Source organism: Somniosus microcephalus, unplaced genomic scaffold (assembly GCF_052327205.1).
Source record: "Somniosus microcephalus isolate GS21.2 unplaced genomic scaffold, FLI_Smic_1.0 unresolved_chr1, whole genome shotgun sequence".
Classification (NCBI taxonomy): domain Eukaryota; kingdom Metazoa; phylum Chordata; class Chondrichthyes; order Squaliformes; family Somniosidae; genus Somniosus; species Somniosus microcephalus.
In genome coordinates this window covers 8089790-8158863 of record NW_028225179.1, presented here as the reverse complement: position 1 = coordinate 8158863, position 69074 = coordinate 8089790, and the positions used below count along the sequence as shown (strand labels likewise).

The following is a 69074-nucleotide window of genomic DNA, read 5'->3' as shown; positions in this document are numbered from 1 at the left end:
TTAAGTAATATTCCCCAATCCATCCTAGCCAACTCACGCCTCATACCATCATAGTTTCCTTTATTTAAATTCAGTACTCAAGTCTCTGAATCAACTACTTCACTCTCCATCTTAATGAAGAATTCTATCATATTATGATCGCTTCTCCCCAAGGGGCCACGCACAACAAGATTGCTAATTAATCATTTCTCATTAAATAATACCCAGTCTAAGGTGGTTCAATCCCCAGGCCCGGATAAAATATATCCTAGACTGTTAAGAGAAGTAAGAAAGGAAATAGCAGAGGCTCTGACCATCATTTTCCAATCCTCTCTGGCTACAGGTGTGGTGCCGGAGAACTGGAGGACTGCTAACATGGTACCGTTGATTAAAAAGGGAGAAAGGGATAGACTGAGTAATTACAGGCCAGTCAGCCTAACCATGGTGGTGGGGAAATTATTGGGAAAAATTTTGAGGGACAGATAAATCTCCATTTAGATTAATCAGGGACAGACAGCATGGATTTGTTAAGGGAAGGTCATGTCTGACTAACTTGATTGCATTTTTTGAGGAGGTCGATGTTGTCTATATGGATTTTAGCAAGGCTTTTGATAAGGTCCCACATGACAGACTGGTCATAAAAGTAAAAGCCCATGGGACCCAATGCAAAGTGGCAAGATGGATCCAAAATTGGCTCAGAGGCAAGAAACAAAGGGTAATGGTCGAAGGGGGTTTTTGTGTCTGGAAGGCTGTTTCCAGTGGGGTTCCACAGGGCTCAGTACTGGGTCCTTTGCTTTTTGTGGTATAAATCAATGATTTGGACTTGAATGTAGGAAGTGTGATTAAGAAGTTTGCAGATGATGCAAAAGTTGGCCGTGTGGTTGATAATGAAGAAGAAAGCTGCAGACTGCAGGAAGATATCAATGGACTGGTCAGGTGGGCAGAACAGTGGCAAATGGAATTCAATCTGGAGAAGTGTGAGGTAATGCATTTAGGGAGGGCTAACAAGGCAAGGGAATACACTATATTCACAATTCAAATCGCTTTATTGGCATGATAAGTTACATCTTATGTTGCCAAAGCATCAAAATACATTTATGGTTTACCACATAAACGCAGTTCTATTCATACAGTGTATAAACAGGTATATCCCTGAGTGTATAAATTTCCATTCGCATTGTTTATATATATTCTTTTCTTAGTTTACTGGTTGGCTCTCTGTTCATGGCAAGCTGTAACATAGCGTGCCGCCAGTGTTATACAGCTTCTCTCCTCTCCCAGTAGGAATGGCTATAAATGGTAGGACACTGAGAAGTGTAGAAGATCAGAGGGACCTCGGAGTGCATGTCCACATATCCCTGAAGGTAGCAGGACAGGTAGATAAGGTGGTTAAGAAGGCACACGGGATACTTGCCTTTATTAGCTGAGGCATAGAATATAAGAGCAGGGAGGTTATGCTTGAACTGTATAAAACACTAGTTAGGCTGCAGCTAAAATACTGCGTGCAGTTCTGGTCACCACATTACAGGAAGGATGTAATTGCACTAGAGAGGGTGCAGAGGAGATTTACGAGGGTGTTGCTTGGTCTGGGGAATTTTAGCTATGAGGAAAGATTGGATAGGCTGGGGTTGTTTTCTTTGCAACAGAGGAGGCTGAGGGGAGACCTAATTGAGGTGTATATAATTATGAGGGGCCTAGATAGAGTGGATAGGAAGGACCTATTTCCCTTAGCAGGGAGGTCAATAACCAGGGGGCACAGATTTAAAGTAATTGGTCGGAAGTTCGGCGGGGATTTGAGGAGAAATTCTTTCACCCAGAGGGTGGTGGGGGTCTGGAACTCACTGCCTGAAAGGGTGGTAGAGGCAGAGACCCTCATCACATTTAAAAAGTACTTGGATATGCACTTGAAGTGCCGTAACCTACAAATGGCCTCCTTCTGTGCTGTAAATTTCTATGATTCTATGATTCACTGATCATCCCATTCCCAAGCTGCCTCTGTGTTAACACCTCAGACAAGCAGTCCCACGTAGGGTGACTCCCTCAACCTGTTGTCCCGGTTACAGAACCAGTTTGTGTCTCTCAGAAATGCCCAAGCCTCTGTTGTCTGTGCACCAACTCACTCGGGACCTCACATGTTGCAACAAGTCTGCTGCCTGAGCAGTTTGCAGTGTTATTAGGTCTGTGGGTCTCTTAGCAACCAGCTCCTATATCTAGGCAAAGGGCTCATCTCCTGACTTTGGGTGTTATCATTCCAAACTTCAGCATTCTCTGTCTTTTAGCTTCAACCTGTCTGTGTCCACCCAGTGACAACACTGAGCTCCTCCCTCCAACCACTGACACTCGCCCTCTTGCTGAGAAAGACTTGCATTTATATAGCGCCTTTCACAACCTCAGGATGTCCCAGAGTGCTTTACAGCCAATGAAGTACTTCTGAAGTGCAGTCACTGTTGTAATGTAGGAAATGCGGCAGCCAATTGGCGCACAGCAAGCTCCCAAAAACAGCAATGTGACAATGACCAGATAATCTATTTCAGTGATGTTGATTGAGGGATAAATATTGGCCCCAGGACACCAGGGAGAACTCCCCTGCTCTTCTTCAATGTAGTGCCATGGGATCTTTTACATCCACCTGAAAGAGCAGACGGGGGCCTCGGTTTAACATCTCATCCGAAAGACGGCACCTCTGACAGCGCAGCACTCTCTCAGTACTGGAGTGTCAGCCTAGATTTTTATGCTCAAGTCTCTGGACTGGGACTTGAACCCACGACCTTCTGACTCAGAGGTGAGAGTGCTGCCCACTGAGCTAAAGTGCCTGGAGCTAAGCCAGCTGGGATACTTGACATAGATTACATCGGATATACGGCACAGAAACAGGCCATTCGGCCCAACCAGTCCATGCCGGTGTTTATGCTCCACTCGAGCCTCCTCCCGTCTTTCCTCATCTAAATCTATCAGCATAACCCTCGATTCCCTTCTCCCTCATATGCTTGTCTAGCCTCCCCTTAAATACATCGATACTATTCGCTTCAACCACTCCCTGTGGCAGCGAGTTCCACATTCTCACCACTCTCTGGGTAAAGAAGTTTCTTCTGAATTCCCTATTGGATTTCTTGGTGACTATCTTATATTGAGGCCTCTAGTTATGCTCTTCCCCACAAGTGGAAACATTCTCTCTGTATCCACTCTATCGACATTTTTCATAATTTTAAAGACCTCTATTAGGTCACCCCTCAGCCTTCTGTTTTCAAGAGAAAAGAGACCCAGCCTGTTCATCCTTTCCTGATATGTATACCCTCGCATTTCTGGTATCATCCTTGTAAATCTTCTCTGCACCCTCTCCAGTGCCTCTATATCCTTTTTATAATATGGCAACCAGAACTGTACGCAGTACTCTAAGTGTGGTCTAACCAAGGTTCGATACAGGTTTAGCATAACTTCACTACTTTTCAATTCTGTACCTCGAGAAATAAACCCTAGTGCTTGGTTTGCTTTTTTTATGGTCTTGCTAACCTGTGTCACAACTTTTAGTGATTTGTGTATTTGTACTCCGAGATCCCTTTGTTCCTCTACCCCACCTCGACTCACACCCTCCAAGTGATAAGTGACCTCCCCATTCTTCCTACCAAAATGTAATACCTCACATTTATCTGTTCAGCCTTGGTCACTCTGCAAAAATGCTGAAATCTTTAATAATGAAATCAGGGAGTCAAAAAGCTCAGGTGAGGCAGTTTAAAAAGACAGTCCCTGACCAGAGATTGCTGGATGCTGACACTCAGAGCTCATGAGGATAGAATGTCCCATTCCCCAGGCACGGACATCCAGCACCTCAATCACAGCAACAATTCACAAAACAACGGCAATATAACTTGGAGCAGAGACGGTTAAGTGGAGCTGTGATCGAGGTGCTCAAAATTATGAGGGGTTTTGATCGAGCAAACAAGGAGAAGCTGTTGTCACTGGCTGGAGGGTCGGTAACGAGAGGACACAGATTTCAGATCATTGGCAAAAGAATCTAGAGGAAATGAGGAGACTTTTTTTACACAGCGAATTGTGATGATCTGGAATGCACTGCCTGAATGGGAGGTGGAAGCAGATTCAATAGTAACTGTTAAAAGGGAATTGGATATATACTAAAGGCAGAAATTTGCAGGGCTGTGGGGAAAGAGCAGGGCAGTGGGACTAATCGCATCGCTCTTTCAGAGAGCCGGCACCAGCACGATGGGCCGAAAGGCATCCTACTGTGCTCTATGATTCTATAACATCCGCTTCTCTCTGCTCACTAGTACTGAGAGAACAGGGAATAATCTTTAAATCCAGCCCAGTTATTGGGGGCTCTTATCATTAACAAGCCCCAGTTGCCTGAATTAACATGGTTCAGTCCTGGATGTGATTAAAGGCATCGGAAACAGTGGAATCGACCCCCCGCAGTCACAATGTGGACACTCTGGTGTGTCAGCGGGTGGGATACACCAGGGAATCCCTTTCCACACACTGAGGTTGACTCTAATGATCGGGAGTCCCAGGGTTTCGGATACCAGATAATCAAGCTCACAAAAACACAAATTGTCTCTCCAGGCTTTATTAAGAGCGCTGCATAACACAGATCGGGTGATAATTCCCTCAGTCTGGAGAATAGAAGTACAGTGGATTCGCGCGTGACCTTCTCGAGTCTGTTCCAACTGACAACGGCTTAAGTGGCCTGTTCTTATACACAAGCTTGGTTACCGCTCAGGAAATGGGATTGTTTGGACCCGTCTGTTGACCGCCTCCTGAACTCCTGCTAACTCAGGGCATTTAGTCCATCTGTGACCAGACTATAACCACAAGCCCATCTGGTTATCACACCTACACGGTCCGTGAGGTTATTATCAGATTCACACCCAGACGTTGTGCCTTCACTTGTCTGGCACTTCATCCCATAACACGGGAACAGGGGCTCAGTAATGTTTCATTCATCAGAACAACAACTTATATTTATATAGCGCCTTTAATGTAGTAAAACGTCCCAAAGCGCTGCACAGGAGTATTTAAGACAAAATTTGACACCGATCCACATAATGATAAATTAGGGCAGGTGACCAAAAGCTTGGTCAAAGAGGTAGGTTTTAAGGAGCGTCTTAAAAGAGGAAAGTTGAGTCGTTGAGTATATTCAAGGCTGAGATCGATAGATCCTTGGACTCTAGGGGAATCAAGGGATATGGAGATCGGGTGGGAAAGTGGAGTTGAGGTCGATGATCAGCCATGATCTTATTGAATGGCGGAGCAGGCTCGAGGGGCCGTATGGCCAACTCCTGCTCCTATTTCTTATGTTCTTATGAAAGAGAGGTAGCGAGGTGGGCAGGTTTAGGCAGGGAATTCCAGAGCTTAGGGCCTAGGAAACAGAAGGCATGGCCACCAGTGGTGGAGCGATTAAAATCAGGGATGCACAAGAGGCCAGAATTGGAAGAGCACAGATATCTCGGGAGGGTTGTGGGGCTGGAGGAGATTACAGAGAAAGGGAGGGGCGAGGCCATGGAGGGATTTGAAAACAAGGATGAGAATTTTGAAATCAAGGTGCTGCTTAACAGGGAGCCAATGTAGGTCAGCGAGCACAGGGGTGATGGGCGAACGGGACTTGGTGCGAGTTAGGACACAGGCAGCCGAGTTTTGGATGACCTCACGTTTATGTAGGGGTCAAAGATAAAGTACAACAACATACGGGTCAGCTTAACAGAATCTCATCATATTTATAGGCCATCAATATAAAATAGTCTCTGATAGATTAAGTAGGGAATTCAGGAGAAATGTCTTTACCCAGAGAATGGTGAGAATGGGGAACTCGCTACCACAGGGAGTGGTTGAGGTGAACAGCACAGATGCATTTATGGGGAAGCCACACAAGGGAGAAAGGAATGGGAGGAGATGTTGATCGGGTTAATTGAAGTAGGGTGGGTGTGGGGCATAAACACTGGCATGGACCAGTTGGGCCGAATGGCCTGTTTCTGTGCTGTATATTCTATGGAACACCATGAACAGTCAATCGAAGGGAATCATCAGCACAACAGTCTTAAAGATTAAACAGCAGTACAAGAATTTATAAAACATTCATCCATTCCATGTTCATGACACCCTAGCTGTCCGCAGAGCCCTGTGCTACAGAACAGTGTGAGCTTGCTGGTGTCTCTTCAGGTCCTTCGGCCATTTAAAGCTCTTACCACAGTCAGAACATTTACATGGTCTCTCATCAGTGTGAACTCGCTGGTGTGTCAGCAGGTAGGATGAACGAGTGAATCCCTTCCCACACACGGAGCAGGTGAACATCTTCTCCCCAGTGTGAGTACGCTGATGTCCCTTCAGATCTCCGGACCTTTTAAACCTCTTCCCACAGTCAGAACATTTAAATGGTCTCTCCCCAGTGTGAACTCGCTGGTGAGTCAGTAGGTTGGATGACAGAGTGAATCCCTTCCCACACACGGAGCAGGTGAACAGCTTCTCCCCAGTGTGAGTACGCTGGTGTGTCATCAAATTGCTGGAGCTTTTAAACCTCTTCCCACAGTCAGAACATTTAAACAGCCTCTCTCCAGTGTGAACTTGCCCATGTGCTAACAGGTTGGATGACTGAGTGAATCCCTTCCCACACATGGAGCAGGTGAACAGCCTCTCCCCAGTGTGAACTCGCTGGTGTGTCAGCATGTTGGATGACTGAGTGAATCCCTTCCCACACACAGAGCAGGCGAACAGCTTCTCCCCAATGTGAGTACGCTGGTGTCCCTTCAGATCTCCGGACCTTTTAAACATCTTCCCACAGTCAGAACATTTAAACGGCCTCTCTCCAGTGTGAACTTGCCCATGTGCCAACAGGTTGGATGACTGAGTGAATCCCTTCCCACACACGGAGCAGGTGAAAGGCCTTTCATTAGTGTGAACTCGTTGGTGTCTGAGCAGGTTGGATGAGCATATGAATCCCTTCCCACACATGGAGCAGGTGAACGGCCTCTCCTCAGTGTGAACTCGCTGGTGTGTTCGCAGGATGGATGTCTTAGTGAATCCCTTCCCACACACGGAGCAGGTGAACGGACTGTCCCCGGGGTGACTGTGCGGATGAACTTCTAACGTAGACGGGGAACTGAATCCATTCCCACCATCCCCACCTTTACCCGGTTTCTCCCCGGTGTGATGGTGCATGTGTCTCGCCAGGTCAGGCAATCAGCTGAAGGCAGGTCCACACACGGAACATGTGTGCGGTTTGTCTGCGCTGTGATCCTTGCTCTCTCCTTCCATGTGCAAAAGCCGATGATATTCAGGTCCTGATAAATCGAGCAACTCTGTCAGATCCTGACGTGGTGTTTGGTCTGAGTTTCCTGTCTGTAAATGCTCCACTTCTAAAACCCTGTAAAAGGAGTGTAGAAAGGGGTAAGAGGGAGAATGTTGTCTCATGACGCTCTTTCCCAGCCCAGGGGCAGTGAAGCTGATTTTCAGGCTCCAGTTGCTGCACAGGTTGGTTGAAAGGATCAACAGTAATGGCGGCTGCAATCCCCACAAGCCCCCGCACTCCAGAAAGCGCTCTGGCCGCCGCGCTGAGTTGTGGCTGACACCACGCATGCGCCCCATGGCCCCGCCCTCTCCTGCTCCACAGGCGCCCGGCCTGCACCGCGCATGCTCAACACACACCCTGGGCCCCTGTCAATCATCCACCCCCGCGCCTGCGCGCTGGGCCCGAGCTCCAGGCTGCCGCGCGGGGCTTTCTTTGTAAAGTCGGTGTTGGTGAAGAGCCACAATCAGTGAGGGAAAGTGAGTTTTCCCCCAGATCCGATTGAGATCAGAGGAGGGGAGAGAATAAAGGGGAATCCAAACCTGAGAGACCGAGCGCTCCGCAGGCACCGAATGGAGCGACTTCACTCGGGCGGAGCCGGAGAGCGCCTCAGGGGCACGTGACCGCGGACAGCGGGTGGGATTGACGTGTCCGCCGACCAATAGGGAGAGAGATCGCAGGAGCAGTGGGCGGGTGGCGTGTGACGCGCACTTGGATGTCTTGATGTCATAAAAGGTGGAAACGTCATGACGTCAATAGAACATGTTCCTGCTGAGTGGTCTCTATCAATGATTTGGACTGGAATGTAGGAAGTATGGTGAAGTTTGCAGATGATGCAAAAGTTGTCCGTGTGGTTGATAATGAAGAAGAAAGCTGCAGACTGCAGGGAGATATCAATGGACTGGTCAGGTGGGCAGAACAGTGGCAAATGGAATTCAATCTGGAGAAGTGTGAGGTAATGCATTTGGGGAGGGACAACAAGGCAAGGGAATACACAATAAATGGTAGGACACTGAGAAGTGCAGAGGATCAGAGGGACCTTGGAGTGCATGTCCACAGATCCCTGAAGGTAGCAGGGCAGGTAGATAAGGTGGTTAAGAAGGCATTCGGGATTCTTGCCTTTATTAGCCGAGGCATCGAATATAAGAGCAGAGAGGTTATGTTTGAACTGTATAAAACACTAGTTAGGCCGCAGCTAGAACACTGCGTGCAGTTCTGGTCACCACATTACAGGAAGGATGTGATTGCACTAGAGGGGGTGCAGAGGAGATTTACGAGGATGTTGCCTGGGCTGGGGAATTTTAGCTATGAGGAAAGGCTGGATAGGCTGGGGTTGTTTTCTTTGCAACAGAGGAGGCTGAGGGGAGACCTAACTGAGGTGTATAAAATTATGAGGGGCCTAGATAGAGTGGATAGGAAGGACCTATTTCCCTTAGCAGAATGGTCAATAACCAGGAGGCATAGAAAGTTGAATTATTATTATTTAAAGTAATTGGTTGGAGGTTTAGAGGGGATTTGAGGAAAAATTCATTCACCTAGAGTGTAGTGGGGGTCTGGAACTCACTGCCTGACAGGGTGGTAGAGGCAGAGACCCTCATCACATTTACGAAGTACTTGGATATGTACTTGAAGTGCCGTAACCTACAAGGCTACGGACCAAGAGCTGGAAAGTGGGATTAGGGTGGATAGCTCTTTGTCGGCCGGCACAGACAAGATGGGCCGAATGGCCTCCTTCTGTGCTGTAAATTTCTATGATTCAATGATTGAGGGAGTCTGGGGGTCAAGGTCGACTGACATTCTGTGCTGACCCTTGACCTCCCTTTCCCCCGCTCCCCAGGATAGGTTGCCCATTCCAGCTGCACACTGTGGGGGTGCGCAGCTGATCCCGGCCTGGGAAGCAGTTGGGGAGACTGCAGTTAGCCTCAGTGCCCTGGGCTCCTGCTACTGATCACTGTCCAGTCACCCCGGCAGCAAAGGCCGAGTCTGCAAAGGGGGTTTGATTTTGTCTGTGATGCCCCTGTAAGAACCGGGTTTTTCTGGTCCTCTTCTTGAGTTCCGTAGTACGAAGAATTCCAGGCTCGAGGGTTCGGAGAGTTAAAACAACATCATTTTATTCATTACTGTTCGGAGTGGTCATACAGCATATCGACAGTACATTCGTGTCCCGAGGGTCACACCGGGTTAGACACGTGGTGCCAGCATTTACGTCCCCGGGAGATGTCTGACCCTCTTGATGTTCCACACGCCTTCTGGCTAAGAGAGAGAGTACCGGTGGGGAAGCCCCTATTATACCTTGGGACAAGGGTCACTACATCACTTCCCTGGCAACAAGTGTTTCCTTACATCACTTCCCTGGCAACAAGCGTTCTCCAATAAGGGATCACTCAAGCCCTTTCGGTTTGACCATGATCTGGTCTTCAGTCTGGCAGGCAAGTCCTGACTTGCCTCACTGCTGTGGGCACCGAACAATGGCTAGTCAATCATTCTCTAGTCAGCAGTTAGGCCCTTTCAGTGGCCCTGATCTGGTCGTTAGCACTTCGTTAACGCTTGGCCTCAGGCTCAGGCAGATTCTCTCTGTTCTGCTAGCTTTTGCACTTTGCAAAGCTGGGGCTGCTTTTTAATCTAATCTAGACTTTTCTTGTGTGAAGCCATTTTGTGAGCCAATTCATTGCCCATTTTATTCCCATTTCCAAATCCAAACCATTTTTGTAAGCCAATTCATTGTCCATTTTATTCACGTTTCCACATCCCTCCCTTTGATTCTTCATACAATCTACAAGAATCATTATATACAAGGTATCCTCTTGATAGTGCACTTTATCGAGAACATACCCCGTGGCTCCGTTTTGTTTGTGTTCTGGCCATGAACACAACCAAAAGGGTTTTAATTTCGAATTTACAGATAACTGTGTAGGACCGAACAGGCTTCCTCTGGGGGTTCCCCCTGCTTTGCTGTGTCTACTTCTACCCTAATTCGGGAGAGGCGAGGGGGTATAGTAGCTCCTGCACGGTTTATACAACATTTGATAATATTTACAAAAATAATAATTCCCAAAATTACACCACTTATAACAATCAAACCATACAGTAATTTCTGTCCCAATGTTTTCAGCCATGTATGGGAATCATGGTACACAATAAGTCCAATTTATCCTTCTGTTGGGGCTCCTGTCGTATCTCTTTTCACGTGTGACGCGTGTATCCAAGCTTTCTTTCCTTGTACTTTCACGGCTGCTCCTGTGGTCAACAGGATGACATACGGACCTTCCCACTTGTCTTCCAGGGGGGCTGGCTTTATTTTCTTTACCCAAACTTGTAGCCCGGGGACTAAACTGTGTCCTCCCGGTGGGGGTTCTTGCCACGCTGCGCTGACCTGTTGGGAAGCAAAACTGACAGCATCTGTTAGATCTTTGCAATACTTTAGTACTGTGTCACTTAGAAGATGAATGTCAGCCCTACGTAGATTTATTGTTCCGGGTAGCAGATTGGCGAGATCCGACCACACTGGGTAGCTCAGTAGGGTGGGGTATTCTATCGGCCATATCATTGGGAGGGGGGCGCAGGAGTGATAGCAGCCAAGAATAGGAATTATCTAATGTGCGGAATCACCCTCCTGGGCAATAGCACCATTAAAGCATTAACCGCCATAAATAAGGAAATGGCAACCCTACGTCTTTTTAGCATGCAAAACCGATATGCTTTGGACTACCTCTTGGCACAAGAGGGAGGTGTGTGTATGATTATAGGAGACAAATGCATTACAAACGTCAATAGTGAGAGACAAAATATCCAAGATGCTATAGACAAGATTAAAAATCAACTGGCCGACTTCATTGAAGCCGGAGGGGGTGAAGGATGGTTTGCATGGCTGAAAACATTGGGACAGAAATTACTGTATGGTTTGATTGTTATAAGTGGTGTAATTTTGGGAATTATTATTTTTGTAAATATTATCAAATGTTGTATAAACCGTGCAGGAGCTACTATACCCCCTCGCCTCTCCTGAATTAGGGTAGAAGTAGACACAGCAAAGCAGGGGAAACCCCCAGAGGAAGCCTGTTCGGTCCTACACAGTTATCTGTAAATTCGAAATTAAAACCCTTTTGGTTGTGTTCATGGCCAGAACACAAACAAAATGGAGCCACAGGGTATGTTCTTGATAAAGTGCACTATCAAGAGGATACCTTGTATATAATGATTCTTGTAGATTGTATAAAGAATCAAAGGGGGGGGCTGTGGAAACGTGAATAAAATGGACAATGAATTGGCTTACAAAAATGGTTTGGATGTGGAAATGGGAATAAAATGGGCAATGAATTGGCTCACAAAATGGCTTCACACAAGGAAAGTCTAGATTAGATTAAAAAGCAGCCCCAGCTTTGCAAAGTGCAAAAGCTAGCAGAACAGAGAGAATCTGCCTCAGCCTGAGGCCAAGTATTAACGAAGTGCTAACGACCAGATCAGGGCCACTGAAAGGGCCTAACTGCTGACTAGAGAATGATTGACTAGCCATTGTTCGGTGCCCACAGCAGTGAGACAAGTCAGGACCTGCTTGCCAGACTGAAGACCAGATCATGGTCAAACCGAAAGGGCTTTAGTGATCCCTTATTGGAGAACGCTTGTTGCCAGGGAAGTGATGTAAGGAAACACTTGTTGCCAGGGAAGTGATGTAGTGACCCTTGTCCAACGGTATAATAGGGGTTTCCCCACAGGTATTCTCTCTCTTAGCCAGAAGGCGTGTGGAACATCAAGAGGGTCAGACATCTCCCGGGGACGTCAATGCTGGCACCACGTGTCTAACCCGGTGTGACCCTCGGGACACGAATGTACTGTCGATATGCTGTATGACCACTCCGAACAGTAATGAATAAAATAATGTTGTTTTAACTCTCCGAACCCTCGAGCCTGGAATTCTTCGTACTACGGAACTCAAGAAGAGGACCAGAAAAACCCGGTTCTTACAGTACTGAGTTTGGATGATCGGCCATCATCTCATTAAATGGCGGAGTGAGCTCGAGGGGCCGAATGTCCTACTCCTGCTCCGATCTTCTATGTTTCTATGTAAAATATTTTAAGCAGGGGCAGGGACAGGGAAAGGGGAGGAAAGAACAAAAGGGAGGGTCTGTGATAGGGTGGACAGCAGGAGAGATGAAATGACAAAAAGGGACGATGGTGCAAGGCGAAAGGCGATGGTAATGGGACAGGTAAAGGAACAAGATATGGTTGTGGAGGAGATGTAAATGGGAATAGCAGAATCATCAATAGTTGCCGTCTGCAACAATAGGTGACTAATCCAGTAACATCACCACTATGCTACTGTACCCCATTAAAGGTGTGGTAGGTTCCCTTCTCTGAAGGATGCTGGCGATGACAACTGGGTTTCCGTAATAGTCGGGAAGATAAAATGCAACATAGAAATATAGAAGATAGGAGCAGGCGTAGGCCATTCGGCCCCTCGAGCCTGCTCCGCAATTGAATGCGATCATGGCTGATCATCCAAATTCAGTACCCGGTCCCTGCCTTCTCTCCATATCCCTTGATCCCTTTAGCCTTAAGAAATATATCTAACTCCTTCCTGAATATATTTAAAGAAGCTTGTATTGTGAAGCTTGTGCCCCTTTGCCAGGCCCGTTGCCTGCAGCCCCTCTCCCAGATTCCAGCCCCAACCCTGTGCTGACTGCGGCCCCTCTCCCAGATTCCAGCCCCAGCTCTGTGCTGACTGCGGCCCCTCTCCCAGATTCCAGCCCCAGCTCTGTGCTGCCTGCGGCCCCTCTCCCAGATTCCAGCCTCAGCTCTGTGCTGCCTGAGCTGCTCTCACCTGGGGACAGCGCGTCACCATCGGCCCCAGCGCACCTGAGCTGAAGAGGAGGCCCCGCCCCCTTGCCACGCCGCCATTGGTTGGAGGACCAGCCCGCCCAGTTCAGTCCCACCCGAGCCCTCTTCCTATTGGTCAAAGCTCCGGTCAGTCAGAGGCCCGGGCCGGGTCTCCATTCACCTGAATGGGCCTCTTCCGCTAATGACGTCACAATCGGGCCCCAGCCTACCAGCGCCGGGGAGGCAGGTCCCGCTCCCTTGCTGCGCCGCCATTGGTTGGAGGAGCAGGCTGCCCAGTTCAGTCGTCGCAGCTCAGCCCTCTTCCTATTGGTCACCGCTCCCGTCAGTCAGAATCACATTGCTCCATCTCACTCCGCCCCCCCGCGCGGCTCAATCCGCTCTGTTCGGCGTCCGCGGAGGTCCCGCCCGCCCGATTCTCAGGTTTGGTTTTTCTCCTCTTTTACTTTATAATCTCGCTCTCCGCTCCCCCCTCACCTCGATTTAAATCGATTCCCAAACACTTGACTTTACCCCGGCCGCTGATTCCGCCTCTTCCCCGGGCCCGGCCTTCTGTCTGCTCCCCGCAGGCCCACTGGCAGCCGGGTGTTGTGGTGGGGCCGAATGAGCAGGCGCGGCGCGGCCCCGCCCCTCCACGTTTAAAGGGACACCCGCCCCCTCCACATTTAAAGGGACACCCGCCCCCTCCACATTTAAAGGGACACCCGCCCCCTCCACATTTAAAGGGACACCCACATCCTCCACATTTAAAGGGACACCCTCCCCCCTCTCATGTCCTCTACTGTGGAGGAGGAATTCCTGGAGTGTTTACGGGATGGTTTCCTGGACCAATATGTCGAGGAACCAACCAGAGATCAGGCCATCTTAGACTGGGTATTATGTAACGAGAAAGGATTAATTAGCAATCTTGTTGTACGAGGCCCCTTGGGTTGGAGTGATCATAATATGATCGAATTCTTCATTAAGATGGAGAATGAAGTTGTTGACTCAGAGACTAGGGTCCTAAATTTAAATAAAGGAAACTACGATGGTCTGAGGAGCGAGTTGGGTAGGATTGATTGGGGAATGTCACTCAAAGGGTTGACGGTGGATAGGCAATGGCAAACATTCAAAGACCGCATGGATGAACTACAGAATTTGTTCATCCCAGTTTGGCATAAAAATAAAACAAAAATGGTGACTCAACCGTGGCTAACAAGGGAAATTAGGGATAGCATAAGATCCAAGGAGAGGACATATAAATTGGCCAGAAAAAGCAGTAAACCTGAGGATTGGGAGCAGTTTAGGATGTAACAAAGGAGGACAAAGGGATTAATTAAGAAGGGGAAAATAGACTATGAGAGTAAGCTTGCAAGGAACATAAAAACTGACTGTAAAAGCTTTTCTAGACATGTGAAGAGAAAAGGAACATAAGAAGTAGGAGCATAAGTAGGCCATACGGCCCCTCGGGCCTGCTCCGCCATTCAATGGGATCATGGCTGATCCGAACCTAGACTCACGTCCACTTCCCTGCCCGCTCCCCGTAACCCCTAATTCCCTTATCAGTTAGGAAACTGTCTTTCTCCGTTTTAAATTTATTTAATGTCGCAGCTTCCACAGCTATTTGAGGAAGCAAATTCCATAGATTTACCACCCCCTGAGTGAAGAAGTTTCTCCTCATCTCAGCTTTGAAACGGCAGCCCCTTATTCTTAGATTATGCCCCCTAGTTCTAGTCTCACCCATCAGTGGAAACATTCTCCCCGCATCCACCCGATCAAGCCCCCTCACAATCTTATATGTTTCGATAAGATCGCCTCTCATTCTTCTGAATTCCAATGAGCAGAGGCCCAACCTACTCAACCTTTCCTCATAAGTCAACCCCCTCATCTCCGGAATTAACCGAGTGAACCTTCTCTGAACTGCCTCGAGAGCAAGTATATCTTTTCTTAAATATGGAAACCAAAACTGTACGCAATATTCCAGGTGTGGCCTCACCAGTACCCTGTATAACTGAAGCAAGACTTCCCTGCTTTTATACTCCATCCCCCTTGCAATAAAAGCCAAGATTCCATTGGCCTTCCTGATCACCTGCTGTACCTGCATACTAACCTTCTGTGTTTCATGCACCAGGACCCCCAGATCCCTTTGTACTGTAGCACTTTGCAGTTTCTCTCCATTTAGATAATAACTTGCTCTTTGATTTTTTCTGCCAAACCTCACACTTTCCAACATTATATTCCATCTGCCAAATTTCTGCCCACTCACTTAGCCAGTCTATGTCCTTTTGCAGGTTTTTTATGTCCTCCTCACTCACTGCTTTCCCTCCCATCTTTGTATCATCGCAAAACTTGGATATGTTGCACTCGGTCCCTTCCTCCAAATCATTAATATAGATTGTAAAGAGTTGGGGTCCCAGCACTGACCCCTGCGGAACACCACTAGTTACTGATTGCCAGCCCGAGAACGTACCATTTATCCCAACTCTTTGTTTTCTGTTATATAGCCAATCTTCCACCCATGCCAGTATGTTACCCCCAATCCCGTGATTTTTTATCTTGCTCAGTAATCTTTTGTGTGGCACCTTGTCAAATGCCTTTTGGAAGTCCAAATACACTACATCCACTGGTTCCCCTTTATCCACCTTGTATGTTACGTCCTCAAACAATTCGAGCAAATTTGTCAAACATGACTTCCCCTTCATAAAATCATGCTGACTCTGTCCTATTAAATTATGTTTATCCAAATGCTCTGTTACTGTTTCCTTAATAATGGACTCCAACATTTTACCAACCACAGATGTTAGGCTAACTGGTCTATAATTTCCAGCTTTTTGTCTACTTCCCTTCTTAAATAAGGGTGTTACATTAGCAGTTTTCCAATCTGCTGGGACCTTTCCTGAGTCCAGGGAGTTTTGGAAAATAATCACCAATGCATCCACAATCCCTACCGCTACTTCTCTCAAGACCCTAGGATGTAGGCCATCAGGTCCGGGGGATTTATCTGCCTTAAGTCCCATTATTTTACCGAGTACCACCTCCTTAGTGATTTTAACCGTGTTTAGCTCCTCCCCCCCATAGCCCCCTGTTTGTCCAGTGTTGGGATATTTTTAGTGTCCTCTACTGTAAAGACTGATACAAAATATTTGTTCAGCGTCTTTGCCATCTCCACGTTCCCCACCACTAGTTTCCCAGTCCCATCCTCTAAGGGACCAACGTTCACTTTAGCCACCCTCTTTCTTTTTATATAGCTGTAGAAACTCTTGCTATCTGTTTTTATATTTTTTGCTAGTTTACTTTCATAATCTATCTTCCCTTTCTTAATTAATCTTTTAGTTATTCTTTGCTGGCTTTTAAATGTTTCCCAATCTTCTATCCTCCCACTAGATTTGGCTACTTTATATGCCCTTGTTTTCAGTCGGATACTATCCTTTATTACTTTAGTAAGCCATGGATAGCTGTCTTTTCTTTTACTCCCCTTTTTCCCCAGTGGAATATATTTTTCTTGAAAGATGTGAAATAGCTCCTTGAATGTAGACCACTTCTCTTGTACCGTCTTACACTTTAATCTGTTTCCCAGTCCACTTTAGTCAATTCTACTCTCATACCTTCATAGTCTCCTTTATTTAAGCTCAGTACGCTGGTTTGAGATCCAACTCTCACCCTCAAACTGAATTTGGAATTCAACCATATTATGGTCACTCATTCCAAGGGGATTCTTTACTAGGACATTTTTTATTAATCCTGTCTCATTACACAGGACCAGATCTAAGATTGCCTGCCCCCTGGTTGGTTCAGTTACATACTGCTCAAGGAACCCCTCCCTAATACACTCTATGAACTCTTCCTCAAGGCTGCCATGCCCAATTTGATTAGTCCAGTCAATATGAAAGTTAAAATCTCCCATGATTATAGCTGTTCCCTTATTACAAGCCCCAACTATTTGTTGATTTATACTCCGACCAACAGAGTTGCAACTGTTAGGAGGCCTATAGACTACGCCCACTAGTGACTTTTTCCCCTTATTATTCCTTATCTCCACCCAAACTATTTCAGTATCCTGATCCTTTGACCCAATATCATTTCTGACTATTGCAGTGATTCCATCCTTGATTAACACAGCCACCCCACCTCCTTTTCCTTCCTGTCTGTCCTTCCCCCTTGTATGTTTAGTTCCCAGTCATGATTATCTTGCAGCCATGTTTCCGTAATGGCCACCAGATCATACCCATGTGTAGTTATTTGTACCGTCAACTCGTCTATTTTGTTATGAATGTTGCGTGCATTCAGATAAAGAACTTTCAAATATGTTTTCTGACAATTTATTCCTGTTTTTACCCCCTTTACTACTTTACCTTCCTGACACGCTCTGGTTTTTAATTCCCCCACTGCTACCTTGCTCTATTGCCTTCTCCGCTGTCATTTTTATTTTTTGCTTTCTTAAAACCTCCCCCCCACTAATTAGTTTAAAGCCCTCTCTACAGCCCTAGTTATTCGATGCACCAGGATTCTAGTCCCAGCACTGGCCAAGTGAAGTCTGTCCCAACGGAACAGCTCTCTCCTGTCCCAGTACTGATGCCAGTGTCCCAAGAAGCAAAACCCATTTCTCCCACACCACTCTGAGCCACGCATTTAACTCTCTAATTTTATTTACCCTAGCCAAATTTGCACGTGGCTCAGGTAGTAATCCAGAGATTATTACCCTTGTGGTTCTGCTTTTTAATTTGGCCCCTAGCTGCTCAAACTCCCTCAGCAGAACCTCTTTCCTTGTCCTATCTATGTCGTTGGTACCAACATGGACCACCACCCTTTCAGGCAGCGCATTCCAGATCACAACAACTCGCTGTGTAAAAAAATGTTTCCTCATGTCACCTCTGGTTCTTTTACCGATTATCTTCAGTCTGTGTCCTCTGGTTACCGACCCTCCTGCCGCTGGAAACAGTTTCTCTTTATTTACTCTATCCAAACCCTTCATGATTTTGAACGCCTCTATCAAATCTCTCCTTAATCTTCTGCTCTAAGGAGAACAATCCCAGCTTCTTCAGTTTTTCCACATAACTGAAGTCCCTCATCCCTGGAACCATCCTGGTAAATCTCCTCTGCACCCTCTCCAAGGCCTTGACATCCTTCCTAAAGTGTGGTTCCCAGAATTGGACAATACTCCAGCTGGTGCCTAACCAGCGCTGCCTGAAAGGGCAGTGGAAGCAGATTCATGAAAGATTGGGGAATGCAGATGCTCAAAGGGACCTGGGTGTCCTTGTACATTAGTCACTGAAAGTGAATGTGCAGGTGCAGCAAGCCATTAGGAAGGGAAATGGTATGCTGGCCTTCATTACAAGAGGATTTGAGTACAGGAGTAAAGAAGTCTTACTCCAATTATATAGGGCCTTGGTGAGACCACACCTGGAGTACGGTGTACAATTTTGGTCTCCTTACCTAAGGAAGGATATACTTGCCATAGAGGGAGTGCAACGAAGGTTCACGAGATTGATTCCTGGGATGGCGGGACTGTTGTATGAGAAGAGATTGAGTAAACTAGGCCTGTATTCTCTTGAATTCAGAAGAATGAGAGGGGATCTCATTGAAGCATACAAAATTATTACAGGGCTTGATAGGGTGGATGCTGGGAGAATGTTTCCCTTGGCTGGGGAGTCTAGAACCAGGGGCCACAGCCTCAGGGTAAAATTCTCTACCCCAGAGGGCTGTGGAGGCTCAGTCATTGGGTGTATTCAAAACAGAAGTCGGTAGATTTCTGACTAGTAAGGGCATCAAGGGATATGGCGATAGGGCCGGTGAATGGAGTTGAGGCAGAAGATCAACCATGATCTCACTGAATGGCGGAGCAGGTTCGAAGGGCCGAAGGGCCGAATGGCTGACTCCTGTTTCTTGTGTTCTTAAACCTTTATAAATCACTGGGTTCGTCCCCAGCTGGAGTATTGTGTTCAATTCTGGGAACCACACTTTATGAAGGATGTCAAGGCCTTGGAGAGGGTGCAGAGGAGATTTACCAGGATGGTTCCAGGGATGAGGGACTTCAGTTATGTGGAAAGACTGGAGAAGCTGGGATTGTTCTCCTTAGAGCAGAAGGTTAAGGAGAGATTTAATAGAGGCGTTCAAAATCATGAAGGGTTTCGATAGAGTAAATAAAGATAAACTGTTTCCAGCGGCAGGAGGGTCGGTAACCAGAGGACACAGATTGAAGATAATCGGTAAAAGAACCAGAGGGGAGGTGAGGAGAATGTTTTTTACACAGCGAGTTGTTGTGACCTGGAATGCGCTGCCTGAAAGGGCGGTGGAAGCAGATTCAATAGTAACTTTCAAAAGAGAATTGGTCGATACTTTCAGGGGAAAAATTTGCAGGGATATGAGGGGAGTGGGATTAATTGGAGAGCTCTTTCAAAGACTCCAAGGGTTAAGTTATGAGGAGAGATTACACAAACTAGGGTTGTATTAACTAGAATTTAGAAGGTTAAGGGCCGATCTGATGGAAGTTTTCAAGATATTGAGGGGAAATAGAGAGGGGCGATAGAGAGAAACTATTTCCGCTGGTTGGGGATTCTAGGACTGGGGGCATAGTTTAAAAATTAGAGCCAGACCTTTCAGGAGTGAAATTAGGAAACACTTCTACACACAAAGGGTGGTAGAAGTTTGGAACTCTCTTCCGCAAACAGCAATTGATGCTCGATTAATTGTTAATTTTAAATCTGAGATTGATAGGTTTTTGTTAACCAAAGGTATTAAGGGATATGGGCCAAAGGCAGGTGTATGGAGTGAGGCTGCAGACTAGTATTGATCTCATTGAATGGCGGAGCAGGCTCGAGGGACTGAATGGCCTCCTCCTGCACTGTACAGAAACATAGAAGATAGGAGTAGGAGTAGGCCATTCGGCCCCTCGAGCCTGCTCCACCATTCAGTGAGATCATGACTGATCATCCAAACTCAGTACCCTGTCCCTGCCTTCTCCCCATATCCCTTTAGCCTTAAGAAATATATCTAACTCCTTCTTGAATATATTTAATGAATTGGCCTCAACTGCCTTCTGTGGTAGAGAATTCCACAGGTTCACCACTCTCTGGGTGAAGAAATTCCTCCTCATCTTTGTCCTAAATGGCTTACCCCTTATCCTTAGACTGTGACCCCTGGTTCTGGACTCCCCGGCCATCGGGAACATCCTTCCAGCATCTAGTCTGTCTAGTCCTGTTAGAATTTTATAAGTTTCAATGAGATTCCCTCTCATTCTTCAAAACTCCAGCGAGTATAAGCCCAATCGACCCAATTTCTCCTCATACGTCATTCTTGCCATCCCAGGTATCCATGGTGTGGAGATGCCGGAGTTGGACTGGGGTGGACAAATGTAAGAAGTCACACAACACCAGGTTATAGTCCAACAAGCTTTATTTGAAATCACAAGCTTTCGGAGCGCTGCTCCTTCTTCAGGTGAAGTGGAGAAATGCATAAAGACACAGCTTATATAGTCAGAGAATCATGTCAGATGTTTACAGGTAACCTTTCCAACTGCCATTTATCACACCTCGGCAGAGAGATAATCACAGCAGTCAAAGGTGTGAATGGTGTCCAAACAGGTCAGTCAGGGAAACATTACATCAAAGAACAATGAGGTGGGGTCACAAGGGGTCAAATATTGCAGATGCTGGGGTCTGTATGAAAAACAAAAAAAGACAAAAAACATTTTTTTGGGCTGGAAATCACAGCAGGTCCGGCCGCATCTGTGTAGAGAGAACAAGCCAATGTCGACTCGAGTCTGGATGACCCTGCATCAGGTGGGGTTACATGTAGCGTGACATGAACCCAAGATCTCGGTTGAGGCCGTCCTCATGGGTGCGGAACTTGGCTATCAGTTTCTGCTCGACGATTTTGCGTTGTATTGTGTCTCGAAGGCCACCTTGGAGAATGCTTACCCGAAGATCGGAGGCTGAATGTCCTTGACTGCTGAAGTGTTCCCCGACTGGGAGGGAACACTCCTGCCTGGTGATTGTTGCGCGGTGTCCGTTCATCCGTTGTCGCAGTGTCTGCATGGTCTCGCCGATGTACCATGCTCCGGGGCATCCTTTCCTGCAACGTATGAGGTAGACAACGTTGGCCGAGTCACATGAGTATGTACCATGTACCTGGTGGGTGGTGTCCTCACGTGTGATGATGGTATCTGTGTTGATGATCTGGCATGTCTTGCAGAGGTTGCTGTGGCAGGGTTGTGTGGTGTCGTCGTCGCTGTTCTCCTGAAAGCTGGGTAATTTGCTGCGAACGATGGTCTGTTTGCGGTTAGGCGGCTGTTTGAAAGCGAGTAGTGGAGGCGTGGGGATGGCCTTAGCGAGGTGTTCGTCGCCATCGATGACATGTTGAAGGCTGCGAAGAACATGGCGTAGTTTCTCCACTCCGGGGAAGTACTGGACGACGAAGGGTACTCTGTTGGTTGTGTCCCGTGTTTGTCTTCTGAGGAGGTCTATGCGAGTTTTCGCTGTGGCCCGTCGGAACTGTCGATCGACGAGTCGAGCGTCATATCCCGTTCTTACAAGGGCGTCTTTCAGTGTCTGTAGGTGTCCATCGCGTTCCTCCTCGTCTGAGCAGATCCTGTGTATTCGCAGGGCTTGTCCATAGGGGATGGCTTCTTTAACGTGGTTAGGGTGGAAGCTGGAGAAGTGAAGCATCGTGAGGTTGTCCGTGGGCTTGCGGTAGAGTGAAGTGCTGAGGTGTCCGTCTTTGATGGAGATTCGTGTGTCCAGGAATGAGACTGATTCTGAGGAGTAGTCCATGGTGAGTTTGACGGTGGGATGGAACTTGTTGATGTTATCGTGTAGTCTTTTCAGTGATTCTTCGCTGTGGGTCCATAGGAAGAAAATGTCGTCGATGTATCTGGTGTATAGCGTTGGTTGGAGATCCTGTGCAGCGAAGAAGTCTTGCTCGAACTTGTGCATGAAGATGTTTGCGTATTGGGGTGCGAATTTGGTCCCCATGGCTGTTCCGTGTGTTTGGGTAAAGAACTGGTTGTCGAAGGTGAAGACATTGTGGTCAAGGATGAAGCGGATGAGTTGTAGGATGGCGTCTGGAGATTGGCTGTTGTTGGTGTTGGGTACTGAGGCTGTCGCAGCGATGCCGTCATCGTGGGGGATACTGGTGTAGAGTGCCGAGACGTCCAGCGTGGCGAGGAGTGTTCCTGGTTCAACAGGTCCGTGGGTGCTGAGCTTCTGTAAGAAGTCTGTAGTGTCGCGACAGAAGCTGGGGGTTCCCTGTACGATGGGTTTCAGGATGCCCTCGACATATCCAGAGAGGTTCTCACACAGGGTTCCGTTGCCTGATGCGATAGGACATCCAGGTGTGTTGGCTTTGTGTATCTTTGGGAGGCAGTCGAAGTCTCCCACGCGGGGAGTACGTGGGATGAGAGCATGTAGGATGCTTTGAAGGTCTGGATCGAAGGTTTTGATCAGTCTGTTGAGTTGGCGGGTGTGTTCTTTGGTCGGATCTGCGGGTAACTGTCTATAGTGTTCCTGGTTGTCCAGTTGTCGGTATACCTCTTTGCAATAGTCCGTTCTGTTCTGTATGACGATGGCACCTCCTTTGTCATCTCCTCAACCGAGATCTTGGGTTCATGTCACGCTACATGTAACCCCACCTGATGCAGGGTCATCCAGACTCGAGTCGACATTGGCTTGTTCTCTCTACACAGATGCGGCCGGACCTGCTGTGATTTCCAGCCAAAAAAAATGTTTTTTGTCTGTTTTTTTGTTTTTCATACAGACCCCAGCATCTGCAATATTTGACCCCTCGTGACCCCACCTCATTGTTCTTTGATGTAATGTTTCCCTGACTGACCTGTTTGGACATCATTCACACCTTTGACTGCTGTGATTATCTCTCTGCCGAGGTGTGATAAATGGCAGTTGGAAAGGTTACCTGTAAACATCTGACATGATTCTCTGACTATATAAGCTGTGTCTTTATGCATTTCTCCACTTCACCTGAAGAAGGAGCAGCGCTCCGAAAGCTTGTGATTTCAAATAAAGCTGTTGGACTATAACCTGGTGTTGTGTGACTTCTTACATTTATCCCAGGTATCAGTCTGGTGAATCTTCGCTGCACTCCCTCCATGGCAAGAACATCCTTCCTCAGATAAAGAGACCAAAACTGCACACAATACTCAAGGTGTGGTCTCACCAAGGCCCTGTACAACTGCAGCAAGACATCCTTGTTCTTGTACTCGAACCCTCTTGCTACGAAGGCCAACATACCATTTGCCTTCTTAACCGCCTGCTGCACCTGCATGCTTACCTTCAGCGACTGGTGCACAAGGACACCCAGGTCTCGTTGCACTTCCCCTTCTCCCAATCTATTGCAGTTCAGATAATAATCCGCCTTCCTGTTTTTGCCACCAAAGTGGATAACCTCGCATTTATCCACGTTATATTGCATCTGCTATGCTTCTGCCCAATCGCCCAACCTGTCCAAATCATACTGGAGTTTCTTGGCATCCTCCTCACAGCACACACGCCCACCCAGCTTTGTGACGTCTGCAAACTTGGAGATATTACATCTAGTTCCCTCAGAATCACAGAAACCTCACAGTGCAGATAGAGGCCATTTCGGCCCATCGAGCCTGCACCGACACATATCCCACCCGATCCCCGTAACCCCTACACCAACACATATCCCACCCTATCTCCGTAACCCCACGTATTTAATCCCTCTAACACTAAGCCTCGTCCAGATCATTTATATATATTGTGAATAGCTGGGGTCCTAGCACCGATCCCTGCGATATCGCTCTATAATTCTTTAAAATAGGCTTTTCTGACTCGGCAAACCTTATTTGCTTTGCTGTTTTTTGGCTGACTAAATAAAAGTTATTTTTTGGCTGCATGCAGGTATTTAATTGAGTTAGTTCAGGCTTGCTGTCAGTCCTGGCCCTGGTCCCGCCCCTTCCTGCACCTCATTGGCTGACACCGCTGTCAATCGACACCACGAGGGGGAAGGGATGGTTATTGACAGGTGACGATTGATCGAAGCGCCTGCCCGCGCTGTGATTGGTGCAGGGGAAGGGAGGGTGGTTGACAGGTGACGATTGATAGAAGCGCCTGCCCGCGCTGTGATTGGAGCAGGGGAAGGCAAGTGGGCGTGTCCGGCCCCCAGGCCCACGTGGGGTAGTCAAAGGCTGGCTGGAGCGCATGCGCAGCCCGCCTCGCACCGTTGGGAAGCTTTTCAAAAAAAAATTTCCCGAAACAAATTGAAAACACTCATTAATTCCCCCAACCTCCTCCGCTCTAAAGTGCGATTATTATTATTATTGTTTTCCCTCATTTGTCTGGGATGTCTTTTTTTTAACCTTGCTGTGGCGTGCGCCGATCCAACCGACCCCTGGGCGTTGCGTGCTGGCGTCAGCGCGTAAGCGGAGGAGGGATTGATTGACGCGAGGCGCCCGCAAATCAGGAGTGCGGAAAACACTGGGAGGACGGGCGCTGACGGTCCTCCAACCAATGGCGGCGCGGGAGGGAGGGGGGCGGGACCTCGGGGGGCTGCGTCCGCCGTTTTCCTGCTTTCATTGTCTGCAGGAGCTGTTAAAGGGGCGGGGAGGAAAAAAAACAAGCTTGTGAGTGTTTATTCCTTTACATTACCTTTATTGCAAGGCTATTCATCAGTTGCATTCATTTAAAAATAAGTGAACCTTTTCTCTTTTATCCAGAACAAAGAGCCCTGGTGCTGTGAACATTTTGGTGGGCAGCCACTTTTAAAGGGACAAAGACCAGCATTCTTCCTCCTCTCGCTCTCTCTCTCTCTTGTGAGTATTTGTGGTGGGTGAGAGGGTGGGGGCGGTGAGTCAAAGGGGACTGCGGCCCCTTTTCAACAAAAAAAAGTTGCTTGGCCATTTAAAGGGGAATGGTGCCCCCCAGGTATTTAAAGAGGCAGTGCCTCTCTCTGTATCATGAAAGAGCAGGGAGGTTCTGCTTGAACTGTACAAAAACACCAGTTAGGCCACCGCGTGCAATTCTGCTCGCCCCATTGCAGGAAAAACGTGACTGTGCTCGAGACGGGAGATTTACGAGGATGTAGCCAGGACTAGAGAATTTCAGCTACAAGGAAAGATTGAATACATAGAAACATAGAAGATAATCTACATCCTAGGGTACTTAAGGAAGTGGCGCTAGAAATAGTAGATGCATTGCTGGTTATCTTCCAAAATTCGATAGACTCTGGAACAGTACCCATGGATTGGCAGGTAGCTAATGTTACCCCACTGTTCAAAAAAGGTGGTAGAGAGAAAACGGGGAATTACAGACCGGTAAGCCTGACATCGGTAGTGGGGAAAATGCTAGAGTCCATTATAAAAGACGTAATAGTAGAGCACTTGGAAAACAGTGACCGGATCGGACAAAGTCAACATGGATTTACAAAAGGTAAATCGTGCTTGACTAATCTACTGGAATTTTTTGAGGATGTAACTGGTAAAATAGATCAGGGAGAACCAGTGGATGTGGTGTATTTGGACTTTCAAAAGGCTTTCGATAAGGTCCCGCATAAGAGATAGAAACATAGAAGATAGGAGCAGGAGTAGGCCATTCGGCCCCTCGAGCCTGCTCCGCCATTCAATGCGATCATAGCTGATCATCCAAGTTCAGTACCCGGTCCCTGCTTTCTCCCCATACCCCTTGATCCCTTTAGCCTTAAGAAATATATCCAACTCCTTCTTGAATATATTTAATGAATTGGCCTCTACTTCCTTCTGTGGTAGAGAATTCCACAGGTTCACCACTCTCTGGGTGAAGAAATTCCTCCTCATTTCTGTCCTAAAAGGCCTACCCCTTATCCTTAGACTGTGACCCCTGGTTCTGGATTCCCCGACCATCGGGAACATCCTCCCTGCATCCAGTCTGTCCAGTCCTACCAGAATTTTATAAGTTTCAATGAGATCCCCTCTCATTCTTCTAAACTCCAGCGAGTACAAGCCCAATCGACCCAATCTCTCCTCATACATCATTCCTGCCATCCCAAGTATCAGCCTGGTGAATCTTCGCTGCACTCCTTCCATGGCAAGAATATCCTTCCTCAGATAAGGCGACCAAAACTGCACACAATACTCAAGGTGTGGTCTCACCAAGGCCCTGCACAACTGCAGCAAGACATCCTTGTTCCTGTACTCAAACCCTCTCGCTATGAAGGCCAACATACCATTTGCCTTCTGAACCGCCTGCTGCACCTGCATGCTTACCTTCAGCAACTGGTGCACAAGGACACCCAGGTCACGTTGCACTTCCCCTTCTCCCAATCTATTGCCGTTCAGATAATCTGCCTTCCTGTTTTTGCCATCAAAGTGGATAACTTTGCATTTATCCACATTATATTGCATCTGCCATGCATCTGCCCAATCACCCAACCTGTCCAAATCATACTGGAGTTTCTCGGCATCCTCCTCACAGCACACACGCCGAACCAGCTTTGTGTCGTCTGCAAACTTGGAGATATTACATCTAGTTCCCTCGTCTAGATTATTAATATATATTGTGAATAGCTGGGGTCCAAAGACCGATTCCTGCGGTACCCCACTAGTTACCGCCTGCCACTCGGATAAAGACCCGTTTATTCCAACTCTTTGCTTCCTGTCTGCCAACCAGTTCTCTATCCAAGTCAGTACCTTGCCCCCAATCCCATGTGCCTTAACTTTACACGCTAATCACTTATGCGGGACCTTATCGAATAGGCTGGGGTTGTTTTCTTTGGAACAGAGGAGGCTGAGGGGAGACCTGATTGAGGTGTATAACATTATGAGGGGCCGAGAGAGAGTGGATAGGAAGGACTTATTTCCCTTAGCAGACAGATCAATAACCAGGGGGCACAGATTTAAAGTAATTGGTCGGAAGTTTTGAGGAGAACTTTCTTCACCCAGAGGGTGGTGGGGGTCTGGAACTCACTCCCTGAAAGGGTGGTAGAGGCAGAGACCCTCATCACATTTAAAAAGTACTTGGATATGCACCTGAAGTGCCGTGACCTACAAGGCTACGGACCAAGTGCTGGAAAGTGGGATTAGGGTGGAGAGCTCTTTTTCGGCCGGCACAGACATGATGGGCCAAATGGCCTCCTTCTGTGCTGTAAATTTCTATGATTCTATGAATTGTAGTTAAAGGGACAGACACCCCACAAACTCCGTTCCCTAGCCACTGACTCCATCCCTCTCCCTAACATCCCTCTGAGGCTGAACCACACTGTTCACAACCTTGGTGTCATATTTGACCCTGAAATGAGCTTCTGACCACACATCCGCAGCATAACAAAGACCGCCTACTTCCACCTCCGTAACGTCACCTGTCTCCACCCTTGCCTCAGCTCATCCGCTGCTGAATCCCTCACCAGGGCCTTTGTTACCTCTAGACTTGACTATTCCAACACACTCCTGGCTGGCCTCCCACATCCCAGCCCACGTCAACTTGAGGTCATCCAAAACTCTGCTGCCCGTGTCCTAACTCACACCAAGTCCCGTTCACCCATCACCCCTGTGCTCGCTGACCGTGTCCTAACTGGCACCAAGTCCCGTTCGCCCATCACCCCTGTGCTCACTGACCGTGTCCTAACTGGCACCAAGTCCCGTTCGCCCATCACCCCTGTGCTCACTGCCCGTGTCCTAACTGGCACCAAGTCCCGTTCACCCATCATCCCTGTGCTCACTGCCCGTGTCCTAACTGGCACCGAGTCCCGTTCACCCATCACCCCTGTGCTCACTGCCCGTGTCCTAACTGGCACCGAGTCCCGTTCACCCATCACCCCTGTGCTCACTGCCCGTGTCCTAACTGGCACCAAGTCCCGTTCACCCATCACCCCTGTGCTCGCTGACCGTGTCCTAACTCACACCAAGTCCCGTTCACCCATCACCCCTGTGCTCGCTGCCCGTGTCCTAACTGGCACCAAGTCCCGTTCACCCATCATCCCTGTGCTCACTGCCCGTGTCCTAACTCGCACCAAGTCCCGTTCGCCCATCACCCCTGTGCTCACTGCCCGTGTCCTAACTGGCACCAAGTCCCGTTCACCCATCATCCCTGTGCTCACTGACCGTGTCCTAACTGGCACCAAGTCCCGTTCACCCATCACCCCTGTGCTCACTGCCCGTGTCCTAACTGGCACCAAGTCCCGTTCACCCATCACCCCTGTGCTCGCTGACCGTGTCCTAACTGGCACCAAGTCCCGTTCACCCATCACCCCTGTGCTCGCTGACCGTGTCCTAACTCGCACCAAGTCCCGTTCACCCATCACCCCTGTGCTCGCTGACCGACATTAGCTTCCGGTTAAGCAACGCCTCCATTTCAAAATTCTCATCCTTGTGTTCATATCCCCTCCATGGCCCTCCTCGCCCCTCCCTATCTCTGTAATCTCCTCCAGCCCCACAAACCCCTCCCCTCCCCCCCCCCCCCCCCCCGAGATATCTGCGCTCCTCTAATTCTGCCCTCTTGAGCATCCCTGATTATAATCGCTCAACCTTTGGTGGCCGTGTCTTCTGTTGCCTGGGCCCTAAGCTCTGGAATTTCCTGCCTAAACCTCTCCGCCTCTCTACCTCTCTCTCCTCCTTTAAGATGCTCCTTAAAACCTACCTCTTTGACCAAGCTTTTGGTCACCTGCCCTAATTTTCCCTTATGTGGCTCGGTGTCAAATTTTTTTTGTCTTTAAAATACTCCTGTGCAGCGCCTTGGGATGTTTTACTACATTAAAGGCGCTATATAAATACAAGTTGTTTTTGTTGTTGTTGTTTCATTTTTAAACATTTAACCGTTCTTGCAGTGACCGATGGCGGCTTTGCCTGGCTGAAGTTCTGGAGAGTCTAGAACCAGGGGTCACAGTCTCAGGATAAGGGGTCGGCCATTTAAGACTGAGGTGAGGAGGAGTTTCTTCACTCAGAGGGCGGTGAATCTGTGGAATTCTCTGCCCGAGGGCTGTGGAGGCTCAATCGATGAGTATATTCAAGGCTGAGATCGAAAAGTGTTTGGGCTCTCGGGGAATCGAGGGATATGGGGATCGGGCGGGAAAGTGGAGTTACATAGAAACATAGAAGATAGGAGCAGGAGTCGGCCATTCGGCCCCTCGAGCCTGCTCCGCCATTCAATGAGATCATGGCTGATCATCCAAATTCAGTACCCTGTCCCTGCCTTCTCCCCATATCCCTTGATCCCTTTAGCCTTAAGAAATTGGGGTCGATGATCTTATTGAATGGCGGAGCAGACTCGAGATGCCGTATGGCCGACTCCTGCTCCGACTCCTGCTCCTATAGAATCAGAATGGTTACAGCACAGAAGGAGGCCATTCGGCCCATCGAGCCCGTGCTGACTCTCAGCTAGTCCCACTCCCCGCCCTTTCCCCGTAGCCCTGCACATTTCTTTACTTCAGGTACTTATCCAATTCCCTTTTGAAAGCGGTGATTGAATCTGCCTCCACCACCCTTTCAGGCAGTGCATTCCAGATCCTAACCACTCGCTGCGTAAAAAAGTTTTTCCTCATGTCGCCTTTGGATCTTCTGCCAATCACCTTAAATCTGTGTCCTCTGGTTCTTGACCCCTCCGCCAATGGGAACAGTCTCTCTCTATCTACTCTGTCCAGAACACCTCTTGATTTTGAACACCTCTATCACTCTCAATCTTCTCTGCTCTAAGGAGAACAACCCCAGCTTCTCCAGTCTATCCACATAACTGAAGTCCCTCATCCCTGGTTCCATTCTTGTAAATCTTTTCTGCACCCTCTCTAAGGCCTTCACATCCTTCCTAAAGTGCGGTGCCCAGAATTGGACACAATTCACCAGTTGAGGCCGAACCAGTGTTTTATAAAGGTTGATCATAACCTCCTTGCTTTTGGACTCTCTGCCTCTATTTATTAAGCCCAGGATCCCGTATGCTTTTTTAACCGCTTTCTCAACCTGCCCTGCCACCTTCAATGATTTGTGCTCACATACCCCCAGGTCTCTCTGTTCATGCACACACTTTAGAATTGTACCCTTTAGTTTATATTGCCTCACTTGGTTCTTCCCACCAAAATGTATCACTTTGCACTTTTCTGCATTAAATTTCATCTGCCACGTGTCCGCCCATTCCATTAAACATAGAAGATAGGAGCAGGAGTAGGCCATTCAGCCCCTCGAGCCTGCTCCGCCATTCAATGAGATCATGGCTGATCATCCAAATTCAGTACCCTGTCCCTGCCTTCTCCCGATATCCCTTGATCCCTTTAGCCTTAAGAAATATATCTAACTCCTTCTTGAATATATTTAATGAATTGGCCTCCACTGCCTTCTGTGATAGAGAATTCCACAGGTTCACCACTCTCTGGGTGAAGAAATTCCTCCTCATCCCTGTCCTAAATGGCTCACCCCTTATCCTTCGACTGTGACCCCTGGTTGTGGACTTCCAGACCATCGGGAACATCCTTCCTGCATCCAGTCTGTCCAGTCCTGTTAGAATTTTATAAGTTTCAATGAGATCCCCTCTCATTCTTCTAAACTCCAGCGAGTATAAGCCCAATCGACCCAATCTCTCCTCATACGTCATTCCTGCCATCCCAGGTATCAGTCTGGTGAATCTTTGCTGCACTCCCTCCATGGCAAGAACATCCTTCCTCAGATAAGGCGACCAAAACTGCACACAATACTCAAGGTGCGGTCTCACCAAGGCCCTTTACAACTGCAGCAAGACATCCTTGTTCCTGTACTCAAACCCTCTCGCTACGAAGGCCAACATGCCATTTGCCTTCTTAACCGCCTGCTGCACCTGCATGTTTACCTTCAGCGACTGGTGCACAAGGACACCCAGGTCTTGTTGCACTTCCCCTTCTCCCAATCTATTGCCATTCAGATAATAATCTGCCTTCCTGTTTTTGCCACCAAAGTGGATAACCTCGCATTTATCCACGTTATATTGCATCTGCTATGCTTCTGCCCAATCACCCAACCTGTCCAAATCATCCTGGAGTTTCTCGGCATCCTCCTCACAGCACACACGCCCACCCAGCTTTGTGTCGTCTGCAAATTAGTCAAGCATGATTTACCTTTTGTAAATCCATGTTGACTTTGTCCGATCCTGTCACTGTTTTCCAAGTGCTCTGCTATTACATCTTTTATAATGGACTCTAGCATTTTTCTCACTACCGATGTCAGACTTACATCAACCACATTGCCCTCATCAACCCTCTCCGTTACATCATTAAAAAACTCAATCAAGTTGGTTAAACACGATTTGCCTTTAACAAATCCATGCTGGCTTCCCTTAGTTAATCCACAGTTGTCCAAGTGACTGTTAATTTTGTCCCGGATTTTCGTTTCTAAAAGCTTCCCCACCACCGAGGTTAAACTGACTGGCCTGTAGTTGCTGGGTTTGTCCTTACACCCTTTCTTGAACAAGGGTGTAACATTTGCAATTCTCCAGTCATCTGGCACCACCCCCGTATCCAAGGAGGATTGGAAGATTATGGTCGGTACTTCTGCAATTTCCACCTTTACTTCCCTCAGCGTCCTAGGATGTGTCCCATCTGGTCCTGGTGATTTATCCACTTTAAGTACAGCCAGCCTTTCTAGTACCTCCTCTTTATCAAAATTTAGCCCATCCAATATCTCAACGACCTCCTCTTTCGCTATGACTTTGGCAGCACCTTCCTTGGTGAAGCCAGATGCAAAGTATCATTTAGTACCCGAGCTATGTCCTCTGCCTCCATGCGTAGGTCTCCTTTTTGGTCCCTAATCAGCCCCACCCCTCCTCTTACTACTCGTTTACTATTTATATGCCCATAGAAGACTTTCAGATTTCTTTTTATGTTAGCTGCCAGTCTATTCTGATACTCTCTTTGTCCTTATTTCCTTTTTCACTTCCCCTCTGAACTTTCTGTATTCAGCCTGGTTCTCACTTGTATTCTCAACCTGACATCTGTCATACGGCCCCTTTTTTCTGCTTTCTTACTCTCTATCTCTTTTGTCATCCAGGGAGCTCTGACTTTAGTTGCCCTACCTTTCCCCCTCGTGGGAATGTACCTCGACTGTACCCGAATCATCTCATCTTTAAAGGCAGCCTATTGTTCGATTTACAGTTTTGCCTGACAATCTTGGATTCCAATTTACCCGGGCCAGCTCTATTCTCATCCCACTGAAATTGGCCCCCGTCCAGTTAAGTATTATGACTCTAGATTGCTCCCTGTCCTTTTCCAGAGCAAACCTAAACTTTATGATATTATGATATCACTTCCCTAAATGTTCCCCTACTGAAACTTGATTCACCTGACGCACCTCATTCCCCAGAACCAGATCCAGCAATGCCTCCTTCCTCATTGGGCTGGAAACGTACTGATCAAGAAAGTTCTCCTGAACACACTTCAGAAATTCTTCCTACTGTCTGCCCTTTACACTATTACTATCCCAGTCTATATTAGGATAATTGAAGTCCCCCATTATCACTATTCTATTCTTGTATCTCTCAGTAATTTCCCTGCAAATGTGCTCCTCCATATTGTCCCCACTAGTCGGTAGCCTATAGAATACACCTAGTAGTGTAATGGCACCTCTATTGTTTCTTAACTCAAACCAAATAGATTCTGTCCTTGATCTCTCCAGGACATCCTCTCTCTCCAGCACTGTAATATTCTCCTTCTTCCTTCTTAGGCAGTCCCTCGGAACCGAGGATGACTTGCTTCCACATTAAAAATGAGTTCTCAGGTGACTGATGAGTCCAATGTGGGACCTACAGTCTCTGTCACAGGTGGGGCAGACGGTGGTTGAAGGGGCGGGCGGGTGGGGTGCTTGGGTTGATGTGCGCTGCCTGTGCTTGGCTTCCGCTTGCTCCCGGTGAAGAGACCCGGTGTTCGGCGCCTTCCCGGATGCTTCTCCTCCACTTTGTGCGGTCTTGGGCCAGGGATTCCCAGGTGTCGGTGGGGATGCAGCACTTTTTCAAGGAGGCTTTTTCAAGGAGCACTGTAATATACTCCTTTAATCAATACTGCCACACCACCACAACCTTTCTTTCCTTCCCTATCTTTCCTGAACACCTGATATCCAGGAATATTTAGTACCCAATCCTGCCCTTTTTTGAGCCAGGTCTCAGTTATCACCACATCACATTCCCATGTGGCTATTAGTGTCTGCAGCTCACCAACCTTACTTACCACACTTTGTGCGTTTAAATACATGCATTCTTGTATTGTAGGAATTGTCCAATTCCTAACGAAAGTACTGAGATCGAGACTATCAGCTAACCAAATGAGGTTTAATGCAAACTGGTAAAAGTTACAAACAAAAACACAGGAGAAACTCTAAACAGGTCTGTACTCAAACTGGTTCCACGAGGACTGAGGGGGAACGCCTCCCCCCTCTGACGTCATCACGTTTCCCGCCGTTGGGAACGTCACGTGACCTGCGTGATGACGTCATCGCGCTGGATCGACATTTTACCGAACCCGCGCTATTTATACAAAGCAAACAATTAAAGGTAACGAACCCCTGTTAAAGGCAATTATATACATTACTGCAAAAGTCTCTTGGTGGCTCTGCCACAGTATTCTCTTAGACTGACCCCACCTAATACCGTACTATTTCTTACTCTAGTGCTCTTTGTATCTCCCACTCTTTTGTGCACCATGTTTGTCCTGGCTAATGCTACATCCTGGTGCCCATCCCCCTGCTAAATTGGTTTAAACCCTCCCCAACAGCACCAGCAAACCCCCCAGCGAGGATATTGGTCCCGGCTCTGTTGAGGTGTAACCCGTCTGACCTGTACAGGTTCCACCTCCCTCAGAACCGGTCCCAATGTCCCAGGAATCTAAATCCCTCCCTCCTGCACCATCTCTCCAGCCATGCATTCATCTGCTCTATCCTCCTGTTTCTATCCTCACTCGCGCGTGGCACCGGGAGTAATCCGGAGATTACTACCTTTGAGTTCCTGCTTTTTAATCTCTCTCCTAGCTCCCTAAAATCTGCCTGCAGGACCTCATTCCTCTTTCTGCCTATGTCGTTGGTATGACCTCTGACTGTTCACCTGTCCGGCAGCCGTTAAGTGACATCCCTGAGCCTGGCACCAGGGAGGCATCATCCATCCTAGAGTCACGTCTGCGGCCGCAGAAACGCCTGTCTGTTCCCCTAACTATCGAATCCCCTATCGCTATTGCTTTCCTGAATTTCCCCCCACCCCGTGACTCTGGCTTTACTCCCCAGAGGAACCATCGCCCTCACCAGAGCCAGATGCACTCGGGGGACTTCTGCACTACCTGCCTGGTCCTCCTTTTCCTTCTGGTGGTCACCCATTTTTAGGGAGATGGATGGAGTCAGTGGCCAGGGAGCGGAATTTGTGGCGGGGTCAGAAACATAGAAACATAGAAGATAGGAGCAGGAGTAGGCCATTCGGCCCCTCGAGCCTACTCCGCCATTTCATGAGATCGTGGCTGATCATCCAAATTCAGTACCCTCTCCCTGCTTTCTCCCCATATCCCTTGATCCCTTTAGCCTTAAGAAATACATCTAACTCCTTCTTGAATATATTTAATGAATTGGCCTCCACTGCCTTCTGTGGTAGAGAATTCCACAGGCTCACCACTCTCTGGGTGAAGAAATTCCTCCTCATCTCTGTCCTAAATGGCTTACCCCTTATCCTTGGCTGTGACCCCTGGTTCTGGACTCCCTGATCATCGGGAACATCCTTCCTGCATCTAGTCTGTCTAGTCCTGTTAGAATTTTATAAGTTTCAATGAGATCCCCTCTCATTCTTCTAAACTCCAGCGAGTATAAACCCAATTGACCCAATCTCTCCTCATACGTCATTCCTGCCATCCCAGGTATCAGCCTGGTGAATCTTCGCTGCACTCCCTCCATGGCAAGAACATCCTTCCTCAGATAAGGCGACCAAAACTGCACACAATACTCACGATGTGGTCTCACCAAGGCCCTGTACAACTGCTGCAAGACATCCTTGTTCCTGTACAGAAACCCTCTCGCTACGAAGGCCAACATACCATTTCCCTTCTTAACCGCCTGCTGCACCTGCATGCTTGCCTTCAGCGATTGGTGCACAAGGACACCCAGGTCTCGTTGCACTTCCCCTTCTCCCAATCTATTGCCATTCAGATAATAATCTGCCTTCCTGTTTTTGCCACCAAAGTGGATAACCTCGCATTTATCCACATTATACTGCATCTGCCATGCTTCTGCCCAATCACCCAACCTGTCCAAATCATACTGGAGTTTCTTGGCATCCTCCTCTCAGCACACACGCCCACCCAGCTTTGTGTCGTCTGCAAACTTGGAGATATTGGCCCTGAAATTAGGATCGGGGGCTTGCCGCGCGTGCAAGCCCCCGATGAGCACTCTCCTGCGCGCAGACATCTGAAGCCCGGGCCTGCTTGCATTTCCTGTCACAGGCCCGGTTCAGCTGTCGGCGCCCTGTGCTTACCTGATCCAGCGGCGTAGTTAGTGCGATGTGCCGGCTGGGATCAGGTGAGCACTGTGCAGCCAATCAGGGGAGGGCAAACTCATTCATGAGTTTGACAGTAAGAGCTGTCAAACTCATGAAAAGTATGGGCTGCCAAAACACTACTTTAACTTTAAATAAATGTTTTAAAAACATCCCACTGATTATATTAACTATAAATAAGTTTAAAAAAATGTTTTAAACAATTAATTTTTTGAAAAAAATAAATTTTTTAAAAATAGGTTCTAAAACTAAACTTACCTTACTGTAAATTCTTTAAAAATAACAAACCTGTGGAAAAAAAAATTCTACATTGTACTAAAAGCCCACTTACCTGAAAAACTAAATACTTACGTCTGGTTTTTCCACGCGTAAAGACCGGAGGCCTTTACACGCGAGCAACTCTGGGGAAAAAAAAAAAAGGAATTTTACTGCGCACGCGCTGCCTGTGCAGTCCCGCGCGTTCTGCCTCTTAATCCCTTGGGTCAGAGGACAGGACATGCCGGTTTTCAGCACATGCGCTGTGCATGCTGAAAACCGGCAATTCCTCCGGGCACACGTGTGAGTACCCCGTCCTTACTCACGCGTTGTGCCCGGAATTACTGGGCCATTACATCTAGTTCCCTTGTCTAGATCATTAATATATATTGTGAATAGCTGGGGTCCTAGGACCGATCCCTGCGGTACCCCACTAGTCACTGTCTGCCACTCGGAAAAAGACCCGTTTATTCCAACTCTTTACTTCCTATCTGCCAACCAGTTCTCCATCCAATTCAGTACCTTGCCCCCAATCCCATGTGCCTTAACTTTACACGCTAATCTCTTATGCGGGATCTTATCGAAAGCCTTCTGAAAGTCCAAATACACCACATCCACTGGTTCTCCCTTATCTATTTTACCAGTTACATCCTCAAAAAATTCAATAGATTAGTCGAGCACGATTTACCTTTTGTAAATCCATGTTGACTTTGTCCGATCCTGTCACTGTTTTCCAAATGCTCTGCTATTACATCTTTTCTAATGGACTCTAGCATTTTTCCCACTACTGATGTCAGGCTTACCGGTCTATAATTCCCCATTTTCTCTCTACCACCTTTTTTGAATAGTGGGGTAACATTAGCTACCCTCCAATCTATGGGAACTGTTCCAGAGTCTATAGAATTTTGGAAGATGACCAGCAATGCATCTACTATTTCTCATAGAGTCATAGGCCTAGAAATTGAGTGGGCTTTGCGCCCATTTTGCGGCGCTAGAGGTCATTGCGCTGGACTTACAGCCGGTTCAGAAATTCCCTGGGGCCCTACCATCGGCGGTAGACCGGTTGCGCTGCGCCGGCACCGATGACGTCATCGGTGTGCGCAGCGTCCCGGTTGCCGTGGTGACGGGCCCCAGCGCCGAAATTGAGTTGCGGCCGCCTCGCCCGTGGCAGCCGCAACTAAGACTCTGGCAACCGAGTCTTACAGGAGTTTGCGCCGGCGCATTAAGGTCGCGCGGCGGCCGGCAGCTTTCCCGCCGGCCGCCTGCCCGCACCTCCCTCCCCAGACTCCTCCACCCCCCCCCGCGGAACAAATGCTTCTGGGCTGCGAGCCCGGCACTTCCCCGAGGTGCCGGGCTCATTTTTGTGAAGATTTTACCGGCCAGCGGGCGGGTGCAGGCAGCTCCTCCTTAACTGAAGGAGGAGGCCTGCACTTCCCGAGCCTGCCGCACCGCATCGGGCGCCGCAATAGCGCCGCAATGCGGCAGGTAGCGCCCATTTTCAGGCGCAAACACCCTTCAGTAGCGCCGGCAGCCGTTTGGGCGCGGCGCTACTGAATTTTTGGCACGCGCAGGGGGACTTAGCGCCGGCGCTAACTTTCCGGCACTAAAGCCCTGGCGCGGCGCCAACTGAATTTCTAGGCCATAGATTTATACAGCACAGAAAGAGGCGCTTCAACCCATCACGTCCGCGCCAGCCATCAAGCCCTGTCTAATCTAATCCCATTTTCCAGCATTTGGTCCGTAGCCTTGTATGCTATGGCATTTCAAGTGCTCATCTAAATGCTTCTTGAATGTTGTGAGGGTTCCTGCCTCAACCACCCTTTCAGGCAGTGAGTTCCAGATTCCAACCACCTTCTTCCTCAAATCCCCTCTAAACCTCCTGCCCCTTACCTTGAAACTATGCCTCCTTGTTATTGACCCCTCTACTAAGGGAAAAAGTTCCTTTCTATCTACCCTATCTATGCCCCTCATAATTTTGTACACCTCAATCAGGTCCCCCCTCAGCCTTCTCTGCTCCAAGGAAAACAACCCCAGCCTATCCAGTCTTTCTTCATAGCTGAAGCGCTCCAGCCCTGGTGAATCTCCTCTGCACCCTCTCCAAAGCAATCACATCCTTCCTACAGTGTGGCGACCAGAACTGCACACAGTATTCCAGCTGTGGCCTAACCAGCGTTTTATACAGCTCCATCATAACCTCCCTGCTCTTATATTCTATGCCTCGGCTAATGAAGGCAAGTATCCCATATGCCTTTTTAACCACCTTATCCACCTGTTCTGCTGCCTTCAGGGATCTATGTACATGCACACCAAGGTCCCTCTGACCCTTTGTCTTTCCTAGGGTCCTACCATTCATTGTGTATTCCCTTGCCTTGTTAGTCCCTCCAAAATGCATCACCTCACACTTTTCAGGGTTAAATTCCATTTGCCACTGTTCCGCCCATCTGACCAACCTATCTATATCGTCCTGCAGACTGAGGCTACCCTCCTTGCTATTTACCACCCCACCAATTTTCGTGTCATCTGCGAACTTACTGATCATACCTTTTACATTCACATCCAAATCATTAATGTAGACCACAAACAGCAAGGGACCCAGCACCGATCCCTGCGGTACCCCACTGGACACAGGCTTCCAGTCACAAAAACAACCTTCGACCATCACCTTCTGCCTTCTGCCACTAAGCCAGTTTTGGATCCAATGTACCAAGGCACCCTGGATCCCATGGGCTCTTACCTTCTTGACCAGTCTCCTATGTGGGACTTTATTGAAAGCCTTACTGAAATCCATGTATACCACATCCACTGCACTACCCTCATCCACACACCTAGTCACCCCCTCGAAAAATTCAATCAAATTGGTCAGACATGATCTTCCCTTGACAAAGCCATGCTGACTATTCCTGATTAATCCCTGCCTCTCCAAGTGGAGACTAATTCTGTCCCTCAGAATTTTTTCCAATAATTTCCCTACCACTGATGTTAGGCTCACTGGCCTGTAATTCCCTGGTTTATCTCTACTACCCTTCTTGAATAATGGTACTACGTTAGCTGTTCTCCAGTCCTCTGGCACGTCCCCTGTGGCCAGAGAGGTTCACAAATTTGTGTCAGAGCCCCTGCAATCTCCTCCTTTGCCTCACACAGCAGCCTGGGATACATTTCGTCCGGGCCTGGGGAGGTACCGTTAGTACCTCCTCCCTCGCGATGCTAATATGTTCAAGTATATCACAGTCCCCCTGCCCAATTTCTATGTCTACATCGTCCTTCTCCACAGTGAACACAGATGCAAAAAATTCATTTAAAACCCCACCTACATCTTCTGGCTCCACACACAGATTGCCACTTTGGTCCCTAATGGGCCCTACTCTTTCCCTAGTTATCCTCTTGCCCTTAATATACTTATAAAACACCTTAGGATTTTCCTTTATTTTGCTCGCCAGTGTTATTTCATGGCCCCTCCTCGCTCTCCTAATTTCTTTTTTAAGTATCCCCCTGCACTTTTTGTACTCCTCTAGGGCTGCCTCTGTCTTTAGTCCCTTGTATCTGCCAATAGCCCCCCTTTTTTTCCTAATCCATTCTCGTATATCCCTTGACATCCAAGGTTCCCTGGGCTTGTTGGTCCCACCCTTGACCTTTACGGGAACATGTTGCCATTGTACTCTCTCAATTTCCTTTCTGAAAGACTCCCATTGCTCCGATGCGGATTTTCCTACAAGTAGCTGATCCCAGTCCACTTTGGCCAGATCCTGCCTTATCCTATTAAAATCGGCCGTCCCCCAATTTAGAACCTTTATTTCCGGTCCATTTCTGTCCTTTTCCATGACTACCTTAAATCTCACCGAATTATGGTCACTGTCACCAAAGTGCTCACCTACTAACACTTCTACCACTTGCCCGGCCACATTCCCTAGAATTAGGTCCAGTACCGCCCCCTCTCTTGTAGGACTTTCTACATGCTGGCTCAAAAAGCTCTCCTGGATACACTTTAAAAATTCTGCACCCTCTAAGCCTTTCACACTCTGATTATCCCAGTTAATATTGGGGAAGTTGAAATCCCCCACTATTATTACCCTATTATTTGCACACTTCTCTGAGATTTGCCTACATATCTGTTCCCCTATCCCCCCCTGACTGTTTGGGGGCCTATAGTACACTCCCAGCAAAGTGCTAGCCCCCTTTTTGTTTTTAAGTTCTACCCATATGGCCTCATTAGAGGAACCTGTTAATATATCATCCCTCCTTACAGCAGGCCACTTCCTCGAGTACCCTAGGATGTAGATTATCAGGCCCTGGGGATTTATCGGCCTTCAATCCCGTCAATTTCCCTAATACCATTTCCCTACAAATACTGATTTCTTTCAGTTCCTCTCTCTCATTAGACCCTATGTTCCCCGACATCTCTGGGAGGTTATTTGTGTCCTCCTTTGTGAAGACAGAACCAAAGTATATATTTAATTGGTCTTCCATTTCTTTGTTCCCCATTATAAATTCCCCTGATTCTGACTGCAAGGGACCTATGCTTGACTTCATCAATCTTTTTCTCTTCACATATATATAGAAGCTTTTAAAGTCAATTTTTATGTTCCCTGCAAGCTTACTCTCATAATCTATTTCCCCCCTCTTAATTAATCCCTTTGTCCTCCTTTGCTGAATCTTAAACTGCTCCCAATCCTCAGGTTTGCTGCTTTTTCTGGCCAATTTATATGTCCTCTCCTTGGATCTTATGCTATCCCTAATTTCCCTTGTTAGCCACGGTTGATTCACCTTTTTTGTTTTATTTTTATGCCAAATAGGGATGAACAAATTCTGTAGTTCATCCATGCGATCTTTAAATGTTTGCCATTGCCTATCCACCGTCAACACTTTGAGTAACATTCCCCAATTAATCCTACCCAACTCGTGCCTCATACTATCGTAGTTTCCTTTATTTAAATTCAGGACCCTAGTCTCTGAGTCAAATACTTCATTCTCCATCTTAATGAAGAATTCGATCATATTATGATCGCTACGCCCCAAGGGGCCTCGCACAACAAGATTGTTAATTATTCTTTTCTCATTACATAATACCCAGTCTAAGATGGCCTGATCTCTAGTTGGTTCCTTGACATATTGGTCCAGGAAACCATCCCATATACACTCTAGGAATTCCTCCTCCACAGTATTGTTACTAATTTGGTTAGCCCAATCTATATGTAGATTAAAGTCACCCATGATCACTGCTGTGCCCTTATTGCACGCGTCTCTAATTTCCCGTTTAATGCCATCCCCAACCTTAGCATTACTGTTTGGAGGTCTATATACCACTCCCACTAATGTTTTCTGTCCCTTGGTATTTCTCAGCTCTACCCATACAGATTCCACATCATCAGAGCGAATATCCTTCCTTACAATTGTGTTAATCTCCTCTTTAGCCAGCAATGCTACCCCACCTCCTTTTCCTTTTTGCCTGTCTTTCCTGAATATTGAATACCCCTGGATGAGTTCCTAGCCCTGGTCACCCTGGAGCCATATTTCCGTAATCCCAATCATATCATATACGTCAATGGCTTCGGTCTTCTCGATATTTAATTGGAGAACATTTCTGCTAATCCAGAACTGGATGTCGGACAAGCAGTCTGACCATTTAGAGACAGTGGAGGGGTCAAGAGAAGTGGTAGTGATGTAGAGCTGGGTGTCATCAGCATACATGTGGAAACTGGGGGGGGAAATGGAATTAAACTTCATCTTCAGAAAACAGAGAGACTGTTCAAGAAAGCCTGAAGTCTCTAAAAATGGACAGGTTCACAGTACAGAAATCTACACCAACAACAAGAAGTATTTATATTGCGCCTTTAAAATAGTAAAACGTCACAAGGTGCTTCACAGGAGTATGAGAAGACAAAAAATTTGACACCGAGCCACATAAGGAGATATTAGGGGAGATGACCAAAAGCTTGGTCACAGAGGTGGGTTTTAAGGAGCATCTTAAAGGAGGAAAGAGGCGGAGAGGTTTAGGGAGGGAATTCCAGAGCTTAGGGCCCAGGCAGCTGAAGGCACGGCCACTGATGGTGGAGCGATTAAAAATCAGGGATGCTCAAGAGGCCAGAATTGGCGGAGCGCAGAGATCTCTTTTTGGGGGGTGGTGCTGGAGGAGATAGCAGAGATGGGGAGGGGGGTGAGGCCACGGAGGGATTTACACCAGGATGAGAATTTTGAAATCGATTGTACGAACAGTTCTCCACCCAGATTTCATCCCGTCAGCCTGACTGTCCACCCTGACTGTAACTGGTAGAATAGATAAGGAAGAACCAGCCGATGTGGTGTATTTGGACTTTCAGAAGGCTTTCGATAAGGTCCCGCCTAAGAGATTCGCATGCAAAGTTAAAGCACAGGGGATTGGGGGCAAGGTACTGACTTGGATAGAAAACTGGTTGGCAGACAGGAAGCAAAAAGAGTTGGAATAAACGGGTCTTTTTCCGAGTGGCAGGCAGTGGCTAGTGGGGTACCACAGGGATCAGTCCTGGGACCCCAGCTATTCACAATATATATAAATGATCTAGACGAGGGAACTAGATGTAATATCTCCAAGTTTGCAGACGACACAAAGCTGGGTGGGCATGTGTGCTGTGAGGAGGATGCCGAGAAACTCCAGTATGATTTTGACAGGTTGGGTGATTGGGCAGAAGCATGACAGATGCAGTATAATGTGGATAAATGTGAGGTTATCCACTTTGGTGGCAAAAACTGGAAGGCAGATTATTATCTGAACGGCAATAGATTGGGAGAAGGGGAAGTGCAACGAGACCTGGGTGTTCTTGTGCACCAGTCGCTGAAGGTAAGCATGCAGGTGCAGCAGGCAGTTAAGAAGGCAAATGGTAAGTTGGCCTTCATAGCGAGAAGGTTCGAGTACAGGAACAAGGATGCCTTGCTGCAGTAGTACAGGGCCTTGGTGAGACCGCACCTTGAGTATTGTGTGCAGTTTTGGTCGCCTTATCTGAGGAAGGATGTTCCTGCCATGGAGGGAGTGCAGTGAAGATTCACCAGACTGATATCTAGGATGGCAGGAATGATGTATGAGGAGAGATTGGGTCAATTGGGCTTATACTCGCTGGAGTTTAGAAGAATGAGAGGGGATCTCATTGAAAATTATAAAATTCTAACAGGACTAGACGTAGGAAGGATGTTCCCGATGGTCGGGGAGTCCAGAACCAGGGGTCACAGTCTAAGGATAAGGGGTAAACCATTTAGGACAGAGATGAGGAGGAATTTCTTCACCCAGAGAGTGGTGAACCTGTGGAATTCTCTACCACAGAAGGCAGTGGAGGCCAATTCATTAAATATATTCAAGAAGGAGTTAGATATATTTCTTAAGGCTAAAGGGATCAAGGGATATGGGGAGAAGGCAGGGACCGGGTACTGAATTTGGATGATCAGCCATGATCTCATTGAATGGCGGAACAGGCTCGAGGGGCCGAATGGCCTACTCCTGCTCCTATCTTCTATGTTTCTATCCTATGAATGTGCCTCCTTATTGTTGCTTCTGCATGCTAACTTCTGAAAGTTAGCATGCAGCTACAGCAAGTAATTAGAAAGGCAAATGGAATTGCCTTTATTGTAAGGGGTATGGAGTATAAAAGTAGGGAACTTTTGATGCAACTTTACATGGCGCTGGTGAGACCACACCTGGAGTACTGCGTACAGTTTTGGTCTCCTTATTTAAGGAAGGATATACTTGCATTGGCTGCAGTGCAGAGAAACATAGAAAAATAGGAGCAGGAGTAGGCCATTCGGCCCTTCAAGCCTGCTCCGCCATTCAATATGATCATGGCTGTTCCTCTATCTCAATACCATATTCCCGCTCTCTCCCCATACCCCCTGATCCCTTTTGTGTCTAGAAATCTATCCATTTCCTTCTTAAATATATTCAGTGACTTGGCCTCCACAGCCTTCTGTGGTAGAGAATTCCACAGGTTCACCACCCTCCGAGTGAAGAAATTTCTCCTCATCTCAGTCCTAAATGTCCTACCCTGTATCCTGAGACTGTGACCCCTCATTCTAGAATCCCCAGCCAGGGGAAACATCCTCCCTGCATCCAGTCTGTCTAGCCCTGTCAGAATTGTATACGTTTCAATGAGATCCCCTCTCATTCTTCTAAACTCTAGTGAATACAAGTCTAGTCGACCCAATCTCTCCTCATGCGACAGTCCTGCCATCCCAGGAATCAGTCTGGTGAACCTTCGCTGCACTCCCTCTATGGCAAGTATATCCTTTCTTAGGTAAGGAGACCAAAACTGCACACAGTACTCTGGGTGTGGTCTCACCAAGGCCCTGTATAACTGTAGTAAGATATCCTTGCTCCTGTACTCAAATCCTCTTACAATGAAGGTCAACATACCATTTGCCTTCCTAACTGCTTGCTGCACCTGCATGTTTGCTTTCAGTGACTGGTGTACAAGGACACCCAGGTCCCTTTGTACATCAACATTTCCCAATCTATCACCATTTAAATAATACTCTGCCTTTCTGTTTTTCCTACTGAAGTGGATAACTTCACATTTATCCACATTATACTGCATCTGCCATGCATTTGCCCGCTCACTCAACTTGTCTAAATCGCCTTGAAGCCTCTTTGCATCCTCCTCACAACCCCACCTAGTTTCATGTCATCAGCGAACTTGGAAATATTACATTTGGTTCCCTTATCCAAATCATTGATATATATTGTGAATAGCTGGGGCCCAAGCACTGATCCCTGCGGTACCCCACTAGTCACCGCCTGCCACCCTGAAAAAGACCCATTTATTCCTACTCTCTGTTTCCTGTCTGTCAACCAAATTTCAATCCATGCCAGTATATTACCCCCAATCCCATTGCCTTAATTTTGCACACTAACCTCTTATGTGGGACTTTATAAAAGGCCTTCTGAAAATCCAAATACACATCCACCGGTACTCCCTTATCTATTCTATCAGTTACATCCTCAAAAGGCTCCAGTAGGTTTGTCAAACACTATTTCCCTTTCATAAATCCGTGTTGACTTTGTCTAATCTCGTTGATATTTTCTAAGTGTCCTGTTATCACATCCTTTATAATAGACTCTTTAGCATTTTCCCTACTACTGATGGTAGGCTAACCAACTTGTGCAGCAGCTGGGGCCTGAAAATCAGTTTCAGGGGGGCATGAGGCAACATTCTCCCTCTTACCCCTTTCTACACTCCTTTTACAGGGTTTTAGAAGTGGAGCATTTACAGACAGGAAGCTCAGACCAAACATCACGTCAGGGTCAGACAGAGTCGCTCGATTCATCAGGACCTGAATATCATCGGCCTTTGTACATGGAAGGAGAGAGCAGCGATCACAGCGCGGACAAACCGCACACGTGTTCCGTGTGTGGACTCGGTTTCAGCCAATCGCTTGACCTAGCGAGACACATGCACCGTCACACCGGGGAGAAACCGGGAAAAGGTGGGGATGGTGGGAATGGATTCAGTTCCCCGTCTACGTCAGAAGTTCATCCGCACAGTCACCCCGGGGACAGTCCGTTCACCTGCTCTGTGTTTGGGAAGGAATTCACTCGCACATCCCACCTGCTGAGACACCAGCTTGTCCTCACTGATGAGAGGCCGTTTCAATGTTCTGACTGTGGGAAGAGGTTTAAAAGCTCCACAAATCTGACAACACACCAGCAGTCTCACACTGGAGAGAGGCTGTTCATCTGCTCTGTGTGTGGGAAGGGTTTCACTGTGTCATCCAACCTGCTGCAATATGAGCGAGTTCACACTGGAGAGGGGCCTTTCTCCTGCTGTGAGTGTGGGAAACATTTCACTCAGTCATCCACCCTGCAAACACAGCAGCGAGTTCACACTGGGGCGAGGCCGTTCACCTGCACTGTGTGTGGGAAGCGATTCACACAGTTATTCGACCTGCAGGCACACCACCAAGTTCACACTGATGAGAGGCCATTTAAATGTTCCGACTGTGGGAAGAGCTTTAAATACACCGGGGACCTGAAGCAACACCAGCTTACTCACACTGATGAGAGGCCGTTTAAATGTTCTGACTGTGGGAAGAGCTTTAAAAGCTCCGGGGATCTGAAGAAACACCAGCGAGTTCACACTGATGAGAGAGCATTTCAGTGTTCCAACTGTGGGAAGAGTTTTAAATGCTCTGGGTCTCTGACCAGACACCAGCTTGTTCACACTGATGAGAGACCCTTTAAATGTTCTGACTGTGGGAAGAGCTTTATAAGCCCCACGGTTCTGACCACACACCAGCGAGTTCACACTGGGGAGAGGCCGTTCACCTGCTCCGTGTGTGGAAAGGGATTCACTGATCCATCCAACCTGCTGAGACACCAGCTTGTTCATACTGATGAGAGAGCATTTCAATGTTCTGACTGTGGGAAGAGCTTTAAAAGCTCCGGGGATCTGAAGGAACACCAGCTTGTTCACACCGATGAGAGACCCTTTAAATGTTCTGACTGTGGGAAGAGCTTTAAAAGCCCCGGGGTTCTGACCAGACACCAGCGAGTTCACACTGGGGAGAGGCCATTTCCCTGCTCTGTGTGTGGAAAGGGATTCACTGATACATCTACCTTGCTGGGACACCAGCTTGTTCACACTGATGAGAGAGCCTTTAAATGTTCTGTCTGTCAAAAGAGCTTTAAATGCACCGGGGACCTGAAGCAACACCAGCTTGTTCACACTGAGGAGCGAGCGTTTACATGTTCTGTCTGTGGGAAGAGCTTTAAAAATTCCAATCACCTGCGGAGACACCAGCTTGTCCACACTGATGAGAGACCCTTTAAATGTTCTGTCTGTCAGAAGAGCTTTAAATGCTCCGGGGACCTGACCAGACACCAGCTTGTTCACATTGATGAGAGAGCGTTTACCTGTTCTGACTGTGGGAAGAGCTTTAAATACTCCAATGACCTGCTGAGACACCAGCGAGTTCACACTGTTCTGTAGCGCAGGGCCCTGTAGACAGCTGGGGTGACATGAACGTGGAATGGAGAATGTTTTATAAATTCTTGTACCATTGTTTAATCTTTCAAACTGTTGTGCTGATGATTCCCTTGATTTGACTGTTAATGTTATTTTTTTCCCTTATCACAGGCAATTGCCTATTAAAAGTCAACCATGTGCCCCCTTTTTAAAGGGGCACAACCAATAAAACCTGTAACATAACAAAAAAAAGTTTAAAGGAAACTTAAATTAAATTAAAATTCTATTTTTGGAGGTGATGATGCACGCCAGTCCCTCCGGTACCCACTGGTTGTGGAAGGCCTCGAGCGTGCCGGTGGACTGTTCATGTTATCACATAGAATAGGTCGACAAGGCACAACGTCTGGGTGTGAATCTAATAATAACCTCACGGACCGTATAGGTGTGATAACCAGACGGGCTTGCGGTTATGGTCTGGTCACAGATGGACTAAATCCCCTTTACTCACCTCTACAACAGGTGACGGAGATTCACAATCTGCACAGGGTGGGGAAGGAACCTAGGAACAGGACGAGGCCATTCAGCCCCTCGAGCCTATTCCGCCATTCAATCAGATCACGGCTAATCTGTATCTCACTCCATCTACCCGCCTTGGTTCCGTAAGCCTTAATACCCATAACCAACAAAAATCTATCAATGTCCATTTTGATATTTTCAGTTGAGGGAATACCAGCCTCGTCTGTGCAACCTGTCCTCATAATTTAACCCTTTCAGCTCCGGTATCATTCTGGTGAATCTGTGCTGCGACCCCTCCAAGGCCAGTATATCCTTCCTGAGGGGCGGTGCCCAGAACGGAACAGGAGGGCAGACTGACTGCGGCCTGCTAGACTGTTCAAGGTCAAAGCTTACACAATCTGGTGACAGTTGCGAAAGGTGAGACGTAAAAAAGGAAGCGATAAGGCGGCTGTTGAACTATTGGAAAAACATGGCTACATATTGATTGGATAAATCAAATTGGCCAAGGTAGCCTGGAGGAGGAGTTAATAGAGTGCAGCCGGGATGGTTTCCTAGAACAGTATGTAATGGAACCAACCAGGGAGCAGGCTATCTTGGATCTGGTACTATGCAATGAGACAGAATTAATAAATGATCTCATAGTAAAGGATCCTCTAGGAAAGAGTGATCAGAGCATGGTTGAATTTCACATTCAGTTGGAGGGTGAGAAAGTTGTATCCCAAACCAGTGTCCTGATCTTAAACAAAGGCAATTATAATGGTATGAGTGCAGAACTGGCTATAGTGGACTGGAAAAACAAATTAAAGGGTAAGAAAGTTGAAATGCAGTGGCGGACATTTAAGGAGATATTTCGTAACTCTCAACAAAAATATATTCCAGTGAGAAAGAAAGATTTTAAGAGAAGGGAGCACATCCGTGGCTAACTAAGGAAGTAAAGGTTAGTATCAAATTGAAAACGAAAGCATACAATGTTGCCAAGATTGGTGGGAGACCAGAGGATTGGGAAATTTTTAAAAACCAGCAAAGGATGACTAAAAATATTAGCGAGAGAAGATGAATTATGAGAGTAAGCTGGCAAGAAACATTAAAACAGAAAGTAAGAGCTTCTACAGGTATATAAAAAGGAAGAGGGTAGCTAAAGTAAATGTTGGTCCCTTAGAGGATGAGACTGGGGAATTAATAATGGGGAACGGGGAAATGGCAGAGACTCTGAACAAATATTTTGCATCTGTCTTCACTAGAAGACACTAACAACATCCCAATAATGGATAATCAAGGGGCCACAGGAAGTGGGGAACTAAACACAATCACTATCACTAAGGAAATAGTACTCAGTAAAATAATGGGACTAAAAGACGACAAGTCCCCTGGACCAGATGGCCTGCATCCCAGGGTCTTAAAAGAAGTGGCTGCAGAGATAGCGGATGCATTGGTTGCAATATACCAAAATTCCCTGGACTCTGGAGAGATCCCAGCGGATTGGAAAACCGCTAATGTAACACCCCTATTTAAGAAAGGAGGGAGACAGAAAGCAGGAAACTATAGACCAGTTAGCCTAACATCTGTCGTTGGGAAAATGCTGGAGTCCTTCATTAAGGAAGCAGTAGCAGACATTTAGAAAAACATACTGCAGTCAAACAGAGTCAGCATGGTTTTAGGAAAGGGAAATCATGTTTAACAAATTTGCTGGAGTTCTTTGAGGATGTAACAAGCAGGGTGGACAAGGGTGAGCCAGTGGATGTGGTGTATTTGGATTTCCAGAAGGCATTCAATAAGGTGCCACATAAAAGGTTACTGCATAAGATAAGAGCTCACGGAGCTGGGGGTAATATATTAGCACGGATAGAGAATTGGCTAACTAACAGAAAGCAGAGAGTCGGGATAAATGGGTCATTTTCTGGTTGGCAAACAGTAACTAGTGGGGTGTCACAGGGATCGGTGCTGGGGCCTCAACTATTTACAAGCTACATTAATGACTTGGATGAAGGGATCGAGTGCAATGTAGCCAAGTTTGCAGATGATACAAAGATGGGTGGGAAAGCAAGTTGTGCAGAGGACTCAAAGAATCTGCAAAGGGATATAGACAGGCTAGGTGAGTGGGCAAACATCTGGCAGATGGAGTATAATGTGGGAAAGTGCGACATTATTCACTTTGGCAGGAAAAATAAAAAAGCAAACTATTATTTAAATGGAGAGAGATTACAAAATGCTGCAGTTCAGAGGGACCTGGGGGTCCTTGTGCATGAAACACAAAAAGTTACCATGTAGGTACAGCAAGTAATCAAAAAGGCAAATGGAATGTTGGCCTTTATTTCAAGGGGGTTGGAGTATAAAAGCAGGGAAGTCCTGCTACAACTGTACAGGGTATTGGTGAGACCACACCTGGAGTACTGCGTACAGTTTTGGTCTTATTTAAGGAGGGATATACTTGCATTGGAGGCAGTTCAGAGACGATTCCCCAGGTTAATTCCAGAGATGAGGGGGTTGACTTATGAGGAAAGGTTGAGCAGGCTGGGCCTATACTCACTGGAATTTAGAAGAATGAGAGGTGATTTTATCGAAACATAAGATACTGAGGGGGCTCGACAAGGTAGATGCAGAGAGAATGTTTCCCCTCGTGGGGAAATCTAGAACTCGGGGGCACAGTTTCAGAATAAAGGGTCGCCCTTTTAGAACTGATATGAGGAGGAATTTCTTCTTTCAGGGGGTCGTAAATCTGTGGAATTCTCTGCCCAGAGAGCTGTGGAGGCTGGGTCATTAAATACATTTAAGGTGGAGAGAGACAGATTTTTGCAAAATAATGGAGTGAAGGGTTATGGGGAGCGGGCAGGGAAGTGGCTTTGAGCCCAAGATCAGCCATGATTTTATTGAATGGCGGAGCAGGCTCGAGGGGCCAAGTGGCCTATTCCTGCTCCTATTTCTTATGCTCTTATGAGTAAGTGCTGCTTGATAGCAATGTTGATGACATCTTCCATCACATTGCTGATAATTGAGAGTAGACTGATGGGGCAGTAATTGGCCGGATTGGATTTGTCCTTTTTGTGGACAGGACACACCTGGGCAGTTTTCCACATTGTCGGACAGATGCCAGTGTTGTAGCTGTACGGGAACAGCTTGGCTGGTTCTGGAGCACAAGTCTTCAGCACGATAGCTGGGATGTTGTCGGGGCCCATAGCCTTTGCTGTATCCAGTGCGCTCAGCCGCTTCTTGATATCACGTGGAGTGAACGAATTGGCTGAAGACTGGCTTCTGTGATAGTGGGGACTGCAGGAGGAGGCCGATATGGATCATCCACTCAGCACTTCTGGCTGAAGATGGTTGCAAATTCTTCGGCTTTGTCTTCTGCACTCACGTGCTGGGCTCTCAGCGTCCACCCTGTTAAGCCCCTTCAGAATCTTATATGTTTCAATAAGGTCACCTCTCACTCTTCTAAACTCCAATGAGTATAGGCCCAACCTGCTAAACCTTTCCTCATAAGACAACCCCTTCATCCCAGGAATCAACCTCGTGAACCTTCTCTGAACTGCCTCCAATGCAAATATATCCCTCCTTCAATCAGGAGACCACAACTGTCCGCAGTACTCCAGGTGTGGTCTCACCAACGCCCTGTACAGTTGTAGCAAGACTTCCCTACTTTTATACTCCATCCCCTTTGCAATAAAGGACAACATTCCATATACCTTCCTAATTACTTGCTGTACCTGCATGCTAACTGTTTGTGTTTCATGTACGAGGACCCCCAGATCCCTCTGTACCGCAGCGTTCTGTAGTCTCCATTTAAATAATATTTTGCTTTTCTATTCTTCCTACCAAAGTGGATAACCTCACATTTTCCCACATTATACTCCATCTGCCAAATTTTTGCCCACTCACTTAACCTATCTGTATCCCTTTGCAGACTCTGTGTCCTCCTCACAACTTACTTTCCCACCTATCTTTGTATCGTCAGCAAATTTGGGTGCAGTACACTCAGCCCCTTCATCCAAGTCATTAATATAGATTGTAAATAGTTGAGGCCCCGGCACTGATCCTTGTGGCACCCCACTAGTTACAGTTTGCCAACCTGAAAATGACCCATTTATCCTGACTCTCTGTTTTCTGTTAGTTAGCCAAGCCTCTATCCATGCTAATATATTACCCCCAACTCTGAGAGCTCTTATCTTGTGCAGCAACCTTTTACGTGACACCTTATCGAATGCCTTCTGGAAATCCAAATACACTACATCTACTGGTTCCCCTTTATCCACCCTGCTCGTTACATCCTCAAAGAACTCCAGCAAATTTGGTAAACATGATTTCCCTTTCATAAAACCATGCTGACTCTGCCTGACTATATTATGATTTTCTAAATGTCCTGCTATCACTTCCTTAATAATGGATTCCAGCATCTTCCCAATGACAGATGTTAGGCTAACTGGCCTATAGTTTCCTGCTTTCTGTCTCCCTCCTTTCTAGAATATGAGCGTTACATTTGCAGTTTAAAATCCGCTGGGACCTTCCCAGAGTCTGGGGAATTTTGGAAGATTACAACCAATGTATCCACTATCTCTGCAGCCACTTCTTTTAAGACCCTGGGTGCAGGCCATCAGGTCCAGAGGATTGGACGTAAATGATCCCATGGCACTATTTCGAAGAAGAGTAGGGGAGTTATCCCCGGTGTCCTGGCCAATATTTATCCCTCAACCAACATAACAAAAACAGATTATCTGGCACATTGCTGTTTGTGGGAGCTTGCTGTGCATAAATTGGTTGCTGCGTTTCCTACATTACAACAGTGACTCCACTTCAAAAGTATTTAATTGAGTATAAAGTGCTTTGAGACATCCGGTAGTCATGAGAACCGCTATATAAATGCAAGTCTTTCTTTAGTCCCATTAGTTTGCCTAGTACTTTTTCTCTAGTGATAGTGATTGTTTTAAGTTCCTCCCTCCCTTTTGCCCCTTGATTCTCCACTATTATTGGGATGCTTGTAGTTTCTTCTTCCATGAAGACAGATACAAAATATTTGTTCAAGGTCTCTGCCATTTCCTTGTTTCCCATTATTAATTCCCCAGTCTCATCCTCTGAGGGACCAACATTTACTTTAGTTACTCTCTTCCTTTTTATATACTTGTAGAAGCTCTTACTGTCTGTTTTTAAATTTCTTGCTAGTTTACTCTCAATCAATTTTCTCCCTCTTATTTTTTTAGTCATCCTTTGCAAGTCTCTAAAAATTTCCCAAACTTCACAACATTGTATGCCTTTTCTTTAAATTTGATACCCTCCTTAACTTCCTTAGTTCATCCTTCTCAGTCTTTCTCACTGGAATATATCTTTGCTGAGAGTTATGAAATATCTCCTTAAAAGTCTGCCGCTGCTTATCTAACGTCTTAACTTTTAATCTATTTGTCCAGTCTACTTTACTGAACTCTGCCTTCATACCCTTGTAATTGCCTTTATTTAAGTTTAAGACACTAGTTTCAGACCCAGGTTTCTCACCCTCAAACTGAATGTGAAATTCTATCATGTTATGAGCAGGTTCCCTGGAGGATCCTGTGAGATCATTAATTAATCCTGTCTCATTACACATTACCAAATCTAAAATAGCCTGTTCCCTGATGGGTTCCACAACATAGAGTGTATTCAGGACAGATTCTTGGAACACTATGAACTCGTCCTCAAGGCTACGTTTGCCAGTTTGATTTGAAGATTAAAATCGCCCACGATTATTGCAGGACCTTTCTTACAAGCCCCCTTTATTTCTTGATTTATACTCTGTCCCACAGTGTAGCTACTGTTAGGGGGCCTACAGACTACCACCACCAGTGACTTCTTTCCCTTATTATTTCTCATCACCACCCAAACTGATTCTACACCTTGATCTTCCGAGCCAAGATCATTTCTCACTACTGTACTGATCTCATCCTTTATTAACAGAGCTACTCCACCTCCTTTTCCTTTCTGCCTATCCTTCCGAAATGTCAAATACTCCTGAATATTCAGTTCCCAGCCTTGGTCACCTTGTAACCATGTCTTTGTAATGGCGATCAGATTATAACCATTTATTTCTATTTGTGCCGTCAACTCATCTATCTTGTTATGAATGCTGCGTGCATTCAGATAAAGAGCCTTTAATTTTGTCTTTTTACCATTTTTCCTGCTCTGACCTTATTTGCTGGTACACTCTTATGCTGGTACGCTCTGTCCCTTCCTGTCACACTCTGGTTATCATTACCCCTATCGCTACCCTGCACTATTGCCTTGTCCTTTCTCTTTAACTTTCTAGGTTTCCCCTCACCTGAACCCTCTTTCCCCCCCCCCCCCCCACAATTTAGTTTAAAGCCCTATCTACAGCCCTAGTTATTCGATTCGCCAGGACACTGGTCCCCGCACGCTTCAAGTGAAGCCCGTCCCAACGGAACAGCTCCCTCTTTCCCCAGTACTGGTTCCAGTGCCCCATGAATTGAAACCCATTTCTCCCACACCAATCCTTGAGCCACACATTCAACTCTCTGATCTTATTGACCCTATGCCAATTTGCTCGTGGCTTACTTTGTGGTTCTGCTTTTTAATTTAGCCCCGAGCTGCTCAAACTCACTCAGTGGAAACTCTTTCTTAGCCCTACCTATGTCCTTGGTATCTGTGTGGACCACGACAACTGGATCCTTCCCCTCCCACTCCAAGTTCCTCTCCAGCCCAGAGGAGATGTCCTTAACCCTGGCCCTGGGCAGGCAACATAGCCTTCGGGACTCACGCTCTTGGCTACAGAGAACAGTATCTGTCCCCCTAACTATACTGTCCCCCACCACTACTACATTCCTTTTTACTCCCCCAACTTGAATGGCCCCCTGTACCACGGTGCTGTGGTCAGTTTGCCCCTCCTCCCTGCAGTCCCTGTTCTCGTCCACCCAGGCTGCAAGAACCTCGTACCTGTTGGACATGTGCAAGGGCTGACGCTCCTCCAATGTTACCTTCTGGATCCCCATACCTGCCTCACTCGTAGTCACACCCTCCTGTCCCTGACCACGGACCAAATCTGAAGTATTTAACCTAAGGGGTGTGACTGCCTCCTGGAACAAAGTGTCCAGGTAACTTTCTCCCTCCCTGATGTATCGCAGTGTCTGAAGCTCGGACTCCAGCTCATCAACTCTGAGCCGAAGTTCCTCGAACTGCAGACACTTCTGGTCACCACACTTTAGGAAGGATATGAAGGCCCTTGAGAGGGTGCAGAGGAGATTTACCAGAATGGTTCCGGGGATGGGGGATCTTAGCTACAAGGACAGGTTGGAGAAGCTGGATTTGTTTTCATTAGAGCAAAGGAGGTTGAGCTGTGATTTGACAGAGGTGTACAAGATTATGACGGGTTTGGATAGGCTAGACGGGGAAAGGCTGTTCCCACTAGTTGATGGTACAAGGACTAGGGGACACAGATTTAAGGTTTTGGGCAAGAGATACAGGGGGGGTGTGAGGAAAAACTTTTTTACGCAGCCACTGGTGTAGACCTGGAACTCGCTGCCGACGGAAGTGGTGGAAGTGGAGACACACTGAATGTTTTCAAGGGGAGACTGGATAGGCACTTGAGGGAAATAAACTTGCAGGGCTACGGGGATAGAGCGGGGGAATGGGACTGACTGGATTGCTCTACAGAGCGCCGGCACGGACTCGATGGGCCAAATGGTCTCCTTCTGTGCCTCTATGACTCTAGGTGGTTGCTGTGGATCACACTGGGGTCCACCAGCTCCCACATGCTACAGCTGCAACACATCACCTGCCCCGCCATCTCCATTGTATTTTATTTAACTGATTAGCTTTCCAAGCTTTGAAATACCCAATTGTCTATTAATAGTTTTTAATCTAGGTAATAACCTTGTTTAATTTATTAAGTTTAGTTATATGCTTCAGGTCTTTACTGTAACTTAGCCCACAGTCCTAATTTAACCCTAGTTGTTTATATATTTTGAATGTATCAAGCAGCACCTCTTACCCCCACCTCATTGAATTCCCTCACTCACCCAATTCCTGAGTTACGTACTCTGTAGAAGCAGTACTCCGTAGAACTGGACTCCGTGCTACTTACCTCCCAAACATTTCTCCTTCCACACTCAAAAGGCCGAAGAATTTCAGGTCCTGATGAATGGAGTGACTCTCTGAGATCTTGATGTGAAGTTTGGTTTGAGTTTCCCCGTCTGTCAATCCTGCCCTTCTCACAGCCTGTGAAAGGAGTTTCCAAAAGCCATCACTGAGTGTCCAGGACAGAAATTTACAACATTCTCTCCTCCTGCTCCCTGGCCCAAGGGGGCCGTGCATGCGCCCCGCTGCACACTCGGCCTCTCAAGATGGCGGCCGTTGAGCCGGGCCTGTCAACGGGAGAAAGCCCCGTAGCCACCGCCCCGCTCGGGGCAAACGCGGGACCCGTAGGTTCTTATTCGGGGGCTTGAGGCCTACACCGGGTGTTTATAAAGCCTCCCCACCGATTCCATTGCTCCCCTCCACCTCCCCGCTCCGGAATCTTCTCTCCGCCTTCCGCCGCCATCACCCGACTGGCGGCACTGACTGCGCACGCGCGGGACCCGCCCTGTTTCCCCCCACGCCGCGCCTGCGCATCAGGCCCCTGCAGCATTGATAGGGCCTATTCTACCGTGCGGGGCGTTCTGGGTAACAACCGTCGCCATTGTCTCTGCTGCCTGAGGTGTGCAGAGATACATTTAGAGCAAGCAATAGGAGGAGGAGGAGAAAATCAATGAAAGTTGATTCCTGTGATTTCAGACACCGGGATGAGCCGCGCGGCGTCCATTCGAGCAATGCTCGGATACACTCAGCGCACGGGCAACTAGCACAATTTTAGAAAGGGTTAGAAGATGAGATTAAATTGTTATAGTTTATTATTCTATTTCAAAAATGAAGTGGATGATTAGCATGGGTTAGATACAGATTAAGACTCCCTCCGCACTGTCCCATTAAACACTCCCAGGACAGGTACAGCAGGGATGAGATACAGAATACAGATACAGAATACAGCTCCCTCTACATTCATGGGATGTGGGTATCACTGGCTAGGCCAGCATTTATTGCCCATCCCTAATTGCCCTTGAGCAGGTGGTGGTGAGCTGCCTTGTGAATCGCTGCAGTCCTTGTGGTGAAGGTACTCCCACAGTGCTGTTAGGGAGGGAGTTCCAGGATTTTGACCCAGTGACGATGAAGGATCAGCGATATATTTCCAAGTCAGGATGGTGTGTGACTTGGAGGGGAACTTGCAGGTGGTGGTGTTCCCATGCTCCTGGTGCCCTTGTCCTTCTAGGTGGTAGAGATCGCATGTTTGGGAGGCGCTGCCGAAGAAGTATTGGTGAGTTGCTGCAGTGCATCTTGTAGATGGAACACACTGCAGCCACGGTACGTCGGTGGTGCAGCGAGTGAATATTTAAGGTGGTAGATGGGGTGCCAATCGAGCGGGCTGCTTTGTCCTGGATGGTGTCAAGCTTCTTGAGTGTTGTTGGAGCTGCACTCATCCAGGCAAGTGGAGAGTATTCTATCACACTCCTGACTTGTGCCTTGTAGATGGTGGAAAGGCTTTGGGGAGTCAGGAGGTGAGCCACTGACCTTTGGAATTCTCTTCCCCAGAGAGCTGTGGAGGCTGGGTCATTGAGTGTGTTTAAGGTGGAGATAGACAGATTTTTGAACGATAAGGGAGTCAAGGGTTATGGGGAGCGGGCAGGGAAGTGGAGTTGAGGCCAAGATCAGATCAGCCATGATCTTAGTGAATGGCGGAGCAGGCTCGAGGGCCCAAGTGACCTACTCCTGCGTTTTATGTTCTTGTGTCTCTCATCAGCTCCGGCCGCCGGGCTGAGTTGTGGCTCACACCACGCATGCGCCCCATGGCCCCGCCCTCTCCTGCTCCACAGGCGCCCGGCCCGCACCGCACATGCTCAGCACACACCCTGGGCCCCTGTCAATCATCCTCCTGCGCGCTGGGCCCGAGCTCCAGGCTGCCGCGCGGTGCTTTCATTGTAAAGTCGGTGTTGGTGAAGAGCCACGATCAGTGAGGGAAAGTGAGTTTTGCGAGGGGGCGGAGTGAACCGCAGCACGTGATCGCGGGGCCTGTGACTGACGGGAGCTCTGACCAATAGGAAGAGCACTGGCGGAGCCGACTGGCGGTGGGTCCTCCAACCAATGGCGGCACGGCAAGGGGGCGGGGCCTCCTCTCCAGCTCAGGTGCGCTGTCCCCAGGTGAGAGCAGTTCAGTCAGCACAGAGCTGGGGCTGGAATCTGGAAGAGGGGCCGCAGGCAGCGGGCCTGGCAAAGGGACAATCACTGATTGAATAATAAACAGGGGTAAGGGGACACTAACCTAACATCATATATATCTATAGCTTAAGTAGACCGATTTTAAGCCAAACGATGGGACCGATGGCTGCAATTCCTGTGCCATGCGGGAACTCCGGGACGCTTCACGTGTCCTGGTGAACCGCGTGTGCAGGAAGCGCCTCCCATGGCTGGAACTCGAGCTCAGGGTCTCTGAGCTTGGGGAGCGGCTGGAGTCACTGCCGGGCAGACGGGAGGCTGAGAGTTTCCTGGAGCGCACGTTCCAGGAGGTGGTCACCCCACAGCCACAGAGAGTTTGTGGGAATTGTAACTGGGTGGCCGCCCAGCAGGGTTTGAGGAGGCAAGGCAGTGCAGGCCTCCCCCGGGAGTGCGGCACTCAAACCGGTTTTCAGTGCTGAATCCCGGTGAGGGTGACGACACCTCGGCGGGGGAAGAGTGCAGTCTAGAGCACATCCACTGCACTGTGGGGCAAGGCCAATTTCAGTGGGATGAGAATGGATCTGGCCCGGGTAAATTGGAATCAAAGATTGGCAGGAAAAACTGTAGAGGAACAATGGGCTGCCTTTAAAGAGGAAATAATTTGGGTACAGTCGAGGTACATTCCCACTAAGGGGAAATGTAGGGCAACTAAAGTCAGAGCTCCCTGGATGATGAAAGAGATAGAGAGTAAGATGAAGCAGAAAAAGAGCGTGTGTGACAGATGTCAGGTCGAGAATACATCTGAGAATCAGGCTAAATATAGAAAGTTCAGAGGAGAAGTGAAAAAGAAAATACGAGGGGCAAAGAGAGGGCATGAGAATAGAATGGCAGCTAACATAAAAGGTCATCCAAAAGTCTTCTATAGGCAGATAAATAGTAAACGGGTAGTAAGAGGAGGGGTGGGGCCGATTAGGGACCAAAAAGGAGACCTACGCATGGAGGCAGAGGGTAAGGCTGAGGTACGAAATCAGTACTTTGCATCTGTCTTCACCAAGGAAGAAGATGCTGCCATAGACATAGTGCAGGAGGAGGTAGAGGAGATACTGGATGGGATAAAATTGATAAAGACAAGGTACTAGAAAGGCTGGCTGTACTTAAAGTAAATAAGTCACCAGGACCGGATGGGAAGCATCCTAGTACGCTGAGGGAAGTGAAGGAAGAAATTGCGGAGGTACTGGCCATAACCTTCCAAATCCTCATTAGAAACTGGGGTGGTGCCAGAGGACTGGAGAATTGCAAATGTCACACCCTTGTTCAAAAAAGGGTGTAAGGACAAACCCAGCAACCACGGGCCAGTCAGTTTGACCTCGGTAGTGGGGAAGCTTTTAGAAACAAAAATCAGGGAGAAAATTAACAGTGTGGATTAATTAAGGAAAGCCAGCATGGATTTGTTAAAGGCAAATCGTGTTTAACCAACTTGATGGAGTTTTTTGATGAGGTAACAGAGAGGGTTGATGAGGGCAATGCGGTTGACGTGGTGCGCATGGATTTCCAAGGCGTTGGACAAAGTGCGACATAATAGGCTTACCAGCAAAGTTGAAGCCCATGGAATAAAAGGGACAGTGGCTGCATGGATAGGGAATTGGCTAAGTGACAGGAAACAGTGAGTAGTGGTGAACGGTTGTTTTCCAGACTGGAGGAAGGTACACAGTGGTGTTCCCCAGGGGTCGGTTCTAGGGCCACTGATTTTCTTGATCTATATTAAAGACTTGGATGTGGGTGTACAAGGCACAATTTCAAAATTTGCAGATGACACAGAACTTGGAAGTATTGTGAACAGTGAGGAAGATAGTGATAGACTTCAAGTGGACATAGACAGGCTGGTGGAATGGGCGGACACGTGACAGATTAAATTTAATGCAGAAATATGTGAAGTGATACAAGAATGAGGAGAGGAAATCTAAACTAAAGGGTACAATCCTAAAGTGGGTGCATGAACAGAGAGACCTGGGGGTATATGTGCACAAATCATTGAAGGTGGCAGGGCAGGTTGAGTAAGCGGTTAAAAAAGCTGATGGAAACCTGGGCTTCATGAATAGAGGTATAGAGTACAAAAATGTGAAATTATGATGAAACTGTATAAAACACTGGTTCGGCCTCAACTGGAGTGTTGTGTCCAATTCTGGGCACCGCACTTTAGGAAGGATGTGAAGGCCTTAGAGAGGGTGCAGAAAAGATTTACGAGAATGATTCCAGGGATGAGGGACTTCAGTTACATTGATAGACTGGAGAAGCTGGTGTTGTTCTCCTTGGAGCAGAGAAGATTGAGAGGAGATTTGATAGAGGTGTTCAAAATCAAGAGGGGTCTGGACAGAGTAGATAGAGAGAAACTCTTCCAATTGGCAGAGGGGTCGAGAACCAGAGGACACAGATTTAAGGTGATTGACAGAAGAACCAAAGGCGACATGAGGAATAACTTTTTTACGCAGCGAGTGGTTAGGATCTGGAATGCACTGCCTGAAAGGGTGGTGGAGGCAGATTCAATCACCGCTTTCAAAAGGGAATTGGAGAAGTACCTGAAAGAGAAATATTGCAGGACTTCAGATTCCTGGGGCAGGAGGGACCAGTTCTGGGGCAGGAGGGACCTGTCCAAGGTGGACGGGTTGCACCTCAACAGAGCTGGGACCAATGTCCTCATGGGACGGTTAACTAGTGCTGTGGGGGAGGGGTTAAATTAATTAGACAGGGGGATGGGCACCAGGATGAAACATTAGAGAGGAGAAACAAGGGAGAGACAAGTAGCACTAGAGGGACAGAATTGCTGGTCATCTTCCAAAATTCGATAGACTCTGGAACAGTTCCCATGGATTGGAGGGTAGCTAATGTTACCCCACTATTCAAAAAAGGTGGTAGAGAGAAAATGGGAAATTATAGACCGGTAAGCCTGACATCGGTAGTGGGGAAAATGCTAGAGTCCATTATAAAAGATGTAATAGCAGAGCACTTGGAAAACAGTGACAGGATCGGACAAGTCAACATGGATTCACAAAAGGTAAATCGTGCTTGACTAATCTACTGGAATTTTTTGAGAATGTAACTGGTAAAATAGATAAGGGAGAACCAGTGGATGTGGTGTATTTGGACTTTCAGAAGGCTTTCGATAAGGTCCCACATAAGAGATTAGCGTGTAAACTTAAGGCACATAGGATTGGGGGTAAGGTACTGACTTGGATAGAGAACTGGTTGGCAGACAGGAAGCAGAGAGTTGGAATAAACGGGTCTTTTTCCGAGTGGCAGACAGTGACTAGTGGGGTACCGCAGGGATCGGTCCTAGGACCCCAGCTATTCACAATATATATAAATAATCTAGACAAGGGAACTAGATGTAATATCTCCAAGTTTGCAGACGACACAAAGCTGGGTGGGCGTGTGTGCTGTGAGGAGGATGCCGAGAAACTCCAGTATGATTTGGACAGGTTGGGTGATTGGGCAGAAGCATGGCAGATGCAGTATAATGTGGATAAATGCAAGGTTATCCACTTTGGTGGCAAAAACAGGAAGGCAGATTATTATCTGAATGGCAATAGATTGGGAGAAGGGGAAGTGCAATGAGACCTGGGTGTCCTTGTGCACCAGTCGCTGAAGGTAAGCATGCAGGTGCAGCAGGCGGTTAAGAAGGCAAATGGTATGTTGGCCTTCATAGCGAGAGGGTTCAAGTACAAGAATGTCTTGCTGCAATTGTACAGGGCCTTGGTGAGACCACACCTTGAGTATTGTGTGCAGTTTTGGTCGCCTTATCTGAGGAAGGATGTTCTTGCCATGGAGGGAGTGCAGCGAAGATTCAGCAGACTGATACCTGGGATGGCAGGAATGACGTACGAGGAGAGATTGGGTCGATTGGGCTTATACTTGCTGCAGTTTAGAAGAATGAGAGGGAATCTCATTGAAACTTATAAAATTCGAACAGGACTGGACAGATTGGATGCAGGAAGGATGTTCCCGATGGCAGGGAGTCCAGAACCAGGGGTCACAGTCTAAGGAAAAGGAGTAAACCATTTAGGACAGAGATGAGGAGGAATTTCTTCACCCAGAGAGTGGTGAACCTGTGGAATTCTCTACCACAGAAGGCAGTGGAGGCCAATTCATTAAATATATTCAAGAAGGAGTTGGATATATTTCTTAAGGCTAAAGGGATCAAGGGATATGGGGAGAAGGCAGGGACAGGGTACCGAAATTGGATGATCAGCCATGATCTCATTGAATGGCGGAGCAGGCTTGAGGGGCCGAATGGCCTACTCCTGCTCCTATCTTCTATGTTTCTATGAACCCCAGGACCAGGCCCCTATGGGGAATAGGTATGCAGATCTAGCCGCAAAACTAGATGCAGAAGAACTGCAACCAGAGGACGCGTTCAAAAACAAAATAAATATGGTCATGATAGTCAGTGGGGTACAGGAAGTGAATATAATGGAGCTACAAGAAAATACTAGTTAAGAGCAAAAGGAGAAATGGAGACAAGCTGGCACGCAATTACAAGATGGAATTTGGAAATGGGGCCCACGTAACCAGGTGGTGGCACCGGAATGTTGTAGACAACAACTGATGGCGCTATACCATGGTGTAACACATACTGGCAGAAGTAACATGTTGCACCTACTGACACAGTACTGGTGGTGGCCAAAGATAGGTCGGGAAGTAGCGAAATATTGCCACTGCTGTATAATATGCGCAAGAATAATGTAGGACAGAGATGTAGAGTTAGAGCAGCAAACCAACCCAGGCCCCAAGGACCCTGGGAAAACTCACAAATTGACTTTACCGGCCCCTTAGCGCAGGACCGGGGGAAGAAATATTGCCTGGTAATAATTGACCAATTTACCAGGCGGGTGGAAGCCTTTGCCACCCGAGACTGCTCTGCACAAACAGTTGCACTAATATTGGCTACCGAGGTTATACCCCGTTGGGGAGTGCCTCTGCAAATTGACTCAGACAACGGCACTCAATTCACCAGCAAAATAATGAAAGAAATCTGTAAGCTGCTACATGTGACACAAAAATATCACATACCATATCACCCCCAGAGCTCGGGGATGGTAGAAAGAATGAATAGGACACTGAAAAACGCGCTGACAAAAGTCATCCAAGAAACAGGGAAGGGATGGTCGGAATTATTACCCAGCATACTAATGAGGCTGCGAGCCACCCCAGGACGAATGACCGGACTGACCCCCTATGAATTAATTACAGGACGAGCTATGAGACTACCAGAGGATTTGGCTGGAGGGGTGGGAGAACCAGGACCAGTACAAGATAGATTAAGGCGATACTTAGTACAACTAAATCAGGAGGTACAAGCACTAAATAAAGAAGTAAGGAACCAACAACAGATTAAAGATCTAGAAAGGCAGAATGCTGGACTTAAACCAGATGAGTTGCCCAGAATAGGTCAACAAGTAATGACGCAAGTTATCGGAAGAAAGGGAATGGGGCCCGTTGGATGGGGCCATGTACTGTATTAATGACAAGTGATACGTGTGTTTGTCTGCAGGAACCGATGGGTATGCGATGGAAGCAATGGACCCAGGTGAAACCATTTAACACTAAAGACCCCCATTCTACCCTCTCCTCTAGGGGAAAGAGCTCGGAAGACGACCAGACCTCTGTTTAAATTACAGATAAACATGGATCCAGTCGACCCTTTATATCAGAGGGTCCGTCTCGGGGAGAAGAAGCTCTCCCGGTTTACCCTTACACCCGAGAACTCATTTTTAATGTGGAAGCAAGTCATCCTCGGTTCCGAGGGACTGCCTAAGAAGAAAGAAGAAGATATAATTGGAGTAAGACTTCTTTACTCCTGTACTCAAATCCTCTTGTAATGAAGGCCAGCATACCATTTGCTTTCTTAACCGCCTTTCACGACCACCGGACGTCCCAAAGCGCTTTACAGCCAATGAAGTACTTTTGAAATGTAGCCACTGTTGTAATGTGGGAAACGCGGCAGCCAATTTGCACACAGCAAGCTCCCACAAACAGCAATGTGATAATGACCAGATAATGTTTTTTCGTTATGTTGATTGAGGGATAAATATTGGGCTCAAAACACCGGGGATAACTTCTTCGAAATAGCACCACGGGATCTTTTACATCCACCTGAGGGGGCAGACGGGGGCCTCGGTTTAATGTCTCATCCGTAGGACGGCACCTCTGACACTGCAGCGCTCCTTCATTACTGCCCCTCCGACAATGCGGCTCTCCCTCAGTACTGCCCCTCCGACAATGTGGTGCTCCCTCGGCACTGCCCCTCCGACAGTGCGGCGCTCCCTCAGCACTGCCCCTCCGACAGTGCGGCGCTCCCTCAGTACCGCACTGGAGTGTCAGCCTCGCTTTATATGCTCAAGTCCCTGGAGCGGGATTTGAACCCACAACCTTCTGACTCTGCTATCCACTGAGCCACAGCTGACTCCAGTCTTTTGCACAGTTTCATCATAACTTCCTTGCTTTTGCACTCTACGCCTCTCCAAAAGGAGGGACGTTATGATGAATTGTTAAACAGTTTTTTTTGCAGAGTGACCAAGGCTGTCTGTAGGAAACAATTGTGCATTTGAAAGAAAAAATGCATGTATTGTGAAGCTTGTGCCCCATTGCCAGGCCCGCTGCCTGCGGCCCCTCTCCCAGATTCCAGCCCCAGCTCTGTGCTGCCTGCGGCCCTCTCCCAGATTCCAGCCCCAGCTCTGTGCTGCCTGCGGCCCCTCTCCCAGATTCCAGCCCCAGCTCCAGATCTGTGCTGACTGCGGCCCCTCTCCCAGATTCCAGCCCCAGCCCCAGCTCTGTGCTGACTGCGGCCCCTCTCCCAGATTCCAGCCCCAGCTCTGTGCTGACTGCGGCCCCTCTCCCAGATTCCAGCCCCAGCTCTGTGCTGCCTGCGGCCCCTCTCCCAGATTCCAGCCCCAGCTCCAGATCTGTGCTGACTGCGGCCCCTCTCCCAGATTCCAGCCCCAGCCCCAGCTCTGTGCTGACTGCGGCCCCTCTCCCAGATTCCAGCCCCAGCTCTGTGCTGACTGCGGCCCCTCTCCCAGATTCCAGCCCCAGCTCTGTGCTGACTGCGGCCCCTCTCCCAGATTCCAGCCCCAGCTCTGTGCTGACTGCGGCCCCTCTCCCAGATTCCAGCCCCAGCTCTGTGCTGCCTGCGGCCCCTCTCCCAGATTCCAGCCCCAGCTCTGTGCTGCCTGCGGCCCCTCTCCCAGATTCCAGCCCCAGCTCTGTGCTGCCTGAGCTGCTCTCACCTGGCGCGTCACAATCGGCCCCAGCGCACCTGAGCTGGAGAGAAGGCCCCCACCCCCTTGCCGCGCCGCCATTGGTATGAGGACCGGGGCCCGCCCTCATCCTATTGGTCAGAGCTCCCGTCAGTCACGGGCCGGGTCGGATGTTGCCTGACCTGCTGAGTTTTTCCAGCATTTTCTGTTGTTATTTCGGGCCTCCATCCACCTGATTGGACCTCTTCCTCTGAAGACGTCACAATCGAGCCCTAGCCTCAGCGCCGGGGAGGAAGGTCCCGCCCCCTTGCCGCGCCGCCATTGCTTGGATGACCAGGCCGCCCAGCTCAGTCCTCCCAGCTCAACCCTCTTCCTATTGGTCAGCACTCCCGTCAGTCAGAATCACATTGTTCCGGCTCACACCAGCATCCCGCGCGTCTCAATCCGCTTCGTCCGGTGTCCGCGGAGGTCCCGCCCGCCCGATGCTCAGGTTTGGTTTTTCTCGTCTTTTACTTTATAATCTCCGCTCCCCCCTCACCTCGATTTAAATCGATTCCCCAACAGTTTACTTTTACCACGGCCGCTGATTCCGCCTCTTACCCGGTCCCGCCTGCTCCCCGGAGCCCCCGCGCAGGCGCACTGGCAGCCTGGTGTTGTGGTGAGGGGGCCGAAGGAGCATGCGCGGCCCCGCCTCTCCACATTTAAAGGGACACCACCCCCTCCACTTTTAAAGGGACACCCTCCACCCTCCACATTTAAAGGGACACCCACCCCCTCCACATTTAAAGGGACACCCACCCCCTCCACATTTAAAGGGATTCCCTCCCCCCTCCACATTTAAAGGGACTCCCTCCCCCCTCCACATTTATAAGAACATAAGAAGGAGGAGCAGGAGTAGGCCATACGGCCCCTCGGGCCTGCTCCGCCATTCAATAGGATCATGGCTGATCCGAACCGAGACTCACGTCCACTTCCCTGCCCTCTCCCTGTAACCCTTAATTCCCTTATCTGCTAGTTTCTATAGTTATATAAAAAAAAAAGGGTGGCTAAAGTAAATGTTGGTCCCTTTGAGGATGAGACCGGGAAATTAATGGTGGGAAACATGGAGATAGCAAAAACACTGAACAAATATTTTGTTTCAGTCTTTACAGTAGAAGACACTAAGAATATCCCAACACTGGACAAACAGGGGGCTATAGGGGGGAGGAGCTAAACATGATCAAAATCACTAAGGAAGTGGTACTCAGTAAAATAATGGGACTCAAGGCGGATAAATCACCTGGACCTGATGGCTTACATCCTAGGGTCTTGAGGGAAGTGGCGGTAGGGATTGTGGATGCATTGGTAATAATTTTCCAAAACTCCCTGGACTCAGCAAAGATCCCGGCAGACTGGAAAACTGCTAATGTAACACCCTTATTTAAAAAGGGTAGTAGGCAGAAGGCTGGAAACTATAGACCGGTTAGCCTAACATCTGTGGTTGGTAAAATTTTGGAGTCCATTATTAAGGAGACAGTAACAGGACATTTGGATAATCATAATTTAATAGGACAAAGTCAGCATGGTTTTATGAAGGGGAAGTCATGTTTGACAAACTTGCTTGAGTTCTTTGAGGAAGTAACATACAGGGTGGATAAAGGGGAACCAGTGGACGTAGTGTATTTAGACTTCCAAAAGGCATTTGACAATGTGCCACACGAAAGATTATTGCTCAAGATAAAAAATCACGGGATTGGGGGTAATATTCTGGCATGGGTGGAGGATTGGTTATCTAACAGAAAGCAGAGAGTTGGGATAAATGGTTCATTCTCAGACTGGCAATCAGTAACTAGTGGTGTTCCGCAGGGGTCAGTGCTGGGTCCCCAACTCTTTACAATCTATATTAACGATTTGGAGGAGGGGACCGAGTGTAACATATCAAAGTCTGCAGATGATACAAAGATGGGAGGGAAAGTAGTGTGTGAGGAGGACACAAAAAACCTGCAAAGGGACATAGACAGGCTAAGTAAGTGGGCAGAGATTTGGCAGATGGAATACAATACTGGAAAGTGTGAGGTTATGCACTTTGGCGGGAAAAATCATAGAGCAAGTTATTATCTTAATGGCAAGAAACTGGAAAGTACTGCAGTACAAAGGGATCTGGGGGTCCTGGTGCACGAAACACAAAAAGTTAGTATGCAGGTGCAGCAGGTGATCAAGAAGGCCAATGGAATGTTGGCTTTTATTGCTAGGGGGATAGAATATAAAAACAGGGAGGTATTGCTGCAGTTATACAAGGTATTGGTGAGACCGCACCTGGAATACTGCATACAGTTTTGGTGTCCATACTTAAGAAAAGACATACTTGCTCTCGAGGCAGTACAAAGGTTCACTCGGTTAATCCTGGGGATGAGGGGGTGGACATATGAGGAGAGGTTGAGTAGATTGCGACTCTACTCATTGGAGTTCAGAAGAATGAGAGGCGATCTTATTGAAACATATAAGATTGTGAAGGGGCTTGATCGGGTGGATGCGGTGAGGATGTTCCCAATGATGGCTGAAACTAGAAGTAGGGGGCATAATCTTAGAATAAGGGGCTGCTCTTTCAAAACTGAGATGAGGAGAAACTTCTTCACTCAGAGGGTAGTAGGCCTGTGGAATTTGCTGCCCCAGAAAGCTGTGGAAGCTACATCATTAAATAAATTTAAAACAGAAATAGACAGTTTCCTAGAAGTAAAGGGAATTAGGGGTTACGGGGAGCGGGCAGGAAATTGGACATGAGTTCGGATTGGTCATGGCCCTGTGGGTGGCGGAGTGGGCCCAGGGGCCGTGTAGCCTGGTCCTGCTCCTACTTCTTGTGTTCTAATTCTGTGTTAGATTTCAGGAGATGGTTCTATTCACAGGGATTAGTGGAGACCTCGGGAACAGGCTGCCAGCTAGGAGTCCTTCAAGAGTAAATTGGGCCTGTTCCAGGCTGGGGTGGAGATCACCTTTTACAGAAGGTAAGTACTGCAGGAAATACAGGGACAGAGTGATCTCCTGGACGAGTTTCGATCGCCTAGATGGGTCGGAGAGGAATTTCCCAGATTTTTTTCGCCCAAATTGGCCATTGGGTTTTTTATCTGGTTTTTCGCCTCTCCCAGGAGATCACATGGGTTCGGGTGGGATGGAGAGTGGAAGTAGATTTGAGGTTAGGATCAGATCAGCCATGATCTTATTGAATGGCGGAGCAGGCTCGAGGGGCCGATTGGCCTACTCCTGCTCCTATTTCTTATGTTCTTATGTAAACTGTCTATCTCCGTTTTAAATCTATTTAATGTTGCAGCTCTCTGGGGTAGCAAATTCCACAGACCTACCACCCTCTGAGTGAAGAAGTTTCTCCTCATCTCAGTTTTGAAAGGGCAGCCCCTTATTCTAAGATTATGCCCCCTAGTTCTAGTCTCACCCATCAGTGGAAACATCCTCACCGCATCCACCCGATCAAGCCCCCTCACAATCTTATATGTTTCGATAAGATCGCCTCTCATTCTTCTGAACTCCAATGAGTAGAGGCCCAACCTACTCAACCTTTCCTCATACGTCAACCCCCTCATTTCTGGAATCAACCGAGTGAACCTTCTCTGAACCGCCTCGAGAGCAAGTATATCTTTTCTTAAATATGGAAACCAAAACTGCACACAGTATTCCAGGTGTGGCCTCACCAATACCCTGTATAACTGCAGCAAGACTTCCCTGTTTTTATACTCCATTTAAAGGGACACCCACCCCCTCCACATTTAAAGGGACTACCTCCCCCCCTCTCATGTCCTCTACTGTGGAGGAGGAATTCCTGGAGTGTTTACGGGATGGTTAGACTGGGTATTATGTAACGAGAAAGGATTAATTAGCAATCTTGTTGTACGAGGCCCCTTGGGTCGGAGTGATCATAATATGATCGAATTCTTCATTAAGATGGAGAATGAAGTTGTTGACTCAGAGACTAGGGTCGTAAATTTAAATAAAGGAAACTACGATGGTCTGAGGAGCGAGTTGGGTAGGATTGATTGGGGAATGTCACTCAAAGGGTTGATGGTGGATAGGCAATGGCAAACATTCAAAGACCGCATGGATGAACTACAGAATTTGTTCATCCCAGTTTGGCATAAAAACAAAACAAAAAAGGTGACTCAACCGTGGCTAAGAAGGGAAATTAGGGATAGCATAAGATCCAAGGAGAGGACATATAAATTGGCCAGAAAAAGCAATAATCCTGAGGATTGGGAGCAGTTTACGATTCAACAAAGGAGGACAAAGGGATTAATTAAGAAAGGGAAAATAGAATATGAGAGTAAGCTTGCAAGGAACATAAAAACTGACTAAAAGCTTTTATAGATATGTGAAGAGAAAAAGATTGGTGAAGTCAAGCGTCGGTCCCTTGCAGTCTGAATCAGGGGAATTT

At 47.7% G+C, this 69074-nt stretch overlaps 1 long non-coding RNA gene across 1 annotated transcript; it reads right to left on the bottom strand.

The window, feature by feature from the left end:
* Window positions 1-9359: 9359 nt before the first annotated feature.
* On the bottom strand, window positions 9360-55371 carry LOC147093386 (uncharacterized). Its single transcript, XR_015074698.1, has 2 exons — window positions 55243-55371; window positions 9360-10643 (listed from the first exon to the last, which is right to left on the bottom strand). It is a non-coding gene; the product is annotated as an uncharacterized LOC147093386 (long non-coding RNA).
* Between the last annotated feature and the right edge of the window lie 13703 nt (window positions 55372-69074).